This window comes from Genypterus blacodes, unplaced genomic scaffold (assembly GCF_046128005.1).
Source record: "Genypterus blacodes isolate CSIRO-AG114 ecotype Tasmania unplaced genomic scaffold, CSIRO-AGI_Gbla_v1 ptg000133l_1, whole genome shotgun sequence".
Lineage (NCBI taxonomy): Eukaryota > Metazoa > Chordata > Actinopteri > Ophidiiformes > Ophidiidae > Genypterus > Genypterus blacodes.
The window spans coordinates 564,755-632,318 of NW_027466935.1; the positions used below are offsets into that span (position 1 = coordinate 564,755).

The 67,564-nt window shown below is 42.7% G+C and overlaps 3 protein-coding genes and 1 long non-coding RNA gene across 6 annotated transcripts in view; 2 read left to right on the forward strand and 2 right to left on the reverse strand.

Moving 5' to 3' along the window:
- Positions 1–21,062: 21,062 nt before the first annotated feature.
- lhx3 (LIM homeobox 3) lies at positions 21,063–29,297 on the reverse strand. Of its 3 annotated transcripts, XM_076164125.1 has the most exons (7): positions 29,228–29,297; positions 26,452–26,457; positions 24,876–25,047; positions 24,560–24,762; positions 22,764–22,915; positions 21,666–21,837; positions 21,063–21,484 (listed from the first exon to the last, which is right to left on the reverse strand). In XM_076164125.1, the coding sequence occupies exons 1-7, from the start codon at positions 29,295–29,297 to the stop codon at positions 21,063–21,065; spliced, it is 1,197 nt and encodes a 398-aa protein (XP_076020240.1). The 3 variants fall into 3 exon arrangements, with proteins under 3 accessions (XP_076020240.1, XP_076020241.1, XP_076020239.1); XM_076164126.1 differs by lacking the exon at positions 26,452–26,457; XM_076164124.1 differs by lacking the exons at positions 26,452–26,457; positions 29,228–29,297 and adding an exon at positions 27,002–27,101.
- A 13,779-nt stretch (positions 29,298–43,076) lies between these two features.
- gpsm1b (G protein signaling modulator 1b) lies at positions 43,077–60,597 on the forward strand. Its single transcript, XM_076163910.1, has 14 exons — positions 43,077–43,350; positions 50,388–50,609; positions 51,330–51,465; positions 51,601–51,743; positions 52,023–52,146; positions 52,353–52,468; positions 52,773–52,928; positions 53,016–53,124; positions 53,361–53,475; positions 54,917–54,987; positions 55,097–55,267; positions 58,724–58,886; positions 58,998–59,203; positions 59,316–60,597. The coding sequence occupies exons 1-14, from the start codon at positions 43,289–43,291 to the stop codon at positions 59,526–59,528; spliced, it is 2,007 nt and encodes a 668-aa protein (XP_076020025.1). The 5' UTR covers positions 43,077–43,288; the 3' UTR covers positions 59,529–60,597.
- An 898-nt stretch (positions 60,598–61,495) lies between these two features.
- Positions 61,496–67,564, forward strand: part of ak1 (adenylate kinase 1) — a 6,084-nt gene continuing 15 nt past the window's right edge. Inside the window, exons 1-7 of the mRNA XM_076164013.1 lie at positions 61,496–61,607; positions 65,114–65,152; positions 65,652–65,687; positions 65,793–65,956; positions 66,507–66,623; positions 66,729–66,920; positions 67,021–67,564. The exon at positions 67,021–67,564 is cut by the window's right edge and continues 15 nt beyond it. Of these exons, the coding sequence (XP_076020128.1) occupies positions 65,146–65,152; positions 65,652–65,687; positions 65,793–65,956; positions 66,507–66,623; positions 66,729–66,920; positions 67,021–67,086 (582 nt within the window). The 5' untranslated portion in view covers positions 61,496–61,607; positions 65,114–65,145 and the 3' untranslated portion in view covers positions 67,087–67,564. The remainder of the gene's footprint in view (positions 61,608–65,113; positions 65,153–65,651; positions 65,688–65,792; positions 65,957–66,506; positions 66,624–66,728; positions 66,921–67,020) is intronic.
- LOC143011213 (uncharacterized) overlaps positions 65,794–67,564 on the reverse strand; it is a 3,956-nt gene continuing 2,185 nt past the window's right edge. Inside the window, exon 2 of the long non-coding RNA XR_012964899.1 lies at positions 65,794–65,974. This is a non-coding gene — a long non-coding RNA (uncharacterized LOC143011213). The remainder of the gene's footprint in view (positions 65,975–67,564) is intronic.

The following is a 67,564-nucleotide window of genomic DNA, read 5'->3' on the forward strand; positions in this document are numbered from 1 at the left end:
GAGAGACAGAGAGAGAGAGAGAGAGAGAGAGAGAGAGAGAGAACAATGGATGGACTCATAATGAAATATTTAAGAAAGCGCAGCACACAGCCTGTGAGGTGTTAAAGGTCACATACTCAAAAGAAAGACGGATGAGGGGAGAGACAGAGGAAGAGAAAAGCATTTAAACTTCCTTGGATACAAACTGGAAAGATCCTCTTCCGGTTCTTCCCTGCAGATTTTCTGTTGCTTGTGGATCCTCCTGTTACTGCCTCACATTTATAATTTGTTTCTTTTTGTTCCTTTTTTAAACACAGCTTTTTGGGGCGATATTTTTGTTCATGAATATTTTTAATGATTAAATATATTGAAGATTATAATCTTTCTTTCCGGATATTGGGATATTCATTTCTGGCCAGTGTTTACTGAGTGGAAGAATAAATGGTTCCACCTTTTTATTAATCAAATTTCTTAAATGAATTTGATAATCGATGGCGTTATTAATGGTTAACACATCATATCATAAATTTGTCTTTTGCAAGTTATCGTGAATTTTGGTTATTTCCCAGAAAATAAGCAATAAATCATTGTTGTCTATTACATTCATAAAGACAATAGTTTTAACTTAAAAATGCTTTAATGTTAAAACTAATGCCCTATTTAAAAGTAGTGCCAGACTTATTTGTACATTTTACTTTCCATCTCAAATCGAAGCTGCACATTTTGTTGTCTTCTTTTCTATATTTAATAGTGAAAAGAAACCAAAGTATCATCGTCCACATCTAAGATCGATTTCTAACATTTTTGGCATTTCAGCGCCGTTTCGGTGCAGCCGACCTGCTGTGGAGCTGGAGGTGGCTTATCCTGCCCAGGTGGGGTTTTGTCCCAGTCAGCTTGCTACAAAGAGCGTTTAGCCTCTCCTGAATAATCCAATGAGAGCATCCGGCAGATGGAGACCTGGGGTTCGAAACCCGAGAGCGACATCTGACACATACACACACACAGAGAGGGACCTGGAGACGAGATGACTTCAGGTGGTGTGGCTTCTGGACATGTCACCTAACCCCACAGTTCCCTCTGCACCCACCCAGCCCCATCCCCCCTCTACCCTCCCTTGGGTGCCTCGCTGATGCCGAAATGGGCCACAGTGGGTAGTGGGTGGAACAAACACACACACACACACACTCTCACCTGACATTGGAGGGAGAGTTTTCAGTTTCCATCGTGTCTTTCCAAGGGCCTACTTGTGTTTTTCCTTTCTGTCTGTGTTTGGAGACCGAGCGAGGAGAAAGCAGGGATAAGTAAAAGGACGCTGATAGAGACTGTGAAGTACCTCAAGATATAAAGTACTTTAACACAAAGACATTAATTGAACCACATTTCAAGGCTCTGTTGCTGGGTAAATCCTAGAATCTCAGCCTTGTTTAGTGCAATTCATTTTTTAATTTTGCAAATTCTCAAATTTAGAGGGACAAAGAGTCTGAAAATCCAATTAAATTTAATTTGTAATGCTTTTGCTCATTTGAAAGATCCCCCTAAATGCATAGGGTGGAAAAACATCTTGTGTGTAGTTTTTTTGTAGTTAATTTCGATTTCCTATTATTTCAATAATTCTTCCCCAAAACTGAATTGAATATTAAAGGTTTTGGGGATGTTGGTATTTCTGGAGAATGTTTACATTTGACTCAAAAAGTAACATTTACTGCTCTTGCATGTTTACATTTACTTATTTAGAATTGTAACAGAGCCTTAATGTACAGGTCTCCTCAGTGCCTCATCAAACCAGCTGAGGACCTTCTGGAAAAATATACAAATTGTTGCTGAGAAAAGCAAGAAACTACATGATAAATCAAAAGTACACAGTGTTACAATTTCGCGCATCTCTCACAAAAATACGTCATGGTGCGTCTACAGCCGTCACACAGGTTCATGTCTTACCTGTCAAGCAATCACAATTAGTATATATATGTTGGCCTCCTCCCCGACTCTGAGCGGCTCTGAAGGCATCGCTGGGTAACTTATCGGCCTGTCCCTAACCTTTCTGGGTAGAGGGAGCATCCATCATCTTAAAGTGCGATCTATTCCGGTCCACCTTCAGTCAGGAGGGGAAAGGCCTGAGCCAGCGTGTGTGTGGGCACAACTTATGAGCTGTCAGCACAAAGTGCAAAGCCTTGCCGGAAACTGACAACCGCTGAATGACTGACAGTGACATTGCACCATTAAGTTCTCTATGTGGATGTGTGAGAGTGTGTGTGTGTGTGTGTGTGTGTGTGTGTGCAGGGGTGTGTGCATAATCGTGCACATTAAAGCTCCCTTCAGTTACATTTCACTTTCCTCCAAAGGATTCTTCTATTTTTCCCCCTCGACTCTTGAACGTCTCACAGTAACACCACTTATCATTATGATGGCTTCATCACTGTCACCTGCGAATGTGACTGTGGCAAATTAGACAAGCCTTCATTCCTCATCGCCGCAGTAATGGCATTCATTCTTCTCCCGGAATCTTTTTTTTTAAGCATTTTAAATGTACCTCTTCACATTTTCATATTCAATTCTCCAAAACACATTCATTCCTCTGGCGGCGACACCAAGAACAGTGAACATGTGAATGTCCTGCTGCCTTTTCCCTTCCTAATCGCTTCTCTGCGTCGCTCTTATTTTCCAATTACATGACCCTCCTCCTTCTTCATTTCTCCTTTTTTCGTCTAACTTTCAAATATTCTCCCCCCTTTTTTCCCCGACTCCCTCTCTCCCCACACCATGTGATCTCTCTCTCTCCATTTCTCCCTTCCACCCTCCTCTTTCCCATCAGCACCCAGGGGCTGATGAATGCGTGGCCTCCTATTGATCGCGATGGGTGATGGATGATGGCTGGGAGATGAGTGATGGGGTGCAGGCAAAGGTGCCAATAAGGGGGCAGCCAGAGGGTGGGGTCTCCCCTACTGGTGCTAATGGGAGAAGACTAGGGGAGACGGCGGCTCAGCCCCGCCTTCTCAACCCCAACCACACGAGGTGCTGTGTTTCTGCTCTGCTTTGCATTTTCTTCCCACATGCTGCACCTATAAGGGTTGTGATTTTATTCCTTATTTAAAACAGGAAACACACAGCAGAGAGCTTGTGTGTGTAAATGTGTGTCTTATGTGCGTGTAAACGTGCATATTCATTGTATTCCTGGTGTATGGGAGGAAACCAGAGGCTGAGTGAGAGGCGTGCATGTGTGTGGGTGGTTGCAGTATGTGTGTGTGTTTGGGGGGTGGGTGGTTGGGTGGATGGGTGGGGGTGAGATGGAACCAAGTGGTGGTTTGTGCGAAAAGATGATGGATGATGGGGCAGGAGGGGAAGACTGCTCCACGGCTCCAAATTGATATCCCAGCAAATGTTTTTGTCTGCTGTGAAAAATGGTACCGCAACTCTCATCTCCGCCGCTCCCTTCCCTTCCCTCCCTCCCTCCCTCCCTGCCTCCCTCCCTCCCTGCCTCCCTCCCCCCCTCCCTCCCTCCCTCCCTCCCTCTCCTCCCCCACTCCTCTCCTTTCTCCCTCTCTTCAGCCTCCCCCCTCTCTCTCTGCAGTGAATCACACCCAGCAATCCATTTCCCAAACTCCCCAGCTTTACTTCCCGCTCCCCACCACTCTGACAGCACACGATCATTGCGCCGGTGTTTCCTGGCTTTCTGAACCCATCTTTATACCTCATTTCCTTCCATCTCATACCTCTCATTTCCTTGTTGCTATAGAAACCTGTCCCGGATTACTGCCTGTCACCTCTCATCAGTCATCTCTTTCTTTGTGTGGCCCCTCCTGGCACAGTATTTAGAGAAAACTACCTATCTGAGTGGACTATCAATTGTGGGACATCAGTGGATGGAGTGGAGGAGTCCTCAGGAGAGAGAGAGAGAGAGAGAGAGAGAGAGAGAGAGAGAGAGAGAGATTAAAGAACCTATGATTCCTTAATTGAGTGGGATGATGTACAGGTTTGGTAATAGAGTAACACAATTTACGGATATAAAAATTCAAATAATACAACTACTTTCTACACTGACAAGTCAAGGTTGTAGGTGGAAGTAAACAAACTGTGATTTACAACTTTGGTCAAGAAATACAGGAGATCCTGTGGAACTTGCAGCAGTTTGAAATACATCATCAAAAGTTATGTTCAAATAACACATATAGATATTTAATTGAAGCTATAGATTACAAAGCTCAAATGTGACACAATTTGTATGTTTTTACCGGCAAATGAACAAAAGTAGCTGGGCTATTGTAATGGCGCAAGTATGAAATTTCTTAATGTCTTAATTTGCATAAAGGGGAGAACAGATGTTGAGGCAGTTGGATGACATCATCAATACATCATGCATTTTCCTTTCCTCTGAAGAAAACTTTACTCTAGTGAAGTTACACTGTGTGTCTTAGCTGCAGACTCACTAAAGGGCTCACAAGAGGTCAGAGAAACCTCCTTTGCTGCATCACCAAATCAAATCCAACTTAGTATCTGTTGACCTTTTCTAACAACAGCAACAACTAACCGCTGTGTCGGCACATTCAGTCCGTCTGTGCGCGAACTGAATGTGCTGAAAATCCCATCAGGATAGATTTGTAAACTTTAGCTCCTCTTTAAGTTCTACAAATGTCTGCCAAACCCCCTGCGCTCATTGCTGTAAGATGGCGTGCGTCAGATACTGGCTCTGTGCTTTATGGGTTTTGGGGAGAAAATGAAGTGTTGAGGATGAGAAATGAGAGAGTAATGCTGGGAGAAAGAGATGAGAGAGTGAAGAGACAACAGGGGGGATAACAGGAGAGATGGGGATGAGCTTGGCTTCTTTGGCTGCGCTTAAGGAGAGAACCATCTGCAGGAGAGATTGTGCTTCAGATTAGGAGTGAGGCAAGGCTCCAGTGGAGAGGATTACCGCTACCAAACAGAAGCAGCACTAATAGAGGACAATCCAGCTGCCTGCAACCGGCTCGGACAAGCACCCACACACCACACACACACACACACACACACACACACATATATACACTACTGCACAATAAAACCCGGCGTAGTCCTCGGAGGCACTCAATCACAGGATTTGGTCAGTAGTCCAGGGATCAGCAGCAGGCAATGGGCCAAGAGCAATATTTGGAAGACAAGTGATAAATGTTTATTTATGTATAAACTTCATAAATCAGGGTCATTTTTCTCGCCCTCAGCGTCCAATAGCTGGAACAACTAATTTTCCTCTTACACCATGAACATTAGTGCTGCTGTGAACATGTTTTATTCTGCGCAGTCAGATTATCGAATAGATGACATAGTTAAGAGTGTGATATCAGATAAAGGAACGAGCTAAATTCTGTCAAAATGTGGCATGTTGAGCTACAACTGGAGGCGTGAAACCCTTAGAAACACATCACCAATGGACATGAACGTATAAACTGATTCATATATTCAATTTTAGAGATTTGCTTCTACTATAGTTGCATCATTTTCACGAGGTCTGTCTTTGTTTGTGTATAGAATCATAGTCAGAGTCATAATTCTCGTCCCAGCTGACTGTCTGGGCCTCCTGGTGAAGGAGAACGCTCCCATAAGACCAATCTCTCTGACATCTGGGCCTCTGCCTTCTCTGGGCTTGAGACAGATGTTAGTTGGATGATTGTTAAGCTCTCAGGGTTCTTAGGAGAGGAGACGTCAGAGTTGCCCATGTTGTGACCACGACTGTTACAAAATAGCTTTGTGTCAAATGCTGAAACCACGTGGCTGAAGGCTGAAGGCTGTATCTGAGGGGATGTGGTTAGCTCTCGGAATAGTTTTACTGGCATTTCAATGTTCCTGACAAAGCTTCATCCCCTTGGCAGTAAACCCATCTAGTGAATACATTTTTTCTGGCTTTCATTTGGCCACACAAAGCTGCAAAACAGCAAATTCTGGCTTGGAAAAAGGATTCTGCCAACTTTCCGTTTATACAGAACTGTATAAAGCGAAATGATAGAAATAAGATATTAAGGCTAGAAAATATGCTAAAATAAATGAATAAAATCCAGAAAAGACAAATAATTCTATAAAACTCTCCCTATTGTTGTGATCCATTCATAATTAAGATTTTCCAAGGCCAAAATACATCATCTTCTCAAGAGATGAAAGTATTCGGCCAATGTAAAGAAAAGGAAAACTCCAAAATGACTTCAAACTCAAAAGTGTGAAAGGCTCAGCAGCCAAATGTGTTCATTCCTTGTCACTCGATCCACTTTGCTGATATTTGCTTTACAACAGGAACCACGCACCTAATTCAACTTTATGGTCTTAATTTGTTGAGTGAAAGAAACAAAAGTCACATTGTGCATCTTAGTAAACACAAACAGGTAAAGGTGACACACTGTGCGGACACTCTGACACCAGCGAGTGTGTTTTCCCACCAACATGACCTACAGTGTGAGACATCCAGTCGATGGAAACGTGCTGAAAGTCCTATCAGGGTCGTTTTTTCTCTCCCTCTTTCTCTTCAGATTTACAGTTGCGGGCCGGTTCTCTTGTTATTCTCACTCTGTGCCGATTTATGGACTATGGGCGAGTCTCTGTGGTCAGCCGCTACTGAAATAATTAACACATCACACACACTCATGGCCAATTATGACCGTAAATCCTGCTTATGTAATTAATAAAAACTAAATGGCAGGAAACACACACACACACACACACACACACACACACACACTCGAGCTTGCACAAACACATAAAATGTAAATGTTTGCGCTCGCACATTTGCAACACACACATGCTGCTGCATCAACTTTACTGTGCTGTACTTATTCTTTTATAATGTTTACTCTTTACTCTTTTTATGTTTTACTGTATGTCTTACAGTACAAGGAGTAGCTGTAGTCGCAGTAGCAGCAGTAATGGTATTAGTAATAGTAGTAGTTGTTGTTGTAGTAGTATTGTTAAAAGGATAAGTGGTAGAAGTAGCAGCAATAGTAGTAGTACTAGTAGTGCACAATTTGTAAATAAGTAGATTTTTTGTACAATGAGGACATTTTATTTTGGATTGTAAAGTTAACGTCTAAAAGCTACTGACTTATAAAGTATAAGCCAGGGGTTTAGGTATAGGATTTAGTTGTTTCTTTGCAGTTATCAATCATTGATGTACAGTCTGAATGCAGTGACCCTTCTCCTCCTCCTCTCAAGCTAAAATCTATATGATTTGATTTATAATTTGTACATGCCACAGTTTGCCTCCCATGTGGATTCCTACACAGCCACTGGTGCCACTGGTGCTCTAAAGATGCTAAAAAGTCAACCTATCCTGTTCACCCCATAATGTCCACTTGTCTCTGTATAATGGCCATGATATAGTTTGATTGGGGGATTAAATACTTATCCCTCCCCTCAGTCCGCCTTATTGATTTTCCCCGTCCCTCTAGCCCCCCCTCAACCTTCTCAACCCCCCTCTTAAAGGTGAGGTGGACGCACAGTCTGATAAATGGCAGAGGATTGATTCGTATTTAATTAACAATTTGCCGGAGACTCTCTCTCCCTCCCGCTCGACTCCCCATCCCACCCCTCTCTTCTTCTCTCTATAAGGTCTCAGAAGGCTTGTGAGACACGCAATGAGGAGAGGAGAGGTGATGCATGGGTAATTTATAGTCTGATCGATAAGTCTTGGCCTAACATCTAAACTGCCAGGATACGAGGGCCGGAAGGACTGTCAGGGTTCACAAACAGGGAAGAATGTGGATGTTGAGAAAGAAAAGGAAGTGACAGAGAGTGATAGAGGAGACGGGAAATGGGGACAGGGGCGCACAGAGAAATGGGAATCATAATTTTGGAGATTAAAAATAGAGGAAAGGGTTTCAGACAAGGCAAAATGATCGTACACAAGAAAATAAAATATTACCTAAAGTGTGCCTGTTGTGCATGAATACGATTTGAAATGATTCCCAAACAGAAATACCCCATTGTGACAGTGTTCAGGAAGAAGAGGGTGAAGGAAGGGGCAACTTTGGGAAGAAGAGCACATTGATAAATGATGATGAAGGAGAGAAAGATGGAGGCGAAATGAACACTGCGCCTATCTACATATACCCCATCAAATACAAACTGATATAGAGCTCACATATGTGTACCAGAATGTATAAAAATCTACATAAATAATAAATACTTAATACTTACATAATATTACAATTATGGCACAAAACAAAACCAGGATTTATTTTTACATGACATACATACCGACACAACATGACAATTATTCCTCTGTGTGGCTTATTGTTATTCTGAGACACATCCATCAGGGGGCAACGCTGAGTTTAAGAGGCACACTGTACCACCTCACACACACACACGGCAGAGAACAAACCTCAGCAAGGCAACCTGTAGAAACTGTCTGCATTGATTAAATATTTCAAGGCAGAAGAGACATTTGGTAACATAAAGCATCGAGGAAGGGAGGGAGAAGACAGATCTGCATCAGGTGGTGCACAAAATTCCTCCATCCCTCCTTCAGAGAGAAAGAACCCGGACCAAGGTGAGAACAAAGACAATCAGTCCGTGCAGCTGACCCCACACGCGGGTTCCCTGGAATCCTGCCCCCATTACACGCAAAACCTCCACCTCCTCCACCTTTTCGACTCACACACACTCACGCACACACACAAGTTGCTGAAATGGGGCGCTGAGTGGGCACAGTGCAGGGATGAGACCGTATCCGTTTACGGCCCTCCCCATAAAAGTGTTTTATAACATATCTTGTAATGCAACACATTAAGGGTTGCTGTTGTTATTTCCGTGCAAGGTCATTTTTACCCCCTTCACTGTCTGTGCGACCCTCACAGTCTCTCTCTCTCTCTCTCTCTCTCTCTCTCTCTCTCTCTCTCTCTCTCTTTCAGTTCTTCTTCTCCTCTGTTTGAATAAGTGAGGGCCACATCATGACAAGGTTATCTGTAGCAACATCATCACATTCTCTGTGTGTCGGCTTGTGGACATGTAAATGTGTGTGTGTGTTTGTGTTTGCAATTATCTGTCCTTTGATTCAACTTACTGCATATTATCCAACCGTATGATGTGTCAAATTACATTTTACAGTATTCTTCATCAGTTGGCATCTCACACAAACACACAAATATACTGTCAACTTCATTACTCCTCTTTTCATCATATTCAAGCATGTGGGCTTTTCTGGTAATCCTATCAGTTTGGCCTCGACCCCTCCGAAAGCCGCAAACCGACTCAGGCTGCAATAGTAATAAAAAGAAAAATATAATCCACAGTGTGTAGAAATATGAAATCTATTTGTTGGAATTCAGAAATTGTGTTGGATTAGAGACAAATGCAGTTGCCCCATAGTGACAATCATAGTGTGTGAGTCATCAGAGACAGTTTGCATAGCGACATGTTCAGCGTTAATGTATGAATAAAGTATTAAATGCACAAAAAGGTGCAAATAATCCTTCATATTTTGCCGTTTCTTGCGTTAAAAAGCAAAATAATATTACCTCACAGCCTTGATGTGTCTTTGAATGCTTTTGTGTGCATGGATGTAAACTGTACTTGTGTGTATGCATGTGTGTGTGAGGAGGGGGTGTTGGTGTTATTTATGGCTGCCAGTATTTGAGATGATAGAACAGGAAATTGGGCTGCTTTTTCCTTTTTTTCCCACTCTTCCTTATTTTACTGCACCCCTCTCATTTCTTTAATACGCTCTAAAATGTAAATCCGTATGCACACATGCATCCGGGACAATGGCCCCCGATGTGAATTTTATGTAAAACGTACCCATAACTCTTACCGCCCATGTAACATATGACTCCATGTCATTTCATTACGTAAAAAGGGTTTTGTGTTTGTTGGAGAGCGGGAGGTGTGTGTGTGTGTGTGTGTGTGTGTGTGTGTGTGTGTGTGTGTGTGTGTGTGTGTGTGTGTGTGTGTGTGTGTGTGTGTGTGTGTGTGTGTGCGCGTGTGCATGTGTAAGTGGTTGGGGGGTTAAAAAGATAGAGGAAGTGCTTATTAGTAAAGCCTTATGTTTGTGTCATACCTGTGTGTGTGTACTTCACGTGCGTCACAGTCACAGCAATGCAAAATACTATAGAGGCTTTAATAAACAAAGGCGAGCTTGATGTTTGGGTTCTTGTTCCCATGCAGGTCAGGCATCTAAATACGGGAATGAAAAGGTTCGATCCCAATCATTTCCAATATTCTAAGTAATGTGACGCGGAGGTTGATCCCAACTCCAATCAACCTTATGGGAAATATGCATTATTATGGGATTTTCAATACAGCACTTCCATATTATCCCATAAAATAAAAATCTATAAATGTAATTCATATTGGAAACGTACCATTGTTTGCTTTGTGCATGTGCTATTGTTGTTTACATTGTGTTGCATGACGTTGTGTGGCCTTTACAAACCTTATACTATAAAGTATCTTTTATATTTGGTGATTGTGTTGTTGATGGCGATGACGTATATGTACTATATGTCAAATAAAGCAGGAAAGTATACAGTATATATGATGTGACCACATTTGTAATAGATTTTAGTTTGTTAACTCACAGCTTTCATTGTTTAAGCTCAGAAATGTTTCAAGCTTATTTTTATTGCACATTAGTTCACATAATATCCTTTATCTGCATCAATTCCCCAGTTGTCGTCATGACTACAGCTTTTCAACAATGAGTCTGTTTCTGTGAAATTAGTATGCACGTGTCCCTTTCCTTCGACAAGTGTATTGGTCGACAAGTTTTACTGCTTTTTGAATGTTTTTACGTCATAAATATACATAAAGAATCACAAACTGTAAAGCTTCCTAATGTTACTGCAGCTTCAGCCTCCACACGTAAATACACTCGCTCACCTCCTGTTCCCTATTTTCTCTCTGTTCTTTTCATACATGTACACGTACACACATACACACAATGCACACGTTGATACACACCTTTTCTGTTAATAAGGAACTGCCCATCTATAATGTGGAAATCATGTTCTGCCAATATCGATCGATGATGTTCGGGGTGATGCGCTGTGTGTGATGGCAGCTTATGTTGAGTGTATTTATATATGTATTTGTGTGGTGCATGTGTGTGTGTGTTTCTTATATGTGTCTTTGTGTGTGTGTAAGCAGTGCCAGACACTCCAGTCTATTGGATTGAGATTCATTCGCTATTTAAGGGTCAGGGTTCGGGCCATGTGCGCGGCTGTATGCCTCACTGATCAATACCACCGCCACACACCCTGCCTGACCCCGGCATTTTGTCACCGTAAATCCCCCCAAGAGCTCCCTTCTTCTCCTGTACGCCACCCCCCTCCTCCTCCTCATCCTCCCTTTTTTTTTTGCTTCTTAAGTCATTTAAAGAAGTGATGGAGTCAAGGGGGAGCACTTTGTAAGATCTAAATACATTTAATGTAGCCAGGGATGGTCGTTTGATGACTAATGCTCGGGGATTCGACTGTCTCGTCTCAGGAGGGATGGGCTGAGAGGAGGAGTTTGACCTCTTCTTTTACTGATGACTCGCTTCTTTTCTTTCACTATACAGAGTTTGGAAGAGGATTTCAATGTTTTATGAAACCATCTTACAGGAAATTCATACTTATTGTCTTTTTCATTTGACGTGAGTACAGAATCATAAGGGCTTTTTCTATTGATAAAAGTAAAGTCAAAGCCAAACATTTAAGCAGAATATAGCCACTTTAACCAGGGCATTAAATCACTCTGAATTTTACGGGAGATTACGGGAAATAAAGCTGAAATATTTATCTAAAATGCATGGGAGCAATTTGTGCTTTTCCATTTTTCTTCTGAACAAAGAGGTCTTCCTGGTACTGTGCTGAAAGGTAGAAAACTGTACATATCAATGTAAGAAGGTTATGGGATTAAAAAAAAGTAAATTTGTGGTCGTGAATGTAATTAAATGTGCTGTGAATGAAATACATTTTAATTTTGATGGTATTCTAATGAAGTATGCATTTGTCATAGCTAAATAAAGCATCTCTCCACACACACACACCAGACACACAGGTAAACATTCATATGTACCCACTCTCATGTACATATGCACTCATACACAAACAAACGTACCCCAACAAACACACGGCACTTTGTCCTTCACACATCCTTCATCCTGCTCCTCATTCCAGACAGAATGCAAACACGTTGCCCTTTCACCTCCCAGCGCGTCTCCTCTGCATACCTCCTCCCTCCCTCTCGCCCTCCTCTGCTTCCTTCCCTCCTTCCCTCCACGCTTCCTCCCATCTCGGCGCTGACCGTGGCAGCCGTCACGCCGCTCAGACATGTTCCCCTGTCTGCTTTGATGTAGTGGCACAAGGTTCACTTGATCACCAAGGTCAGGGACGAACAATCTATTCAATCCACTCATTATTATTAGGGGTATAAATAAATTTGGATGGAAGACTGAACCTTGAACTTTGAACCTTTACCCTTCGCTGAAATTTATCTTTTTACCATTTTTCCCTGTTGCTCGGTGTGGAAAAGTGACTCATCCTCTCGCCCTCTCTCTCTCTGTAGTTGTTTGGGTCTCTGGTCCATGTGTGAAACAAATCCATTAGCTGGATGAGATGGATGCTGCCACTCTGCATATGCAATTTTCCTCAATAGAATTTCCTGACAACAAAATTGAAAATATTTCCGTCCACACTGGGTTTAGAGCCATGTGTAACTTTTGAAGAAGATTTTATGGAGAAAACTCCACCAGTGTCATTCTCATGCGATATGTTGATTGAATAATTTACTGTTATAATTAATAATGATATTATTTAACAAAATTCTACAGTGAAAATGTGTTAACGCCATATTTGACCGAGTTATCGCACATTTATAGGTTTAATGACAGTTCTGAAGTTTGATTTGGGGTAAAAATGGCATTAGGTTGTGGGTCAGTATAAATATGGTGTTGAATCCATGACCTGGGTCGTTGTTTAACGTAACACCACAAACATTAAACAGAAGGTCCGACTACACCATTAAGGTTTGGTTACAGCATGTCAAATGAGAAGTTGTTGTGGTTTCAATGGACTTTGGGAGAGATTCCTTTCAGTGCTGATGAAACATGTATGCTGTGTGTGTGTGTGTGTGTGTGTGTGTGTGTGTGTGTGTGTGTGTGTGTCTGACAGTGTGTGTGTATGTGTGTGTGTGTGTGTGCACGTGTTTGTGTCGGTCCATCCAAAGTCACAGCCTGTAAAGTACACAAAGCCTACCTCTTCAGAAATTAATTTAAGCTTAAAACCACATCATACACTGTACGCTGCTCCTGTCCGTGTTAACAATGGCTCAGCGTCTCCCTCTTGTCTTTGTCCCTGATCCCGCCCCCCCTCACACCCCCACCCACACCACCCACACATCCACCCGCCCCACTAGCCCCCAGAAACCAAATTATAAAATCATCGAGAGCATGATGAGATTGCTGCTCGGTTATTAATCTTCAATAAATACATCTTGACCCAGGGATTAAGTGTATGCCCTCTCCACCCCCTTGTCCTCTCCACCCTCTGGCCCCCCCACACCCCCACCCTCGGGGCCATATCTCTCCAGAGATAAGGCGATCCTTTGACGTTATGAATTATGAAAAAAAAAAAAAGAAAGACAACAACAAACACGAGCTGGAGGCAGAGAAAGGGCCGGAACAAATGGTCCAAGCTGGATTGAGTGTTTGGCGAATGATGGCAGCGACCTTGGTGGTGTTGGGGTGGGGGGGTGGGGGGGGGGGCACTCGGGCTCTGCAACGGGATTACTTCCTCTCTCTGGGAAAGACAAATAGCAGGGCTGGAACAAACAAGTCAAGTAGAAGTCTGGGCGCTCATGTTGGAGATGGATCCAAAGAATCGATTTACGGAATCTGATCACAAAATATCAAAAGAAATGGCAGCATCTGATGCATTTAGGCGCTTTATACTGGTATAATATGATAATATGACTCAGTTGTTTTGTGGCACAAGTATTGCAGCTTCAGCTTCACCGAATGGAGCCTCACCTATTCAAATATAAACTGAAACAGTCAAATAATAAAATCCATTTGTTGTGTTTTGGCCTCAAGCTTCATTGATGACCTGTTGCCCCTCAGATACGGAGCTCAACATGACTGTAGCATCTATAACAAAGGCCAGGAAAATTGTATTGTTGGTTAATTTGAGTGTTTGAGTAAAGACGTGTGTGAATTTGCTCTACAGTGATGTGCTGGTCCCTCATTACAATCGTCACAGTGTTAAGTTAGAACTAACTGAATGCAAACATGTTGTTGATATTGTTGTCGGAAATCAGCCCCCAGGATTCAACACTGGAAAGATCCTCAGTGTCCTCCCCTCTTTCCCTCCTCCCCGCGAAAGCAATATTCAAATTAAAACGATAACAAGCGAATAAAAGCGGGGCACGTCCTCGCCACCCTGCATCCCAGAGCGGGCAACAACTGCGGGCCGTGAGTGCTTCCACTTCCCCCTCTTCCTTTGTCACTTCAATCGCCGGCTTCAAAAACAACAATTACACTAAGTGATTTATCGCCTCCTTCAAGAAGAGATCAGAGAAGGCCCAGGCAGAGCGAGCACAGTACCAGGAAGACCTCTTTGTTCCTGGCACTGAGATGGGGACAGCAGACGTGCTGCTGCTGCTGCTTTTGCTCTCACGCGTGGCGATGCTGGTTGGAGCTCTGTTGTGCGCCGTGTGTGTTCCTTCGGTTATTGGATCGCGTTGTTTGAGATTTTCCACATTTAGGATGCAGGAATTTTCCTTGCTCCCATCCTTTCCCTGTGTCAGTGAGCGGTGACAGCTGAGCTATGGCCTTCCCTGGGTCTTGCAGTAATTGAAAAGCACGATGGCTGCTGCCGGTGGCGACCATCTGTGAGTCTGAGTGGTTTTTCGTGAGTGTTGCATTGGTGGGTGGGGAGGTCGAGGGTTAAGCGAGAGCCAGACAGGCTCCCGTGGGGAGCTGTTAACACCTCATGGATGCCAAAGGCCCTGAAATGGCCCCTAGCAGAGCCAGGGCTGCTAATGAGAAAAACGGTGATTATCCTTCTGTGGAGGAAATAAACGCGTGCCATAATGAATCCTGATGGCAGCAACAAGGAGGACATGCAGAACATCCAGTGGTCATGTGCAGGCAGAATTATGACACAGGCGTCCGTATTTTAAAGTCATAAAAACAGTGTCTAGAGTGGATTGTGTACACGGTCGCAGCTGTGTTTCAACATGCTGCGATCATCAATATAAAGAAACTGAGTGTGATGAATGAAGTGAATTGTTAATGGAATATCTGCATAACTCAATTCCGGCCATGAAATCCATTAAAAATCGACTGGCTACAGATTTGGGCATCAATGGTTTGATTTAATCATTTATCAGGAGAAATCCGCAAAATATCTGCTGATTAGTTTCACAAAAACAAGATAGTTTACTCTCATTTTATTGTTTTATTTAATAAATGTGGTATTTTTGTACTTTTGATTTTTGCTGATATGGTCCAATTTGAGTGCATTTATGAAGGAATCTGGTTAGATTGGAAGGAATAGAAGAGGATAAAACCGCTTGAGAACAGAGAAGGACAATCAATTACTTCCAATTGTCTGCAGCAAATTAATAGATAAGTCAATAATAAAACTAATCACCGATATTCAACTTAAACCGGCAAAGCAAAAAGCCATAAGTACACAGATTTAAGTGAAAAAATAAAGGAATAAAGCAAAGAATTGTCACGACGCCTTTCTCTGCTTTTGACAAACCGCACCAAACTTGTTTTTTAATCAGTCTTTGATCATTAAACCCTGCAATCTGTAACCAATCAATCTCTCTCTAATGCGTCTACTCCTTGTTTAATGCCTCTATGAAGTGCTTTGAGTTTTGCATGAAAAATGAAAACCGGGAGACGAAGAGCGGCGGCGTGAAACATGGCCTGTAAATTTCCCCGATACCAACGCTCCTGAATGCATTTCAGTCAACCATTGCAGACAGATTACCAGATATTGCCTTCCAGTCTAAGAATGAAATGAAGAGATAATTATGCAGCAGCGGGTAATGGAGAGGTGGAGCTGTGATAGATTTGATTAAAGTTGTCAGTGAAAACACACGCTAATGACCGTGTTGATTAGTTAGATTGCTTTAATGCTGCCGATGCCATTAATCTACCGCATAAACAAAACTATCTTGGTGGTCAGTGCTGCATTTGGAGTTTGTTTGTGTGCACAGCCTCATGATGACGTCGCTACATGCGAGTATTTCATGGGTTTTAATTTGAAAATGAAAAGGAACCAATCTGTCTTCTTCACAGATTCCTGAATGTCTCTCTACTCACACCCAAAATATAAATCTTCTACTCTTTTTAAAGACTGAGCTCCCTTCCGATCATCTATCCCTTCTCAATCGTTCTATTATTTCCCAATGTAGTCCGCCTCCATGACCACGCGGCCTTAGTGACTTCTGGGATCCGATTCATTAACACTTTGATTTAATTGAGTGATATCTGAGCCAGAGATAATCCACATTCTCTCCCTCTCATCCCCTCACCCCTCCCCTCCTCCCTCAACATACCCCAACTGCAACAGCGGCCCCCAAAAGGAAATAGAGCACGCACGCACACGCACGCACACCAACCTCACTGCTGCCTACATGCATATGTTTATACAAAAACACACACACACACACAGACCCATGCACCAAGCAGCCTCCCCTCTGTTGCTGCTCCATTAGGTCTGAATTGTAGCTGTGATGTGTGGGGCCCAAGGGAGGTGTTATTGTCAGAGCTGATTTACTCAGCACCATCTGACACGAGGCTGAGTGTGTGTGGGTGTGTGGTGTGTGTGTGAGAGAGAGAGAGGGAGAGGGAGAGAGAGAGAGAGAGAGAGACAACAGGCCCACTGCCAGGCCTTAGAGTCCTTCACAGGAAGGACAGACAAAAGCAACAGTTTTAACTGTAGCTGTAAAACAATAACCAACCTTAACAGTCACAGAATTAATAATAATTATAACAATATGAAAAATAATTCTATATCATTACTGTGTATCAACTTACATTGCATTTAAAAAAGAGGAATGCATTTTCCATATCTAATCTAAATTTTCATTCCATCCAGAATACATGGACTGTATAATCAGAGTCCAGAATTGAGGATAAAATGCTTTTTCAATTAATTTCAATTATTGAATCATTCATCTCTGAATGTTACTTTATCTCAATTCTTGTTACCCCTGCCAAGGAATTTACATTTTCCAGATATTATCACATTGTACGGTTTCTTCTAACAAATAATTCATAGACAAATAATTGATTAGCTCCTATTATGATTGCAGTTCTTTCTTTCTCTTTAGACCACTTGAATTTCCCTGTCACACACACATACAATCTCAATCTCTATGTCTCTCAGATTGTCTTCATCCGGCTCACACATTAACACGCTAACAAGATAAACTTCCCCACCATTTCCTTGTGAAGTCACCATTCAAACTGTGGACACTGAAAACTGCCAGTTTCATAAAAGCCACCTGACAGTGGAAAGCCAACTTAATCACTTCTTTACACACACAAAAAAATGATGGATTTCCTCGTCAATCTGAGAGAGTGGGACTGGATAATCCCTGGTGTTTGTTTAGAAGAGTTCATCCCGCGGCCGCCAAAATCTCACCTGTGTTACTCTCACAGATCCACACACCTGCTGTGGGACAGGGTCTAACTAAAGCTGAAGTAAAGCTGGAAGAATGTGAGCAGGCATTTGTGCACCAGGCTCACAATTTGGCACAGGAGAAAGAATAATGACCACCAGAATGACCGAAGAGAGACAGAAATGAATTAGAAGTTGGTAGTCAGTAGAGTTGATAATCTGCACCATAGTCCCCAATATACTTATTTATACATTAATTGGTATAAAATGGAACCGTTTTCTTTCATTCACACCACAACATAAAACATGATATTTTGTCAACACCAGATCTGAAGACAAAATGTAAAAAATTGCGATTATTATAAATGATATGGTGTATGACAGAGCTCATGCATATGTGCCTCTTATGTCTTATTGTGAAAGGCCAACATGTAATCTTTCAAGCAACTCATGGTCAAATTACTATATTTTCTGTCTGTACTGTCCCCCAAATTTAAAAACTAAAGAATTGTGTGTATAGATCATTGGTGTAGTATGCAAATGTAATCACAATGTCTGCGGTGTGACACACTTAGACGTCCAGGTCTATACATAGTGACCCTTTAGGACCGGCCCACCATCATCATCATATTCTGAGGGGTGGACGAATTCCGAAATGTTTTGCAGTTCTACAAGTGCATGTGTTTTAACCGTGGGTGGCCTGATACTCTAATCCCAGCTGCTAAACCCTGATAATACCACTGTTTTGTTCTCTCTACATTCTGCTATACACAACCACCCTGAATGGTTGTGAGTCGGCGACAAACCAGGCTGTCTGACCCCAAGTGGAAAGAGCCACGTAAACTGACCTAGCCGGGTATCGCAGGAGATCAACACAGCCTTTGACACTTCACTCTCACCCCCTTACTGTCTTTGCCAAACACTCTTGGGGTCATATTACACACCTGTCACTTGTGTGAGGCAATGGTGATACCTGCCGCTCCGATGGAAGGATTCAGCTGAATATCCTGTCTGGGGTTCCTTTTCTTGTACTGGGAACCTGAGGAGCACAACAGGCCGTTAATGGGGGCGGAAGTTGTAGGTTTCACTCCCGTTAAAAAAAGAACAGGGATCGAGCTTAGATCAGATAAAGTATTGCATGTATGTATAAAAACAATGAAAATGTCTCACACCTGCATGTCAAATACTCAACAAAAAATATTCAACAAAAAATAAAATAAAATAAAATCATATAATGAATTATGGGAAATCTAACCCATGTAAATATAACGAGTTATCAATTTAACTTGAAAAAAGTTTAACAAATGGTAAGATAAGCCCGATTATAACATTGTTTGTGTCCCATCCTAACCATTGCCTGTGTGGTCGTCTACCCCACACTGATTAGTTTCACCTGTTCCTGATTTGCCTCACCTGTTCCTCATCATCCCTTGTTCCCTTGTGTGTTTCTATCTAATGCCATTGGCATTCTCCTATATCTAGTCTGTTTGTGATTCAATGAATTCAGTGATCTTAGGTCATCGCTCATAGGGCCTTAGTGAGCAAAAAGGCATTCCGTTTTGACAAGTTCCATTATTTCAAGCTCGCTCCAGTAGTCGAGTTCAATGCTGAGTCTCTGATCCGCGGGTGATTCATCAGATCGGCATCTGGGTACAAAACATCTATTAAAATGAAATAAAGTGATTGTGATCGTAAGAGCGGGAAAAGCTTTTGAAAAATGAGAAATGATTGAAGGCACAGATGAAACTTTATGTCTTTCTGTCGTCAGGATGTCGGGTTGTCACATAAGCACACACACACTCACACACACACACACACACACACACACACACACACACACACACACACACACAAATACCACAGGTCATTATATAAGCAAATACATAAACATGTAATTGCTCACAGACACAAGCACACACTCACATACACACACATACTGTTTAATCTATTTAATTGAACCTGACTTTGAATAACTAAACAAATGAGGAAATTCACAAGGGGCACTTGATCCCTTCTCGACTAATGGATTGGAGATTCCTTTCCCATAGGGGTATTTGGGCAAACAAGACCCAGTAATCTCTGAATTGATGAGTTGACTCTCTGTCTGCATCAAATTTCAGTACTAAAGAGCGGTTGAACCCCTGATACACTGTTGGTACTTCGCCAGATACTCAATTTGCACAGGCAGACCTTTGGCTTGCTCTGGTTTCACTATAAGTGCTATATGCTATAGGGTAGATATGTAAGACAAATGATCAATGATAGATACTGCATGTAAGAAATAAGATCGATAGAAACGATGACTTCACCAGCTTGTTGGCTCAGTTCCTTGGCTCGGTCTAGAAATTTCCGGGCCTCGTGAATGACTTGGAAACAGATGAGCTGCCAGTGATTTGGCAGCCGCGTTTTTGTCAATAATTTTAACGTCACCGTAATTGACCATGAAAAAGGAACACACAAATACATTTTTCATCAAGAAGACAAGGAGAACATCTTCGTCACTTATTCTATAGGTTTACAACATATAGGATTGTGCTTGTTAAAGTATAGAAATACTTAATTACTTCCAGTGGTAACTATGGTAACCATGATGCATACATGTGGCGTCTAATCAAAGCAGATAGAACTCAAGAGACAGAACTGTTTTTGTATTTAGGTGACAAATTTATTAAAGTCCTGTTTCATTTAATCAGGAATCTCCACCATCATTTTCAGAAGGAATAAATAAGACATAAAACATTTTCCACATAAACAAACATATACATCAGACCCCGAGTGCTACGGCGCGGCGATGCTGCCTTGGGGTTGTTTTCAGTCGGACAAAAAGAACAAGATACATCTGAGAACACACAAATGCATAGAAGTAATTGGACTCCTAGGTATCATTTAAGACAACATCTACACTTTTTTGCCTATTTCCGTGTTTAAGAATGTACAAAGTTCTAATATCTGGGTTTTTATTCATGTCCAAGGAGGGGTTTGTATAAAAATAAAGTCTCCACAGTGATAAACCATTATATATAATAGACATTTGGCAACAACCAGACATTTAAAGACTCTGAATTTTGAACCAAATTCTGCACATTTTAGAAAATGACGACCACTGAAAGGAGATGAAAATAGAGTGGAAATCCAAATGACTGATGTCTGCACTGAGTCTCTATGTTGTTCTGAAAAAGCTTATAGCAACATCTGAAAACTCCTATTTTTTGCCAGACTCATTGCTTATAAATACAATTTTTTTTAATATTGCAGGACTATTTTGAGGCCAAGTGCTTTTCATGAAGGACATTTCCCCTCTTTCGACATTTTTATCTTTGTCATCTATATCACAGATATTGACAACAAGAAGGTGTTGGAATCCAGTGAGATTGAACTATTAACTGTCCATTCTAGTCTTTTATATAATCACTTCCCTTTTGACTAATTTTTCCAATTCTTAAAATGTGATTTGAAAAAAAAACCCCAACAAAAACAAATAACATCTCCAATGTCTCACGGCAGATGCGATCAAAACTGCCCATGGTCCACTTCGTCCAGCCAGGAGGCCGGACTGGCAGGGAAGTCCGGGTAGCCTCCACTGCTGCCAGTGGAGATGTCCGAGCTGGGTCCATTGGCTCCCCCCATGGAGACCCTTACAGCGGGGCCGCCTCCCTGGGTCATGATCGAAAGGCCCGAGTCGGGGTAGACCAGGTTTGAGATGAGAGGCTGGTGTCTGGGTAGCGCCGGGAGCGACCCCGGCGACTGCGGAAGGCCGTAGGGGCTGCTGGAACGGATGTCGTGGAACTGGTCTTGAGAGGGGAGGACGCCGTGTTCCAGAGGGAAGGAGCCGTGGTTGTTGCCCCCTTGGCGGCCCCCCATGCCGGGAGAGGTCTCGCTCAGGCCACTGTAGATGCCATTAGTGTGACTGAGGTCTGACATAGGCGGTTCATCTGTGCAACAAGGACAATTTGTTATTATTGACAGACATGACATCAGTCACACTGCTAAACATCTATAGTCTCTACATCTGGGACCTGAAAAATGTCTCTATATTCTACTTCAGACAAACCTGGTCTATTATTCATATTTATTGATTGAAGGATTTCAATTTGCAAACCGGGATTCACTGACCTGTAAAGGAAACCTCAGCATCACTGTCCATGCCCTCCTCCTGTATGCTGTCTTTGTCTGATTTGGAGCTTCCCCGTGACCTCTTCATGTTGCGGAAGTACTGTCCCCACCTCTGCCGCCCAGCGTCTTTCTTCAGCCGTTTCTCTTTGGCTCGCCTGTTCTGAAACCACACCTGGAGGGAAAGAGGAGGACAGAATTTAGTCATCATACAGATCAGTTAAGACCACCTCCACTGCAAATGAAGTCTTTGTGCCTCCCTTGATGATTTCTTATTCTCTGCTTTTAGGAATGACAACTAAATGAATTTCCAAGGACGGTTTTATGTGTTTGTGAATACGAGTAAGGGTGTGAAGCAGTGACACTGAGCACTAATCCTGAGGCAGGCGTCCCCTACACCAGATTTATCATGCATTTAATTAACTCCACATGCAGCTACAAGTTGTCCTTACCTCAGGGAGCGGACAGGGCAGAACTTCACGTTTGCCACTTTGGCCCGTGACTTCAATTATTCAAATCTTTAACATTTTTGGTCTGATCTATAAATTTAACTTGCTGCTTTTGAACGCACGAATCACACATTACATCTTGCAAATCCGATGGAATCTACAAACAAAGACCACAAGCCTTTGCAAGAAATTGGAGCTTATACACATTTAATCCAATTCAGGAAAAGGGAAGAAGAAGCACTTTTACATATTCCTTAATGATATTCCACCCGGAGTGACCCCTCTTCACCCCTTTCCTTTGGCTGAATAATGAGCAGCATTTTAGTGGCTTCCCTCTCTACTTTTGTCCTTGCAAATAAAACAATATATATGACCACCACCACCTAGCAACCAGCGTGAGGCCCTTTCACAGACAATAAGCGAGGGGCCCTCTTAGCATTGTTAACGAGCTTGCACTTAAACCGTTCTGACTTTCACGTAGACTTCATTTTACTCCATCTAGCCGTAAATTCCCCCCCAACACACACCTCTACGCACACACACACACGTTAATCCGGTTTCGGGCTTGTGCCATTTTAGTCACAATTGTGCCTTGATAATGAAGTGAGGACACTAATGGAAGAGCCACTTAATGGATATTAATATACTTTACCTGCACCACCCGCATGTCCAGCCCCGTTTCTGATGAGAGCTGCTCCCGGACGTGTCGGGCAGGTTTGGGAGAGTTATTGTAAGCGTTCTTCAGGGTTTCCAGTTGTTTTGCGGTGATGGTTGTTCGTGGCCTTTTTGCAGTCGAGTCTGCTTCTGAAAGACAAATGGACAACAACACAATATAAGTCATCCATCCATTAAGAAGCCCGATGTCCCAAACACAATGAGGAATTAAATTTACAAAAAAATAATTCCAATCTTTCCATTATTCTGGTGAAAGATAATACTTTCTAAATTCAACATAATAATTGCAAGTAATTATTTTTTGAAGAATTAAAATACTACTTTCTGCAAGGGAATCTTGGGGTTGTATGACTGAATAAAGCACAGCATTTTAAGGGGTTAATAACCTCTAAAATCTTTCATAATCACGGGCCGCAAAGCTCCAGTCACTTGCAAATCCACATTTCCAATTTAAAATGAATCGATAAATTCTCCTTCGCCTGCACACCAAAATCAGACATAATATGCATAAGTGCATCCTGTCTGCACATCTGTGAGCCAGCACAGCAAAATATACAAGACCCATCATCCAAATGGACGTCGCCCAAGTAATTGCACCCTCTCATTAGTAAAATAAACGTGTGTGTTTTTGGTGAGAATTTGTGTTAAGTCTTTGCGTATAAATCAGCGCTTGGTGTTAGAGCAGTAAATTCAAACAAACAGATGGGGGAGATAAAAACTGGACCATCGTCGTGTCTGGCCTGTCAGGATCACAGCCTATACTGGGATGTGGGTAAAGGTTGTTGGGTTTATAGCATGGAAGCTGTATGAGAGAAACTACTCAGAAACTAATACTAATACTTATAATAGCGATTTTGCAGTATAGTATAAATGGTGTATTGATAATATTTTCTGATAAGCTCTTATGATCGAACCTAAAAATAAATGATATCTATTTAATATACAATATTGGTAGATAGCAGATATGTTTGATAGGGTTAACTGTGAAAATGGACAAAACAATAATCAACACACGAGTCTAAGTCATAGTGACATAATAAGGAAAATCACCTCGGTGCAAAATTGTACAAAACTGGCCAGAAAATACACTAAAACTATACAGACACAGCAACTATTTTAGATTATTCAAAATAATAAAGGCAGTGGAAGACATAAAAATGGTGCTTCACTCCAAAAAGTACTGTTTTGTGTTCTTGAATGAGTCATTTTGAAAGCTCCAGGCCTAAATGACTGCCCATCTTGTTGCATCTGTCATAGCAGGAAGCGCTCAGGTGCGTTCCATTTAGCTGTAAGTGCCTTGCCTCTGGTTTACTGGGCGCTGTTGGCTCGCTGAGACAATTAAATGGAACTGAGCCATTATTCATTTTATTAGTTACACTTGTGCTCTCCTTGCAATGTGACATGTCAGTGTATTTAAGCATTTCAATAACTACCCTGGGAATTTATGTGAATATAGGAGGACAAAGTGTCATAATTTGGATTTATATACATGAAATAAATAACACTGCCTTGATTTCTTAAAATATATCAACATATATAACACATTGGATCAAATCTCTCACTCTCTCTCTCACACACACACACAGGGGTGGTTGCTATCGATTGGATGACGCACAATCACGTCATTACACCACAGATGCGTCAAAATTAATGGCCGATCTCATCTCATTGTTATTGTCTTTGTCACATCAAATCCTCATCGCGGTCATTCATTCCCAAATAGAATTCCAAACACACTTGCGCATGCGCACTATTCCCAAAGGCCTCTCTCACCTCTCTGTTTGGCGGTCTCGTAGTCGGCCTTGCACACCAGCCTGCTGTCCTCCATCAGGTAATACTCGTCGCCCGTCGCCAGCTGCCTCTTGCACACGACGCAAGCGAAACAGTGCAGGTGATAGACGAAGTCCTGCGCCCTCCGGACCACCTGCGTGGGGGGGATCCCCTGCTGACACGCCGCGCATTTGGTCCCGAATCTCCTTTACGGGAGGTAGAAAGTTTCCATCAATCCACTGCGTTTTCCCCACACATAAAGGCTTTTTTTTTTACGCCATTTTAAGATACTGCGTTTGTTTTGCGCATTTATACTCACTTAAAGAAGTCGTCTTTGCAGTAAACGCTGTCGCCCCGGCTGAAGCATTTGTCCGCCAGTTGGGCCTGACAGTCGCTGCATTTCAGACACTTGCTGTGCCAGTGGCGATCCAGCACTTTGAGGATGAAACGGTCTACGATGTGCTGGTTGCAGCCGGCGCATACTGGGATCTCTGGAGGAAACAACAGAGAATAATAGTTTAGTTCATCCACAGGTCATAAGATGAGCTAAATATGTTTAAAAGCACCAAGAGCACAGAGAGGAAACAACAACAATAACAAGCAGCGCTCCCTTATAATTATGCACCGTTCCTCCCATTCGTTCGATCATTTTAACAAAGCAGAAGACAAAATAAAAGCCCAATACATTGCGCAATAACTGTACTTTTAATTGCTCCAACTAATTTCTGCCTTCTCAAACATGTTTTTATAACATTGCTGTATATTATTATGATAAAACAGAACTTAAAACACAGTCAATCTATATTTTATAAACGCTATTTCAATTCATTTATATTCAATTAATGTCCCAGTCAACCAAATTAGATAAGTGAAATATATGTCGATCAAATTATAATATTTTCTATTCTCACCACCACTACAACAACAATCATCATCACCACCACTAATCGTCATCATCATGATCATCATTAAGAGGAAGTTTCTTATGAATACTAAATAGTAATAATAACTCATCTTAGTGGTGAAGACTTCCATTTCCCTCACACTGATTCATTCAATTACATATTCAAAAATAAATAAATATCTAACAGTATAAAGCAACATGATTTTAAGTCCATGTGTTGAAACAGGGTAGGGGGCGTGTTTACGATTATAATAAGTGATTTACTAACAAAGACATTTTTTAGAAGAAGTTAAAACAATAAAATGGTTGGTCATGTATATTATATATATACAGCATATAATAGTGAAGGGTCAAACATTTGTCAAGAGCAAAAATTAATGCGTTACAATGTTGCAGGAATATAACGTTTATCAATTCTTTAGATTAATACAGCAAAGAATAAAGACTGATAGAAGCCACGGTGACGACACGGTTATCTGTACATTTTTACTTTTTATCCATTTATTTTATTTTTTGTTATGAATAAGAGTTGATCCGTGGTCAAAGCGCTAAACTATGCATAAAGCAGTTATCAATTCCTTATAATCATCAGCAGCCTATAGATAAGAAGCTCATTCAGCTCAGCTCAGGCCCACGTCATCATAAAAACATTTTCAGCCAACAAATACAAAGTTACATTATCATTTTGGGGGAAATGTTAAGATAAGATCGGAAACAACTGGAAATAATGGCGACCTGAATGCAACTCATTTAAAACAAGTAGCACCACTTCATACGTCATCTGCCAGCCGACTGAGGAATCGCGTTGCTATTGTTCAGTTATGGACGATTCATCAAATATTAACGCGTCTTTTCTCCTTTGGCATCAGCAGAAAAGCCGCGCACAAGTGCGGTGGGAGCCGCGTCGAGAACAGGTGGATCCAAGTCATCTTTAATTCAGAGGTGCAGTGTAAAACTAGAAAGCAGCGTCCTGTGGTCTCACGGTAACAACCTGCAGCTCAACCCTGCTCGGAATATTACTAAGAAAATTACTCTTCAATTCCAATGTAAATCACTTACACACTTACGTTCATAATCTTACACCACTCTGGACGTTTCAAGCGTCACAAAAGCACTCACTCGTAAATTAAGTTACTGATTTCTAGTGTACATTTGCACCTTCTGGGCCCTTAATTCGAAATTTCAATAATCGTTCCAAGTCAATAAAGGTTCATTCCCAATGCGTAAAATGCGTAAAAGTTGCGTTGTGGACATTTCGAGCAACGAAAACTGCACGTCTGTAACAGGTGAGACAAGAAAGCTAATATATTTAGGAGTGTATATGCTTATATTATAATATATATAAACATATTTTAGGAGATAATATTAATAAATGATAGATTAGTCGTATTGGTAAAGGATAAAGACGCGTTATATTGCGTTGGCAGGTACAGTACGTTCTTAAATAAACGCAGCGTAACGCACAGATGCTCTCCACTGATCAAACATGCATCGATTAAACGCGAAACGAACAAATCGATCATATTTTCTCTTCACGTTACCTTTCCGTAGTTCCTCGCTGTGCGCCAGCAACGCGAGCAGCATCTCCGCGTTATTATTGTTCGCCCCTTTAGGACACTTACGCTCGCCGTGTCCATCCATTGCGCATAATTTACGCATACATCAGTGGAAAGCGTATATACAATATCCGATACCGCGGAAATTTGATGAGGCATAAACCAAAAAACAAATAAATAAACTGCGAATGAAAGCAAACTGTCTATGCCCGGTGGAGTTTCAGCCTTTCACTGGGCTGGATTACGCTGCGCCGTATCCCTTGGCGACGGGGGAGATAGATTAACATCACCTGCCTAAGTGTCTCACCCGGAAGAGGAAGAAGAGAGGAAAGCCAATAGAATTACAATGTTGTGCGATAACTCAATGAGTTACAATAACTCTGGACAAGTGCCTGCTGAATAAGAACATGTTCAGTAAAATACTCCACTCCTTCATTTATCTGAATTATATTTAATCTGACTCTCTACGCTAACAGGAGACACTGGAAACAGAGAGAAACTTGAGAATTTAACGCTTTATAGGCCCACAGCTTCGACAGCTTCGCTCTTATTTTATCACATCGTTTTTCCATGGTGCTTTTTTTATGAAGTTGTTTTTGTACTTCAATATAAATTAATCTTTACAACTATATTTTCTCACATGTTGCAAACTTTTGTAGCCTTAAACAAAATCCACATTTCAGCAAACACAGGTGTCACTTGAACTACTACTCCTTCTTTTTCCTACTACTGCTACGATTATTTCGATTATGTATGTATTTATTCTTCACAGTGTATTTCCTGTCGTAGTTTACACTCTTTGCACATCAAATGGAAGTTGAATTTGAACGCAACTATATTTAAACTGTATATCTGAGGTTTAGCTTCACACACACACACACACACACACACACACACCTCAAGCGTGCGAGTGCTCCCAAGACAAGTGTTTATTTAGGGGAGAGATTGGCTGTTCAATAACATGTTGATCGGGGCAACACCCCAATGAATTTTATTGACACTGATCTTTGGCACAAAAGAGCGCCTGGGGAAATCACGGCTAGTGCCACAGCCACGCGCGCCGCTGATGAATCTAAAATCAATGTCCTATTTGCCTGCACTTCACAAGTATATGAAAGACATTTTGGAGAAAGGTGACGCGCTTCATGGGTGCAAGCTCCCTTTTTACTTTTCAGCTTTGTAATCATTTTTTATAGGGTATCGATCGCTCACTTTTGAGGGGTGCAGACCGACAGTAATGTGACAACAAAGCGATAAAAATGGCCCATCACGGAAATGTGGTCAGTACGGGCCCAAAGAGAGAGAGAAATAGAGAGAGACGCAAAGGTGGGAGAATCAAGTGACGTCATTGTTAAAGTGAAATCAAATAAAAGGCTGATTTGACCCCCCCCCCCCCCAAAGAAAATTTGAATTAATTTCGGATTAGATTTGCACCTTTTCGTTAAACCGGTGAATGTCTTATATAGCTATATAAAATCTTCCCGTTCAAGCAAAACGATGACAACACCGATGACATAATCCACCGGTTATTCCATTCTGCCATACTGAGAGATGTGATCCGATCAGCAGCCCCCAAACCTCACGTGTCCCACCTGTCAGACAGAGGAACGTGACACCTGTTGAGCCGTTATAGTGCCGGCGGCAGGGGGGGCGAGCTGCTCTCCTCCCCCGCACCTGAACGCCTCACGCCGGGCTAAGGGGATCCGGTGGTCTCGCTCTGAGCTCCGACTTTGGACTGCATGCGGGGCGGCGGCGGGCGGGCGGTGTGAAATGACAGCACACGCGTGTAACATCTGTCGGTGTGAGTCTCCAACAATGAGAGCTCATTAGGGATTCATAACGTCTCCTTCACACAAGCGCGTCTAAAACAGCCTGAATGCAACCACACGGACTGTTTTTGGGTTCTAAACAACATAAAATTCCATCCGGTTATTGCCTCAGTTTGCTGATCCAAATAGGAAATAGTTAAGTATAATTGAATTTTTAAGCCTGAAGTCACCAAAGCAGTTTCATGCATGTAATCCCGCTTTCCCGCTGTGCTAATTTGCGGCATTATCCTCAATTTCACGCTTAATTGTGACCCATTACTGAACCACAGGGAAGCAGTTTAAGCGTAAATGCTCTCTAAGGAATCATTTGTCCATCTATTTAACAATTAGAACTTAAATGCCATATATATGATATTCACAAAGCTCATTGCAGGTGCCTTACCTTGGCCTGAGCCGTACCGGGAGTAATTCCCGGTGTTTTGACAGCTTGACCCCGGGTGTTCAAGCAACATAGTGACGACGCTCCGATGTTGCTGCTCGAATCAGCCCAACGTCTGTATATGATTCTGAGATGACAAACAAGCCCAGAAAAGGAGGCGGGTTCGACCCGATCTGGTGATTTATCCTTTTGAGGACAGATGGTGCGTTCAGTTCTCTCAAGACAGCAGCTCGACTTCTGCAAAACAGCGAGGTGGAAGGAGGAAAAGATGTCCGTCGATCGTTCTCCACTGGAAACTTTGGAATATGCGAGGAAGTTACTGTGTTGATCCCGCGTTGCTCTGGTAGTTGAGGTGGAGATGATGGTGTCTGACTAGAACCAACGTCAGATAATGTATAGAAGGCGCCCGGGGCCGCCTGGGAGTTTTGACCGCAAACTCCAGAGACAACAAGAGTGGGAGGAGAGCGATGCCTCTGTCCAGGGTGCTGAAAAGGGGGAGTCTCTCTAAACGGACCGGAGGCGTGTGTGGTGCGCCTTTATCGCCCCCCCCCCCCCCCCCCCCCCCCCCCCCCCCCTCACACACACACCCACACACCCACACACACACACACACACACATACACACACACACACCCGCCTGTCTTATCTATGTCGCGGGTGCACGTGTCAGTCTTTCAAGGCGCACAATGGGGCAATCGGACATTGTTGTAGTGCGTTTCCATCGCTGCGTCTCTCTTTTGTTTGGTTATAAATAGACCTGCACGGAGCGTCAACGTCCCCCAGACTATTAAACTAAACACACTGCATGATTTGTTTAAGTTTCACAATCAATGAATATATGATACATAATTTTGATGAATGTCATTTCAGATCTTTCCTTTAAAAAGTAACAGTTTCATGAACCTTACATTAATTGCCTTTTTTTTCTTTCTTTCTTTTTCTTTCTTTCTTTCTTTCTTTCTTTCTTTCTTTCTTTCTTTCTTTCTTCCTCTCTGCATGCATTCCATTTGACAATCATGACCACAACACACTGTAACTACTCTGACTAGTCCTACAGCTTTGATTCAATTTTACTCACCCAGCACGCTGGCCCGCAAGTGGTTTAAGCCAATTAGGTCCAATCTATTCATTAGTCCACGCAGGGCAATTAGACCTCCAAACTGGGAAAGAAACCAACCAGCTTTTCCATCTTCTATATATACTGAATTGTCCCTATACAGTCACAGGAATGCAAATCTGTTTTGCTGCTGTTTATTTGGTTAGATATCAGGATTAGAGGTTTAGTGTTTTGATGGGCAGCCTATCTCTGATCAAACTCAGTCTGGATCTTTATGCAGATTACTTGAAATCATCAGGAAGGAGCCACTCACAGGAACGACCCTAAAGCATTTGTGTAGCATTAAAGGAGCTTAAACTCCAAGCACAACAACAGGCTCTCCTGTTGACTGCATGCTTCATTTCCTTTTCACTCACTGAAAGAGCCCGTTCCTCTATTTCCCCCTCTTAGGTTTCTGTGCTGTTATACATGTTTAACTGAAGGGCAATTCTGTGTTTCTCCCTTCATGCCTTCCAACCTCGGGCATGAATATCACAATGAGACCACTTCTGATACATGCACGCTCAGGCTTTTATGCTGGTTTGTTGAGCATCATCACAGAAGATTGGTGAAGTGTTAGCACACCTGAGTCCTACTCAAGAGAGCAGCTTCAATCAGCCGTTAATGGTCCTTGGCGTTTTCACCTGTAGAACCTGGTTAGAATTTGAATTTATGCAGATTCAATAGATTGACAAGAGGTTTGTGGAGCAGACAAACCTTGGTTGTCAGTCAAACTGGAGGGTTAGTTCAAAAGACTGAATGTTTAGCTATGAAACCTCTAACTCAAATGGCTGCACTTCACTGATGCAATATGTTTATGAAGATGTACTTTAGGATGAAATGCAAGGAATAAAAAGGATCAATGATAACTGAACTTGTCTTGTCTTCAAAGCTTCAAGAAGAACAATCAACACATTCAAGTGTATGACTTTTTGCATTTACTCAAGAGGACGTTTAATACTGATATGCATCATAATGTTTCATTTTGTTGAATGTCAAAGAAAAATACCTGGTAAATACCGGGAATATATCAAAAACGTCCTACCTAAAATTTTGGACGATAGTGGTTTACTTTCTTGTTCTCGTTGATAAAATGTACCGACTCCATTTTAATGTAAATATGAAACAATTATGTATGTGTATGACATTTTTGGATACATTGTGGCAAAGTACAAGTTAGAGATATTATTTTACTAGCTGTTTTCTGTAACCCTTTAGAATGTTGTGGGAAAAATAATAATTACAAATCTTAGAATCTTTGGGTGGGGGTTGTTTATACAGTAGCACTTAAAGTTTGTGAAAGCGACGATGCATCATCAGTAACTGTATTAACTGGACATCATATAAATGATGCAGTTTTTGCAAAATCAGCCAAAACAGAAGAGCCAAGAGCAGTTATAGCATGGACCACAAATCTAAGCGCATTAACTAAAAAGACTGAAACACTGATGAGGAACAATGAAGGAAAGGAAGACAGATTTCCAAGTGTTACGGTTTGGTTTCCAATCCTTAAGTGGATCATTTCCTGAGCTCAGAAATGAGTTAAATTTGTAGAAAACATGCATGTGTGGAAGATCATGATCTTGGTTGTGTGAATGTATGCAAATCTATATGTGCATTCCTGAGTTATACATCTATGGTACAATCCCTTGTGTGTGTATTTGTAACTACTTGTGCACAAGTGAGTTGGGCAACCTATAGTGAGGCTGCGGGGGGTCTGTGTGCACCCATGCCACCCCTCTGACACCAGGCTGCCATTGTGTTACTGTCACGATCAATCATGTCCTCTAAAGGCCGGCCTTGTCCTGGAGGGAGGGGACCAATCACACGCCTCATTACCCAGGCTTGGTTACTCCTGGCCAGGGCAGTCCCAGGACACCTCAGCCTGTTGCTGTCTGGAGGAAAAAAGACCAAGACAGAGAGAGAGAGAGAGAGAGAGAATGTAAACATGTCACTGTGACTCAAACATGGAAGAAGAATGGCTTCTGATGAGTATGAATATGTCTAAGAACAGAGGTCAAAAGCAGACTTAACATTATGCATATATATAAACAATTTTTCAGTCTGGTCTAAAGCAGCTGCTGTTAGATTATGTGAGTTTACTCATACTAAATCAAGGGATTCAACCAATGTCATGAGGTAGTAGGTGGTGTAGATATCAGCCATAAGTTTGGATCAGTTGCAGGACAAAACTTATACTTATACTACTTATACGGTACTTTGCAACTCGGCACACTGAGATTTACCTCCTAAAATGAGTTATCAAAGCACCGTTTTGGCCGCTGTTTGCCTGACGAAGACCTTCGCTTTAATATATTGTGGCCACAAAAATGGCCTGGCATGTGCAGTATTCAGTTAACACCAACCACCCACTCATCCATTGTGATGAGGTACTTAAAATCCTTTATTTTAATGGTCACAGTCAGAGTGATAAATTAATGATGCATTCATGTGCGTCTGGTATATGTTAATGCTTGGATGGATATAGGACACTGAAGCTTTTCCTTCTAACAATGTTAATGACATTGAATCTACAAATTTTGGAACATGTGAAAACAAACTCGGGAAAATTCAGTAAGGAAGAAAAATATGAAGATTTTGGGTAATTTGCCCAAATATGGAGATGCATTTTCTCCACCTAAACCTTGCCTATCCACTCTTTCTCTACTGCATCCCCCTTCAGTAAGTGTACTTAGTTACTCTCTCCGTCTCTGCTGGTCATCACATTATTGAACACCTCTAAATCTACACTTGTCCTTTGAGCGACTCGTAGTTTCTAACCATCACAAACAGCTCTTATTGTTTTGAAATGGCTCCATCTGGCAAGGTTTCACTGACCAGGCCAGCCATGTCCAGCTCCCCCGGCAGCTGGCTAAACTGCCCAACCGCTTTTCTGCCTGGCCTGAGGAGTAACCGACACTCACACTCACCCTCACACACACACGCGCAGTTAACTGTCCCCCTGCCTGCCAGTCTTGGGGGTCATCTGGCTTGGGTCTAGAAAGGGGAGGGAGGTCGGAGAGTTTGAGGGATGCTGCGGGTTGGAATGGATGACACCATTTAGTCCTTTGTTATTCACCCCAGGAGAAGGCCGGGACGGAGAACCGGACAAATGGGTCAGAAGTGTTTAATTTTTGCTCTAAAAACAAACTGAAATGATGTTGAAATATGTTAAAATCAATAAAATGGATAGTGAAAAATGCTCTTAGCCAGTTTCAGTTTATTTGCCGCACTTCAATCTTATCACTTTATCTATCTAACTCAACAGCTGGCACTTACGGGTTGAATGCAGGTTCCATTATCCGTGCATGAGGGTGCTCTCTGGCTCCAGAAAAAAGGGCTGCCACCTCTGCCCGGCATCAACTCCTTTGAATATTGATATGCTAATGATGAACAACAGAGCAAACAAAGCCCGACTGAGACCACTGGAAACCAATACAATGGCCCCTCAGTCAGGCCGTGACACTTTTACAACCCAACATGTGTCCACGGTTTCACGCTCAGACAATAAAGGCCAACAAATGTCCGTCCCTTTTTAAACGGGGGGCTGGCGGTCCTCACTTCTTGACGGACCGTCTGGGGACTCGACTGGGTTTGTTAAAGGTTTAAACATGTCTTTGTCCAGGGTGGGAAATATCAGCTTTCCAGAGCAATGATGAGCCACCCCAGGGGCGGACATAATGCCGCCGGGAGGTCAGAGTTCAAACCTTTCAGGCAGGAGCTGAGGCTTGACCTAGCTTGTCTTTACAGATGTGGGCCTGCTGTGGGGTCTATCCGGCATGTCGCTGGTGGATAACAAGAGAAAGTGAAGCATTCCCGAAAGTTTAAAAGTGATCTGAGCTCTACACTTACTCTACATTTTAGTTCAGAATAAGCCAAACAAACGAAATCAGATCTCAAAACCATACCATTACCATTAACTCATATATGTTAAAATGTACGTGTTACAATAGCAATATATTGATAAAATAAGCAAACAAATCGAAGTTAAGACAGAAATATTCTAGAATTATAGCAATTTATTGTTATGTTTCCACTGTGGCTTTATAATTAAACTCATCCTGTAAACACTGTATTTACCCTATGAGATCATTGCAGTTTCAATCTACTTGTATTCTACCTCAGGGTCTATGTATAAAGTTACAACAATAGTATAAATAATACAACCTTCCTTCCTTCTCTCTATCTCTCTCTCTTCTCTTCCCTCTCTTTCTGTATAAAAAATTATTTCCAAAATATCCAACAATTCTAGCACAATGTCATGTTAAATGTTTGCTACAATAAAAACAAATAGCAAAACAAATAATTAAAATCACAACCACGGCTAAAACTGATCGTAACTGGTGAAAATGATAATATAACTGATTAGGTAACAATAGATAACAATAAAATGTAGTTTAATCACACATGCAAAAGAGCTCATTGTGAAATAAATGACTTACACCTGGATTAGAGCAGAATAGAATAACACACAACTAATATTGACTTTGGAAACGTGAATCAATGGTAATCAGAGCTGATGAAATAATTCTGTCACTAAATGCCAGTTTTTACTGATGTATGTCCATAAGGGCACGGAAAACTTGAGACAAAACTGTAAATCAGCAAGAAAGAGCCGCCGTAGCTCAATCTAAAGTTGAATTCCTGGATAGCTTCACAGAGGTCACAGGTGGCACAGGCTGTTTGTAATTGAACTCTAATTGAAATCTCCGCTCCGCCCCTCTTTCGCTATAAACCCCCCAGACACACACGCACACATACACACAAACGCACAGTGAGCTCGTGCCCCAATCTGCTTCAAAACAAAGACGGGAGCGGATGAGTTATCGCTCCTTCTCCCTGATTCTCCAACATGGGAAACTTCATGTTTTCCACACCAGCTGTTGCTCAAAATAGTGTTTTTGTCCCTCTGCATCCAAACAAACACACTCTCTCTGTTCACCCTTCCCAACGTCTTCCAAACTCTCAGCTGAGGACGGTGGAGAGACACGGACACTGATTAGCGAGTGTACAAGGCAGCACTGACCTGAGATGATGGATGTGATCATTCTCCTACAAAATGAATGTATTTATTATTAGTAATTTATTTGCTGATTAATCACACTCAGTGTCAGAGCACAGCAGACATCCTGCCTGCCGTACATATCACAGGGGTCAGCTGCTTAAAAGCTGGCATTCATCACTGTGTGGCTATTAGATGTCATTATTGCTGAGCTGGCCTGGATTCTGTAAATTACAAAACAATTCATTGGTAACACACATTCCAGAAGGACAGACCATCTTTTCCCACTTGCTTTGTATTTTTTAGAAAATAATACAATTCTGGGTTTGCTCTGACGAATATCCAAAATCTTCAAGGACTTTAAGGAGCCATATCCACAAATTCTTGTTTGGTTTTCTCCTTATACTGTACACCAGGTGGGCATGGGTGTGTGTTTATTCCTTTCTATTCTAAAGGGGCGGGGGGGAGCTGTAAACATTATGGATAAGAGGCGGCCTGGCACACGCCTGCCTGATGGCCGGTAATCCCATAGTCTCAGACTCCTGACCCACTTTCTTGGAGGAGCGTGACGGAGCTGCGGCCTCTTACAACAAGGAAGAGCCTCCAGACGCAGGCTTGGCGGGGTCGAGGAGCCCCCACTTTGTCAAGACAAAGGGCAAGACAGACTCTAGAGAAGACCCTAGAGCGCACTAAAACACTAATTCCTCACACCGATGCTTCTCTAATCCTGTCCAATAATGAATTCAGAAGACTTTCTTTGTGATTTTTTCATATTCATGGGTTAAGTTTGATAAAGGAGAATCTAATTCAGTCTGATTCAACCAGTAGCAGGAAGGAGAAGATGCTCCATTCCAAGTACATTGCATGTGATATTGGGTTTCAATAATAAACTTGACTTGACTTGATAAGTAGGTTACAAGTATCTTATCTTATCTTATCTTATTGTATCTTATCTTATTGTATCATATCATATCTTATCTTGTCTTGTCTTGTCTTGTCTTGTCTTATCTATCGTGATGGTAACACTGGGTGCTCCATCACTATGCAGATACAGTGACTCTGCTTTATTTGCCTGGAAATGGCACAATCAAAAACAAACAAACAAACAAACTCATTTCTTAATGAAACCACTAAATTAAGCGCAGATCATCCACTAACACAAAGGAAAATTAAAAGAACAGCTTCTCGCTCTCTTATCCCCTGAAGACTGACCGGCATCACGGCACGCGTCGAAGCCAAATAGGTCAACAAGTGCAGCATAGATGTAGCAGATAATATCACCTCCATACATATTCATTTATTTTAGTCACCACGCGTGCATTCTTAGTTTAGCTTTGTTGTTGTTGTTGATGGAAATTCCTCCCCACGCACACCATAATACACATGGCTCTTACTTCTCCCTTTATCTTAATCCTTGGCAGACTTTAAGTGTCTGGCATTGGGGGGCAAAATCCCAAACTGGAGAGCAGCGCGTTTGGAGACCTAATCCCCTTACACATAGACTCAAGCTGCCCTCAATTCACCTCTCACAAAGTAGGCCAAGAACAAGGAGCCACAGCAGAGGGAAGTAGCGTTGCATGGTAGACAGATTGAAACACACACACACACACACACATGCATACATACAGTAGACAGAAGCGTGGACGGATGGTATATAATCTTGTAGGAAAGACAGGAGACGAGACACGCTTTATGCCGAGCTGCTCCTTCTCGGACCTTTTCTTTCCTTGTGTTTGTCCCCAGATTAGACCCGAACTTTCTATAAGCGCACACATCTGCCTGGTGGTTGCAGCATGATAGGAGGGCGGCTGCGTATAAGCTGGGAACACAAATCAATAATTTTCTAAATCACAGACCCATATGCTGTTTTTGGCCTCTTGTCAGCTTGCACAGATTATAGAGTGACATGCTGTATGATTCATTTATTAATTCAGCCCCCGCCCTTTTAAAATCCATTTAATCTATGGCTGAAAAATAACCTTCACCAAAATCCGTTGGATATACGCCGAAATACAAACTTGGCGGGCATGACTGTCGCTGTCTCCATGGAGATGTGGCTCGATATCAATTAATGGCAGGTGTAACTGAAGACGTGTCAGCGTCGGACAGTGATTTAGGTAACTCTGCTACAGCACACATGCACTCAGTCCCAATAAATATAAATCAAATGTTCAATTTTGCAAAGAAGAAAGAGTTTAAATTGGCTTTTATCAGTCGGATTTGAACAATTTATTAATTATTTTCAACTGTATACCAAGAGAACATAAAACGTGCACAAAATTCTCCATGATTGGATACAAAACATTATTATTGTATCCTATAGTCTCCACCTGAATTGTGGAGATTCTAGAGCCATCTACTGGCAGTCAGGAGAAAATCCACCTATTGTCTCTTGCTGTTAATATTGATTACAGGATGTTTAAGTGTCAGATCACAGTAACATGCAGGACTTACAAAAATACAAAAATGACCCTTTCTGTCCATAAACGGTGAGACCAGTTTACCAAATGGGTGAAAAACAACAGAGGTTGAGACAAACTAAGGAGATTGCAGGCTTGTCGAAAATATTTCTGCATTTAAAGACTTTTAAGGACACGACTAAGACTTCAGCTCCGCGGGAATCTTTAGGCATACTGAGGAACAACAGATTTAGATGCTCATCCGTTTGCTTTTCCCTCTTCCCTTCGATTCCCTTCCCTGCCCTCCCTTCATCGTCTCCTGAAGCACAGGATGAGTTCTGCAGAAGATTAGGTCTGATTTTTCCATTATGCAAATTGTTTTTGGCCTTCCCAGCCCTCTGTCGCCACTTATTTTTGCGGAGAGATCGCTTTATCATCCGTGGATAAAAGAGTTTCATCTATTGTATCACAGCTAGTCACATAGTGTGGGCCAGCCGCTGTGTTATCTCAGATATGAAAGAAACTGGATCAAAGCTGTTTGAGATCAGAGATAATTGTACTGTTGAAAGAAAGATAACTTTAAAGGTGGAATTATGCAGCGACACAGTTAATATATAAGATAACAGAGAATAATAAATTGATTTTTCACTCAGGCTCTGCTTACTTAATAACAAATGCCTGATCTTATTTTACATGGATGATGGTATATACATAGATTAAGCCTGTTTAACGCCACTTGACCTCTCATGTGAATCAGTCTGAAGATTACCTTTAATCTACTCCCCATTGAATTTATGATTTCCAATCTGCTTTAAATCAGTGGAGATTTACGTTCTTTTCTTTTCTGGAGCCAGGCAAGTCAACATTTTAGCTTTAGGTTGATTTTCAGGGTTTCGTTTGATATTCTGCTGAGTTCAAGGTTTCAGCTGACGAGTATAAGTGTGAATAATCGTGGGTGGATATGAAATATTATATATCTACTTCGCATTGCAGTTCATTTTCAAAGAGCATATTAGTCCATCTGTGTACATTTTTAGTGAAAATGTAAGTAGAGTAAGTAATTCAGAAAAAGTAAGGTCAACTTTTTCAGAATTTTGTCAATATTTTCAGATTTGCCCCAAATTCACACCAATGGATTCCAGGGCAGCCTGAAGGATGTGTCTGAAATGCTAACTTTGTAGCTCTTTCCTTGTCCAAGATTTGGGCTTTTAAGGTTTTCTCTAGTTTTACAACGATGACTTCGGCCATGAGTGAACCAATTGGATGGAAAGCTTCAATGCTCCATGAAGCTTCATCACTAATTTTTACATGTGCCTTTAATCAATCACGGATAACAGCACAGCACCCCCCACCACACACACTCAGACACACCTCTGTTTGCATGTTTGTGATCAGCTGAAGAAGATAAAAACACATTTTCAGGGCGAGAGTGTGACTTGGGGCTCTATTTGTGTGAATCCAATCCAACCTTTTGACCCGTCACACAACAGGTGCAACTAATTTAACATTGTAACCATCGTTAGTGTGATTAGCTGCACCTGTGCTTTCCTGCTGTATGGCTCATCCAAATGTCTCTTATGGGAATTTTTAATACTTTGTCTGTAGGGACCAAAAGGATTTCTTTCAAGTGTCAATGTGACTTTACACATCATAAAAAGGGACTAATTGTGATGAATTGATTCATAATCATAATTACTTTATTTTTTAATCATTGATACACGTCCAGATATGTTTTTTTGTTACATATTTTAATACAAATATGTATTAGAAAACCGCCTGTACTCGTAAAAAAATCACCAATCTGAAACTGAACTAAAAAAACTGAAAGAAAATGAAATGTTCCTTTTTTTCAGAATGGCCACACCAAAGTGACATTTCTTGTTTTTATTATTTTCATTTGACAGAGCTTTGGCATTTGGCAGGGAAAGCACATTATCAGTAATTATCATGAATAAAACATGAGGAATACTAATAAATATTTTTATATACACCCAATGTATTAAATAATTGAGTAAGGAAATGTGTGCTCCTCTTCATCGTCTGTGTCGATACATACAGTACAGACAGACAGATGGTTCTGTTTTGATCAAAAGCAGCGTTGGCACATGAAAGAGAAACAAGTTGGAGTTGCCCAGTTTAAATCTAAAATCAGCTTAGCTCAATCTCATTTTGCTTCAGTCATTCTTTGCTGTAATGAGCTGGTCTTAGCGCAGAAGATCCAACTCATATACAGCCTGGGGATTAAAGCAAAAACAGAAAAATAGAAAAGCAACGCAGGAGAAAACACCTTATAAACATAATATAAACAGAATATGAGGCGCTTACTGCTATGAATGAGGAAACAGTGTTGTATCAAAATGGTTTTCCAATGCAATAACGGTCTGTGGTCCTTTTATTCACTGCCAGATTGTTCTGTCACGGGAAACGAGTAGGAGTAAGACTAAGGCGCCTACAAAAATAATGTTTAGGATCAGGTTAACAGAAGTCCCTGAAAGGGCATGAAAGGTCTGGAACTCATTTCAATTAATTTCAATCCAAGGTAGGCAGAACAAAAACTGATCCACTTGGTAAACACAAGAGAACAACACACAGGATCACAACAACTTTAATATAGGATCGACATCGGACAATCAACATCTTTGAGTGAGATGATTATTTGTGTGATATCCTCAAAAACAACTTTAGATTGTTGTGATTTGTGCTTTTAAGTCATGCTGATCCTTTCATCTTATATGGCAGATCCAACATATATTCTTTCTTATTCTCTCTTTGTTGGTTCACACTTGATTTTCTTAGGTGTGTTACTGTGGTGGCTGATGGGGGGGTTGGGGAAATGAATTTTTAAATCTGATCTGTGTCTGGTTAAGTAGAGCGTCATAAACATATTCATCCTCTGCTGTCTACCAGTGGTGGAGTGTTGAAATCCCTAAGACTTAACAGGCTTTGTCACACCATAACAGATTGATATCTGACGTGTAGAAATGCATGTGTATGTGCTCTAGTGAGACAAACAGACAGACAGACAGACAGACAGACAGACTTCATTTGTAGTGCCTGTATACAAAATAATCTTCATTCAAATAGACATTCTTAATATTTGCTGTAGCAACTACAACACACTGAAAAAAGTCATTTGGAAGAACCAAATAGATTGAAACAACATAGCACATAATAAATAAGAGCCAAAGATCATAAAAATGCCTTCCCGTAAAAGAAAGATTGAAGAATTTAAAAGATGATCCTGACTCTGCCAGGCAAGTTGTTGCAAAGCCACACAGGCTTAGACTAGAAACACTGTGCAGTGCAGTACAAGAGCATTCATTCATTTACATCCTGAACCCTCAAGGTTTTAGTAGCAGACAAACATCATCACATTACATCTCTGATTGAATGCTGTCAAGTCATTGTTTTATTTTAAGATTTAAGAGTTAAGAAAGTTTATTCAAGTCATTTTGCATGCAATTGACAGCAATCACACGCAATTGAAATTTGTCTTATGAGTTGGTGGAAACAATAACGTTAACAGTAATCCAGCAAAATACCATGAACTACAGCCTAGAAGACACATTTGCGTCGAATCAACGCTTTTCAGTATTATTGCATCCTTATAGAATTTAATATCATTATTAGTATGCGTTCTTTCACATGTTCTTGCTTCCCCGAGACCCTGAATGGTTAAAAAACAACGCCTTGTCTGTCGTCGGGGCAATACTGACACTGTGTGGTAAAATTTGGTTAATGCAAGCACCTATAAAAGAATAAGGGACTGGGGCGCAACGTGTGTTTTTTTCTTGTTAAAATTTGAGAAGCCATTTGTCAGTGTCAGCAATTGAATATGTTTGACATTATCATATAGAATGAATGTGTCCAAATACGAAAATGTTAAATTGCAGTAAAATAGCAAGAGTGAATCAATTGTACAAACAGGAAAATCAGCACTTATCCGACACAAAATTATACATTTTAGGAATTACAAAGTACGAATCAATCATACATCTCTGACACCCTGAAAAATTGGATTAAGGAAGGAAACGCCTTTAGTGTTATAATTCAGTGGTGAAATGTCGCCCTCTTGTGGTAAAATGTGGTTACTGCAGGAGCTCACCATAGCGGATGTCCTGTACTTTTGAGAATCTTTCCCAATGAGACAGATATGAGCCACATCTCAATACTCTATGCTCAACTACATCTCCATTGCAGTTTCGTGACTGGAACTTGAAGTCATTCTGCCAGGCATCTTCAGCTCAATTCCAGTAATGTGATCAGCTTGCTCTTTGTCATTAAAAGTCGAAAATCAGTCATATTGATATAACTATTTGACGTCCAATGGCTATATTGTATCAATGTATTGCTGTAATGGGATATTCCTTGTTAATATTGTGAAAATAACTAAAAATGACAATAAAAATGAGAGAATGAATGCCAGGAGGTACAATCAAAAGTAGATTGTCAGTTAGTTGATCTTGGTGAATTGTCCCGCCCATATTTGACTCACAAATCACTGATAATAGAATGGGCTTGAAGACACACCAATGCCAGTTCTTGTAGTGGTTTAAGCTGCAGCTGACTCAACAGATACATGTGAGGAAAAGCAGAACAAAACTCACCTTCATCGTGTAAACCTTGTTCTGGTTTGATGTGATTTTTGTCAGGAAAACATCCAAATGACGGCAGAGGCTGTAAACCAGACAACCAAACTAATAATGTGCTCTATCCCTCAGTCAGTTATGATGAAGTTTGGTTCTTCAGATGTCTAATATGTAACTGCACACCTGTCAGGCAACAAGGTGATGATTCTCAAACATTCCTCCATCTCAATTATGGCAAAATTGAAGGAATCAGTGCACATATAACTAAAAGATATATAGAAACACAGTATCACAGTATCACGAGTGTCACAAAACAAAAAACTTTGATTTGGTTTGGTGATGTTCCCTGATAAACATCAACATTACTGTAACAGGTTGAACAAGCAAACCCAGTCCAGGTGGCTGCACATAACATTCCTTAAACAAAGCCATGTTGTATAAGAGATCATATGATTACACAAAAAGTTTTTATTCGTGTTATTTGACACACATCGTGTAAATGACACACCGGAAAAGTGTGAAAGTGGAAAAAAGTGTGAAAAAACATAGAATTTATATTTAAATGTGATGTTTTTGCTTGACTGGTTTACCTGCTGAGATTGTTAATAAAGAGGGAAACCAAAATAAAACACACAATTGTGCAGCCACAAGTTGAAAGACAGTTTGCCCTTGCTCACCCTGCCCACACATACACACACGCGCGCTACCCGGGCTGTGACGTCACGTGCGGGAGGCGGGGCCATGTTTTTATGGCTTATTTGCACAATACCTCACTTCCTCGGTAGCTGCCATTGCTGTACCGAATGAGGGAAAGGCGAGGTGGGAGACGAGAGGCTGCGAGACAGAGGGAGGGACAGAGAGAGAGAAAGAGAGAGAGAGAGAAAGACGAGGGTAGCTTCTTTCAGGGAGGGGGGGCGTATTAGTGTGTGTGTGTGAAGGCGCCTCAAAGCGGGAGGAAGCAGGCTAGCAAGCGGCTCTATGGCTCAAGCGGCTGCTAACGGTGTGGACCAGGACCTGGCCAGCAAGAGGCTCCACTCAAGGTAGGAGCACACAGGGTGGGGAGAGGCGGGGAGGCAGGGGACCCCTCTGTTTAGGCTGTCTATGAAGAAGGAGAGGAAGAGGAGAAGAAGGGAGCGGCTCAGGGGGGGAGACTGGACGGGGGTGGGGAGGGGATGAGGGGCTGCTCTCCCTCCTCCAGGGCTCCTCCAGAGCCTCGTCCCCCTCCCGGCTCTGCCTCTGCCGGGTCACCGAGTGAGTGAGTGTCCAGACTGAGTGGAGCCTCGTTCCGGACGTGCGGACATGAGCACTTTGTCTCTTTTCAGGAACGGACACGTGGACTCGCTCACACATGGCTCTGGTGTGTTTTTTCTTTAAAGAGACGTCATCATGTGGCCGTAAAAGAATCGAACCATATGTATCGTGACGTCACTGAGGAACACATGGGCACGCAAACACATACACACACGCGTGCACAGCTTGTGTGTCGGCTGATTTGTTTGTACAAATCAACGTTTGTAGCGGTTGTACACAATCTTTGCACGATTTCCGTGTCTCAACTAGAAATTCCGACGCCCCTTCAACGCCCCATCCATCAATTCAGCCTTTTAGTGAAACTGATCGATCTAAACATTGATATTGAATACGTGACATCTCTGAGACAACACCACTCACTCTGAATGCTCCGGTTTGTTTAAGTCAACACAGTAAAGAAGTTGCCGTCATTGTAACGACTGTGGCCTTGTGGGAAATGTGTGTCATATCATATTTTGACATTACACACAGACGCAGTGGGGTGGCTGGGAATGTTAATTACTGCTGAGTTGTGAAGTGACATTCATGAGCCCTGCAAGGTTGTCATGTCCCTAAAACACACACACACACACACACACACACACACACACACACACACACACACACACACACACACACACACACACACACACACACACACAGAAAGCACCAGGTCTGCCCTCCATGACAGCATGCTCACTATTTTATCAACAGATCGAGTCAAGACATAACCTTTATAGAATGAGGGTTGTGTGTGTGTGTGTGTCTCTTTCTCTGTGTGTGTGTGTACTTGTATCGGTCATCATACATTCTACTTTCAGGGGCGTTAGCACAACCAACAGCAATGTCTTTTTAAAGCTTATGCCTGTATGTAAACATGACATCATAGCCGTCCATAGCCAGTCTTTATCTCTAAACTCAAGCTATAGTTACACCTGCAGCCCTTTCATGACAAAGTGTACCAGTTAAACACACTTTTGTCTCCCTATTTACACCTCCAACACGATCCACCCTTTAATTAGATCCTTCTTTGAGTCGTTATCTACAGAGCATAATAGCTGAGATTACAGATCAGTCAAAGGTGTTGTCCTTAAATGTTCCCTCGTACTGGAACTATGAATCAGTCAGTAGGTTTTAGGAATTCATCTTTGGGTTATGAAAATGTAATGTTACGAGCTGGGCATATTCATAAAAGAGTCAGAAGTGAGAGGAAGAGAGCTGGGGAGGATGAAAATGCAGAATCGGGGAAAATAAGAAGGAAGGATCGAGAGCGCTGACCAAAAACTGAAAGACACACTGCAAGAGGAAAAACATTCCTAGAGAGTTTCTCTTTGGTTTCCCTGACAACTAGCCATGGCACTCTGTAATTATAGCTGGATTACTACTCTGAGCACAGAGTTTCACATCTAAGCCAGAAATCCACCAAAGAGGACAGTAATGGCGAGCAGCGGAGGGAACAATCGATCTGTGAATGAAACAGAGCCGCACAACTGACGCCACAACACGACAAAGTTTGTTCAATAAGGCTTTTATCAAATTCGGATGGATGAAAAGTATGTACGCCATAATTATGCATTATGAGATGCTCAATCAGAATCTAATGTCTTATGCAGCTCAGACCTCATATTCATGTGCCTTCTATGAGTCTTGAGTGTTAACTTCTGTTCAGAATTGTTCAGAACTGTTGGGATTGCAGTTTGTGTAGATTTGGTTCCCCTGAAATTTTTTGTTATATGATTTATTTGTTATATGAGGTACTTTTGTTTACTTAAGCACACTCAAGTACTGTTTCACTGCAATCTTCCCATACAACCATGACATTATGAGGATTACAATGAGCGGTGGGGCGACCCAGCTCCGTCCACGCAGAGGGACTGTGTCATGTTGACGTCTGAATTTGTTACGCCTCAGACACGGGTCGGTTACAGGATTACGCCGATATGCTGCTTGTTAAATGAAACAAGACATCCAGGAAATGTATCCTGGTTTGTTTATATCAATCCACTACTTTCCCACGAGTCAGTCTTCTCTTTGTAGTGAAGTTAAGGCTCATTAAGGACTCTTGAATGGCGGGTGGACAGGTAGCTGTATGTTCTTTTTAATGTCTTCAAATCATCACTGATGTACTCTTATCATATATTTAAACCATTTTGTGTAGACTGGACTGAACTGCTCACTTAATGTTTCCTTCAAAAAGAGAATGCGACTATTATCTTGACTTCAATAACCGGTATGAGCTAATGTTACACTCAATATTGATCTTTCCCACACCAAACCACTTTTGGTCCTTGGCTCAAACTGTCACATATTTGCACGGCACAAAGACACAATCTTGGCATAAATATGTAATTAAAAATACAAGATTCACTGCCTGCTTTGCATGCATGTTCCCAGGTTCCACTTTCACCTCTATGCCCCTTAACGTATCTCCTGAAACCTGCCCAGTAGGTTACATGTCCTCTGTGCTGCCATGGTAACAGTACTGCAAGGCTGTCTCCCTTCAGACCACAGGCAGGCCATTATGGGATAAATGTCTCCCAAACAGACCAATTAGAGGCATAATCAGAGGAGAGAATAGCAGACTGCACCACACACATCCATCCTTACACCAACCACAAAGACGACAACAATGAAAAACACTTAGTGAAAATCCTCTTAGAGAATAATCCCTTTAAAGTCTTTTTCTTATTGTCGCCTCATTACAAATATATTGCCCTTCTTGTATTTTCCCCTTTCTGTCTGTTAATTAGCTGTCTGGCTGTCTCATGCTGTGTGTGTGTGTGCAGTATGTGTGTAAATGAACCTGCCATGCTTCCTTTGCTCACTGCTTGAACTACTTGTTGAACCTGGCTTATCCCTTCTGCTTTTTGATGCTATGCTAATCTTCCAGTCTATAATATTTAATGTGAACACACACACACATATGAACAAAGAATAATGCACACACATGTAGGACACCGCATCTTCACCAGTGAGAACAGAATTCAGGCGTCCAATAACCAAAATCAGCTCCTTCTATTCACCAAACCCCAGTAAATTACTTTTATTTATAAGCACTGATTAAACACACACCAGGGCTGCTTTTGCAAGAGTGCCAAGCATTCATTTTGCTTGGGGCAGCGATAACAAGTTGGTCTGCTCTTTGTTGCAGCTTCGAGGCTGTACTGTTTTCAAATGCAAGGTTATTGCTAATTAAAACAGTTTGACAGTCACTGGACTGCGTCTCTTTCTTTGGCTGAGGCTTTGTCAAATTCTGTTTGTGAGGGGATGTCCCAGTGAGAGATTTAAATTTACAATTAACAATTTCCTTCTGTTGGGGCTTAACCATAGAAAGCAATGCTGCAGAGCTGAGGGGAGCACAAGGTCAATTAATTGATTCATTGTGATCAGAGTGCAGGATTAATATGTCAAATAGAAACATTTTAACCCTCCGTTTAAAAGAGCTGATGGATGGGATTGACCTCAAATCATCTTGAAGATTATTCCACAAATTAGCTGCATAACCACAAGAGGCTGATTCACCAAGTTTAGTTTTTCACCCAAGCAACGGCGGGCATACCCGAACCAGATGACCGAAAGAGACAGAAGTAGATCAAGGATGGAATTTGGCCTGAATCCATTTAGGCTCTGCCTCCAGCTTTCTGGACGAGCCACAGCTGTTTGCAGTAATCAAGCCAGCCGAAGATAAAAGCATGGACAAGGTTTTTTTTGGTCCTATACTTCTTAACATTTTCCCTAAGCTGATGCTGATTTGGTAATGAATGCGGCCGTCACTACACCAACATCCCTGGCTTGGTTTGTGGTTTGACACAGATTCAAGGTGGGCACTGACTAATACTACTACTGAATAATACTTATAATTATGCTAAGGTGTTTTTGTCGCTTTCAATGATCTATGCAAGTGGAAACATGTAGATGTTGAAGGGCAGAGGCCCAAGAATGGACCCTTGGGGAACACCACATGTCATTTCCGTTCACTTAAACCAATCTAGGACCTTTCCAGAATGTACCGCCCACTTTTCCAGTCTGATAATTTTCAATGTATTGCATTATCACCGGTACATGGCAGGATTGGCATTTTGTGTTTACTGGCAAAAAATCCCATCGGCCTGAGTGATCATTAGCTGGAAATCGTTATCCTTGAGACTTCTCTCACGGCTGGAGTATGGACTGATGGTTTCTTACAGACCACACTGCCACTCGGAGTCGGACTCAGTATCTGTACATGTCATCTAAACTCCTGACTTTCATCAATAACAGCCCCTCGGCCTCGCCTTGACTTGACTGACTTGACAGTGGTCGGATGTACTTAAAAAATCTCAACATCCGCCTTTGTCTACAAATGTGCTCGGTTTAAATCCTCCACTCCCACTTGGTGACCAACGTCATGAAGAAGGAAGAGTCTTTCAGACATGTGCTTTGATGTTTCCTCTTGCTTCTCGTCTGTCAGTTGTTGTCACATGAAAGTTTAACACGCTGAACTCAGGCGTTGACAGCAGCAGAGAGGTTTCAGGCTCGCTCACAAATTCACTGAAGTAGAGGAGTCTGATAAGAAGTCTTTATTTAGCATTTGTTACGATTAGAAATGCCGTCCCTCTGATCTCTGTGTGACTCTCTTGACCTCGTCTTTGGTGCTTCACTCTGACTCCTGCAGGTACCACCATCATTTTCCTCTTAGGACTCCGCCATAGCCCTGTTGTTTTCCTGTTTCCAAGGCAGGCACCATACAAGTGTTTAAGACCTTTCCCCGTTGAAGGATTTTCATGGGCTCCTTATTTGGTCTTACCTACATGGCAGAGATCTAAGAGAACTGTCTGAGAACTTTCTTCTTGCTCCACGGGCCTCAGGTGTTTGGTACACTTTGTTGGCAAGGCTTGAATACGAACTTGTTCCTGCCAAAAGTCAGCTTCAGATTCAGTCCAGTTGATCTGACAGCTTCTGGCAGGATTGGAGACACACACCTGCTGTTGAGGATAAAACATGGCTACTGTCGGGTACATGGAGTGATCTGGACTGGACCAATATTTAAAAATGTTCTTTAACTTAATCATATCCACACATTTGCTATTGTTCGGTCACAATAGCCCAAAGAAATGTCCCATTCTTCGTCTTAGTCACAGTCTTCTATCTTGGCTGGTGTCTTAATAACGTTTTCTGTGAGTGTCAGCAGACAGCAGATTAGCCCGAGCCACTCTCCGCGCTGAGTGGCTTCTACGAAGGAGCTGCAGGTCACTGGATTAGTGATTTGTTCTCCTCCCCTCTTTCCATCTCCATTTGGGTAGTTGTTGTTTAGAGTCGCTGCATTTGTTGTAGCGTCACTGACTGTTCTGCTGTCAAACTGAATGTTAACTACGTTGCACTTCCTCTCTTTACCTAACTGCGGACTACAATGGCAGAGCACGCAGGTGAATCCTCATCAATCGAAGAGGATGGAAATAGAGCCGAAGTCTTTTCCGTCGTGGGAATTGTGAAGTGATTATCGCAACTTCAGCCGGATTGTGAGTTCTGTTTGGCTACTGGAGACTTGCACCATGCAGACTTTGGAACACTGTGGAGGGCTTCAAGAGGGGATTCTTGGCTGAACTGTGCATTAAACTGGATTGTGTCCAGGTTTTGTGCAGCAGTGCTGACATTGTGCATTCTAAAGGAGTAATTGAATTAACAACATGTGCTTGTGGACTTTCCCTTTGTGTGAACTCAGTAAAGGGAGAAACTGGCAGCAGACCAGTACCAAAGTAAACGTAGTGTAGCTTGATGTGAGCGATAAGTTGACCGTTGCTCAGATTTGTGTTGTTCAGCCTTGAGGCCATGGCGTCAGAGCCGTGTCCTCTGAGCGGAGCAGAGAGGGCGATGTGTCGGCTGGTCCACCAAGGGCCGCGACCTCAGGCCATGTTGAAACCTTTACGGGTGGAGCTTCAAGTGTACGTGGACAAAACACGAAGCGGGCAAAAACACAGGTACTGCCACGGCTACTGAACGTCCCGATTTGTCTACCGCAGTTGCCGTGGAAACAAAGCAAATGACCTTGGCAAATGCATTCAATTTAAATCAGGATAATTTATTTCAAAATAAGAAGCCAGTTATTTTAATGAATGATCTGTGTTACACAAGTAAGGGCTTTGTGTTGTTTCTTATAATGACATCATTTAATGTAAAAATATCGCCTTCATAAGATATTATTTTGGAAACACGGTTTAAATTGGATGCACCAAAAGAGCAAATTACACACATCTTGCACTTTCAGCTAAATTAGCCCTTAAGTCCATGTAGCACATACATCGTTTGCTATAACTTCATAAATTGCTATAAGTGAAACAGATTAGATTGCAGGATAAACCTCTCTCCCTGATCTAAAACCTTATCTGGAAATAAGCCGCTGACAGAACGGGGCAGCTTCTGTTATATAACGACTGTGGAGCGTCTCAAACTCCAGATGAGAGGTGGAAATACTGTAGATAATGTCTGAGTGTGTGAGGATGAAGTGTGTCGACGTCTCTTCTGGAAAAAGGGGCGAGATGAGTAAGAACCCGCTTAAGGTGCGACACCTTTTTCGCCGCGCTCCTCTTGAAGCGAGAGTGTCCGACTCAGTTGCTAAGGCAACAGTCCACTGACACGGCTACAGACCTTGTTGTCATGGTGATAACGTCAATTTGTTCCTCACCTTCAGAGGATCTTAGTGTCTGCATTGCATTGTTCTACCTGCTGTGGTGTGTGTGTACGCTGATGGTGTTTCCTCTCTCCCTCTTCCTCGTCCTCTCTTCTCCCTCCTCGCCCGTCCCTCACTCAGGATGGAGGCCTCTTGTCTGGAGTTGGCCCTGGAAGGCGAGAGGCTGTGCAAAGCGGGGGACTTCAAAGGGGGGACAGCGTTCTTCGAGGCCGCCGTGCAGGTCGGGACGGAAGACCTGAAGACCCTCAGCGCCATCTACAGCCAGCTGGGCAACGCCTACTTCTACCTGAAGGAGTACGGGAAGGCGCTGGAATATCACAAACACGACCTAACTTTGGCCAGGTGAGGAACACATTCTATGTTATCCAAACCATTTAGTTTCAACATAACATTTTTTGGATGACTTGATTGGAGCAGCTCATTGTCAGGAGCCTTTGCCTTGAGACTGCATTATAATCACACGTACTACAACTGTCAACTCCTTACTGCAGGGAAGAGCTCTGCGTGCGCGGTGCTGTGCTGAGCCGTGCACCAGTCTGCAGGGATGATCTCCGCTTTGAGTGATGTGCCAAAAACACGAGCTAATGATTCCGATATGTGATGTGCAGGCGGCCTCGGAGGAACAGATTACTGTCTCCAGCAGCTTTTATTTACATCCGTGACATAAATAACATCAAAGTAGCTCTGCAGGGAGGAAAAAAAGGGGGATTTTTTAAACTTTCATACGCTTAAGAGTTGACAACTACCAGCTGGGGGGGGGGGGGATTGGCTTGTGTGAGCAGTCTTGTCCCCTGCAGTGAGTGCAGCTGGTGATTCAGCAGGGATGCGATTAAAGGGCCCGGGGAGGTTTACCTTGTTACATTACAGCCCAATCAGGGCCACTGGGACTCTGCTAAAGGAAGCAAACTACTAATTGGAATTGCACCAAACGCATCCTTGCCGTTACTGTCACATTGCAGTTAGTTAAAGCTAATTGGGAACGTGTTGAAATGAATATGCAGAGAATATGGTGTTGTCGCCGACCCGCTGATCAGAGGAGAAACTTTTTATTTTATTTTCCAGAACAATAGGAGACAGAATTGGAGAAGGGAAAGCCAGCGGCAACCTAGGAAACACTTTGAAGGTTTTGGGGCGATATGACGAGGCGGTGGTCTGCTGTCAGAGACATCTGGACATTTCTCAAGAACAGGGTGATAAGGTAACATCTCTTCAACTCGGCTGTCTGTGTGTCCTTTTCTCAGGAGAATACAAATGATAGAAGCTATATCAGTAAATACTTTCTCCCGTCCTTTTTGCCAACCTTTTCTTTTCCGTGTCTCTTTGGTGTGTGTAGGTCGGAGAGGCCAGAGCGCTGTATAACATAGGGAACGTGTTTCATGCTAAAGGCAAGCAGCAGCTATGGGGCTGCACCCAGGAACCCGGCGACCTGCCTCCTGATGTCAGAGACACACTGCAGAGGGCTACTGGCTTTTACGAGTACGTACTGCTGACAGTGTACTTACACACGGAACACAGGGATCCACAGACCGCAGGGTTACACAACTGAATTCAAGTCTGGAAAGAAGCCATAAAGAAACCTCTGAGCCATAACGGGGAGTTTCCATGCTCTGTTTTAACATGTCACAGTTCATTTTATTTGAGTCAAAGTAGTAAATACACGTTGCTGGTTCATGAACATGTTTGTATTTAGATGAATAGGAAGTACTTCAAAACTTAGCCAACTGTTGCTAACTTGGCGTGTGCTCCCCTCTGTAGGATGAACTTGTGTTTGGTCAAAGAACTCGGTGATCGAGCTGCTCAGGGGAGGGCCTACGGTAACCTAGGCAACACCCACTACCTGCTGGGAAACTTTGTGGAAGCAATCAAGTTCCACCGCCAGGTGAGAGACCCGCCTCGGCTTCCCAACATGATAGTAACACTCCTGTGACGCATTTTGCTCGAGCTCTGCCTTGTTTACGTGCATGTGTTTTATTGGAGCAGAACCTTCTGATTCAGCACACGCAGAACTGCTGCACCAGCACCTCTGCACGTGGAATAACATTCTGGGAACTGACCCGAACTTGATACTCTCATTCACTTTCACAGCGGTTGTCCATTGCCAAAGAATTTGGCGATAAAGCGGCAGAGCGCCGAGCCTACAGTAACCTTGGCAATGCCCTGATATTCCTGGGCCAGTTCAACACGGCCACAGAGTACTACAGGTGAGAGAAGAGGGCAGCCTGACATCTAGTGGAGGAAAAGTGAAGTGAACCAGTTTAGTCAAAAGACGGAATGAGCCTGGTGTTCCCTGAAATGTGAAACAATAACATTAAGGCTATTTCTTATTCTGGCCTTCTTTGTTTTATTATTATTGCGTAACTATTTAGTGTCTCCATCTTGCATCTACAATGAATATCAAAAGAATCTCTATTGATCTCTCCCTCCGCCACTTGTCTGTCTTGCTCTCCTTGTGAGCTTCCATATCTCACATTTCCCTCACTGACCCCAGTGTTTCTGCCTCTATAGGAAAACCCTGCAGCTGTCCAGGCAGCTAAGGGACCAGGTGATGGAGGCTCAGGCCTGCTACAGCCTGGGAAACACCTACACCTTATTGCAGCAGTACGAGAGGGCCATCGACTACCACCTCAAACACCTGTGCATCGCCCAGGAGCTCACCGACCGGTAACGCCAACAGGAGCAGCTCATAGATTTAAACACATGCACATGTTTCCAAACTTTAATAACTGTTCTGATGTAAATGTTCATTAGAGTTGGCGAGGGACGAGCCTGCTGGAGCCTGGGAAATGCGTATGTGTCCTTAGGGAACCACAGACAAGCTCTTCACTACGCTCGAAAGCACCTGGACATCTCTAAAGAAGTGAGACTTTCATATTGCTATCAAACGGAAAGTAACCAAAACAAGAATTAATTGACAGATCTAGATGAAATTTCCCTCCATTTTCTGTTATTTTGTATTATTCATGGCCTGATTCTGTGTCCTAGTCTGGACTTTTGTCCCTCCTATCTTCGTCTGCACACTATGTTTGTCTGTTTGTGGTTGTGACCTTGTCCCCCCCCCCCCCGTGTCCTTGTTTCTCCCCGTCTCTCCCTCAGATCGGAGACAGAAACGGGGAACTGACAGCCAGAATGAATGTGGAGCAGCTGATGGAGGTGCTGGGCGTCAGCGAGAGCGACCTTTCACCCTCCAGCTCCGAATTTGAGATGCAAGGTGACAAGTTTCCAGCTTTCTGAACTTGAATTTGGTCATCATAAAGTGTGATTTAGGTGCCCAAAGGTGCCAGGTAATGCATTTTAGGAAGGAAAAAAGAGGAGAGAAGTTTTATTCTATCAATATTTATCTATTTTCTATATTAGAACTACCGCCTACATGCTTCCTCTCAAATGCATATGAGAGGGAAACACACACAATAGAGAGGAGTAGTGTCATATTTCCTTTGAATGGGTGTTACAAATGCAACAACACTGCAAACCACTTATTATTATCACGCCATTGAAATGGTTCACTTTCACTCTCGTCACTAATTATAGTTATTCCGATAATGAGATCAGCAGCACGAGTTTCATTTCCTCATAGTGTTAAAGTAATAGATGCTGGGGTCGTTGTTCTCGAGTGTCATTAAAGGGCTTTCATTGCATATTGTGAATAGTAAACATTCATGTGTATCAGATTAATATGTGGGGCACACTACGTCGAGGTTTTCAGGAAGAGTTGAGATGGGCGCTTCACAAATGCAGTTTATTATATATCATGGGTTCACATGAAGAAATCCGTACATTGAATTCGAATTTCTAGGCACTTACATCAAAAACGAACAAATAGGTCCAAAAGCTTTTCCAAAGAGTTTATGATTTTAAAAAAGAATAGAACATTTACAGTACAGGTGTGTTGATAACAGAATGATGATATGCAGTAAGCTTTAGGTCAGTTTAGGTGACTGTTATTCTGTAGTGTGTGCGGGTAAAGCCCTCCCCCCTCTCTCTTTCTCTCTCTCTCTCTCTCTCTCCGTGTGTGTGTGAATATTTATTGGAAACAGGGAACCGTCTGTTTGGCAGTGACCCAGTCTGTGCAAACAGCGGTGTCCTGGAGCTGCACTTGTCCTCCCGTCTCATGGAAACAGAAACTAAAAGCCCACAACTCCACCGGGATATTGCTTGGATGGGGAAATATAAATGTAGAATGTTTACATAAAACAATGGAATTTCAAAGCCGTCTCAGCGAGCTCCCTGGAATAAACACTGCGTAAGCAAGAGGGCTCGTATTTTTTTGGCAAAACTAAGTTGAGTTGGACGTGACCGACAGTGAATCTAAAAACCGCCGATATTCCACAAATATTTGCGTGAAAGGAAACATGGAGAAACTCTTCATTCCTTATTTGTATAATCATCCTGGCTGCAGTCTGATGTCCGCACTCATGAACCCTCCTGCTGGCAGAAACTCTCACCCATGTCCTACATTTCCCTCTCTGGTGCAAAGCAGGCAAAGAGACTCCTATTCTCATTGTTTGCCCAGTTGTACGCCTAAACCTCAGGCCCGCAGCGAGCATCATGGGACGACAGCTGACATGACAGGCCGCTGCAATAGAAACACGCACAAAGAAAGCTCTAGTTTGACTCTAAAATGATGTAATGCTTACTCGTTTTCCCCACAGGTGCACGGCCCAAATTCACCAAGAGAAACAGCATGGAGAGCGTAGAGTTGTGGAAGTACTCCTCAGATAAGGTGATCCCTCCCTCTCTGCACAGTCCTGTACAACACCGCATAGAGAGAAGTGTCAGCTCACACCAGATAATTAGGATTTGCTTTCTAACGACGTGAACTTTGACTGCAGAACGGCGACAGCCAGCACTTGGAGAGCGAGCCGAGGCGATCGAAGAGTCAGCAGTCGCAGCCCGGCAAGAGGAAAGGATATCCCGACAGCCAGTCGTCAGACGAAAGGCCGTGGTTGGACTCACCTGTCGACACCGATGACATCACTGTGCAAGTCCCCCCTCCCGTGCCAGTGAGTGCTGATCACTTCACTTTCCTTCCTTGCACTGATATTATAAGTTTTTCTATCAATTTCACCCATTGCTGAAATGTTGCATCATTTTCTTTCAAGATGATTTCCTACATTAAATTTGGAATTCTTTTAGATACTCAATATTAAATGGCCAACTCAAGTATTGTTCAGACTGCTCACTCATAACACAACATACAACTATCTCAGCTTCAGTTCATTAAAAAGTCCAAAGGTAAATACATTTGAATATTGCTTCAAACAACTCTTTAACTAGTAAAGGAGAATTTATTTTATTTTATAGCAACTGACAAAGCAGCATTATAAGCAGTCTGTAGTTCTGGGTTCCCCTTGAATTGGATCAGGCCATTTTAGTCATTAAACTCCCACCTGAGACGTTAAGGGTTAATCTTTCCAAAGGGAATCTGGGGCACAATTATTCATGGTGGCCTCACAGCAGCAGGATGAAGATTCCATCAGTAGGAGGCGCTACAGAGACACAATATTCTTCGTGCTGAGGGTTTCAAAATCAAAAAAGTTGATAAAAAATGATTGTAGATAAAAAAAAATTGCTAGACTAAAAAATGATTTTAAAAGATATAATTTACAATTTTGATATATTTAATGACAGTTAAATAAGGTTGTTATTGTTTTTTATGCAGTCATTTATATATGCATCTATAAATTGATTATAGTTGATGTGGAAAGTGTCTCTGACGGCACAGTTCAGACTCCAGTGCTTTGTCCCTTTGGCCTACTTGAATAATTGGACAAAGCACAAAGGGAAGTGAGCTGATCCTAACAGGAGCAGAGCCGAGGACAGAGGACAGAGGACAGAGGACAGAGGACAGAAGACAGAAGACAGAAAGAGCTCTAGCTCCCAGAAAGCGCTGATATACAGGGAGCGAGTGGCTGTCACATGATCTGGTGAACTCCACACAGGAGAATCACATGCTTATATTTGGAGAAATGGTGAAGAAATGTTGTTGTTTATCAGTCTGATGCCATTAATAACCTGCAGCATCAGGTGGGTGATTGGCACGCTGACATTGGTGGTTGTTGTCGCTTGAGGAGAGTTGATCTGTCATCGCTGCCTGCTGATTGCATGCCATGAACCCCTGCGCTCCTCTCTCTACTCCTTTTTCCCAGCATCCCCTTTGTCTCCATGGCCCTCTGCCTGCTGATAATGTGACCTTGATCAGAGGACTGGGCCCCCCCTCTCCCTCTCCCTTCCCTCCCTACACGCCACCCCCCCGTTTCCCATAATGAGTTGTTTTCCCACAGTTGGGACCACGGGCCGGAGCTCGGACAGGAATGGCCGGCAGGAGAGACACAAAATGAGAGAGTGAGAGAGAGGAGGGGCTGAGGAGGGAGAGCGAGAGAATAAGGGGAAGGTCGGAATCGAGGTATAGGCGAGGAGAGGAAATTAGAGGGAGGGGAGTGGTGGACGGCAAAGGGGAGGGGGGGAGCAGATTAAGCGACGGGTGAAAGCAGGAGAGAAGGAGGTGTGAGCCAGGAGTGTGGACACGGCGAGAGGGACGAGGGACATGAGAGAGAGAGGGGGCGGTAGGTAAAGGACAAAGAGGCGGCTGTGGTAAGACGTCGCTTTTATGCTTTCACAATTCTCACAATGCCTCAGAATGACAAAGCGTTACACCGGAGTTTCTCTGTCTTGTAGCGCTTCTCTGTTATCTCCCAATTTCATTTTCCTCTACAAGAAAAGTTCCAAGTTATTCCTAATGAAGAAGCAGGTCGTGTTAAAGGTGTGATAAGGTCGAGCTGTTGTGATTGGAGTAGTGTTCAGCCAGCGACGGACCGGCCTGTTATTACAGAGGAGAGGTGGTGTGAACATGGGGGAGGGGAATCTGTCAATGCAGCCTAATCACAGAGCTTTTATCAGGACCACACCGCATCGATCTGTGACGCCTGGTTAGCCTGAGCCGGGATGTTGCTGCTGAGAATGAAGCCGTTTGTCAAGTTGAAATGATTTCTTCATCAGCCACCGTTTGACGTATGAACAGAATCCCTTAAATCTTTATAACAATGTTGTTTTTACCACAGGATCACCAAATGTTCCCGTGTTTGCTTTCAATGTTCAAGTCTGAGAAAATGTGTTTTTCCCTGTCAAATGTTTTATAATGTATTTCTTATGTCTATGTGTTTCAGTGTGTTGTTTTAACTGCTCAGTCACGACTCAAATGCTTCCATTGCAGCTTCTTGATATGGAGCCTCAGTTTAGTAATCTGAGCAAATTCTTCTTCTTCTTCTTCTGAGCCACAAGAGGCTCTGTAACTGTAAACCAGCTACTATCTGAAAGTAAATCTTTGCATTTGAATTCATCTTAAAGTTCTGACCACAGCTTCGGCTCAGTTTCAGAACAGAAAAGCTCTTAGATTGAGTTCAAAGTGAATCGCATTGTTTTGTAGTGAGGCTACTTTATCAGTCAATCCTCCTACGGTCTCATTTCATCATTTGTTTTGTTTTTTTCCACTTTGCTCTTTGGCTCTCGCTCCCCTGCCTGGATACCAGAGTGCTTCAGTGACATCGGGCGTCATAAATGCCACAGCTGGCGTGCCACAGTAACTCGGTGTGTCTGTAACTAAAGCATTCGTACGCAAAGATCATCCGCTGCAGTTGGGAGACCTCGGCACATCATTCACTTTGAAGTCACGGAGCTCAGAGTGGAGCTCCAGTCAGTCGGCTCGTAATATGGACCGAGCATTGATCCGATCACACTGTCCGTCTACATTTAAAGACTCATACTGCCAACTGTAATAGAAGTGATGTCATTACCGGCAAATTCCTAAGTTACCCAAGAGCTTATGCGTCGTAAAAGATAAACAAACAGCCGCAGCACTGTACTTGCTTGGCTGCTCGCCTGTTCGCCGTGCTTGTAGGCTTTCATCTAGTCCAGCACCCACGTTACACTCACCTGACTTGGCCTCTTCAGACTTTCACCTCTGGCCAAACGCGGAAAAAAGGAATTTCGCGGCAAACTGTGGACAGAAGCGCGCCGAGTCGGGAGGGGAATTCTGTTGACAGATAAATAGAGCGCCTGGGGCCTGGCTCAGAACTTATCAATCGATCCACGTCAAGCTGCGTGTGAACGATGAATAAGCGCTAACGCTCCCAGATGAAGCGTCTCAAAGTTATTTCCGTCAGGTCTCCTTGGATCTCGGAGCGTAGCACCATGTGGGCCAGTGAACAAAGTGGGCTATTTATTTTTACACTCCAACCTATGATCTCGTCCCATCTTTAGTATGTAGGCCAAGGTGCTCTCTCCAGGAACGCCACCCCACGGGACCTAATCAGGTTCTTCTCCTCCACATGTCGGCTATCTGCTGCATCTTCATGTGACTCGGTGACTACGGCGTCACGCGCTTAACCGTTCTGCTCAGATCCCACGTTATCTCTTAAACTCACGCGTCTCTTCCGACTCTTCGCCCGTGTGTTTTGCAGAAGTTGGGCCGTGACCCCTCAGATGAAGACTGCTTCTTCGACCTCCTCAGCAAGTTCCAGAGCAGCCGCATGGACGACCAGCGCTGCCAACTCGACGAGCCGCAGAATGGCGACAATGGAGAGGGGGCGGCTAACTCCATGTCATCCCTGAATGAGATAATAGGTCGGTTATTCCTGGATGCTTTCAGAAGACATTCCCAGCATCTTTCCATCTTTTAATCTGACTCACAGACTCTCTCTCTTTCTCTCTCTCTTTCTCTCTCTTTCCTCCCAGACCCTGCAATTACCACCTCCCCCCAGACGGAGGAGCTGTTTGACCTGATCGCCAGCTCGCAGAGTCGCCGCCTGGACGACCAACGAGTTAATGTCGGGAACCTCCCGGGCCTGAGGATCACCCACAACAACCTGGAACACCTGGTGGGCGAGGGCGACCACCAGGAACCCAGCGACGACTTCTTCAACATGCTCATCAAGTGCCAGGTGAGGTCACGCTTCACCAAACGCTTCAGATTCCATAATCGGTGTGATGTCAGTTCATTTGTACGAATCGGCCAGATACGGATTCATCAGCGTCTGGTCTTCCTCTCTGTAGTCCTCTAGGATTGACGATCAGCGGTGCTCCCCACCTGAAGCCGGCCCCCACGCTCCCACAGTGCCTGACGAAGATTTCTTCAGTCTAATCCAGAGGGTGCAGGCCAAGCGCATGGACGAGCAGCGGGTCCAGCTGCCCGACGAGGACGAGGACGAAGACGAGGACGGCCCCGAGTCCCCCGACCCAGAGCCTCCCGGCGGATATGCCAGCTAGAACTTAGTATAAAAAGAAAATGTAACGCTGCAGAACTCCATGTGTGAGAACATGAAACCAGGAGACATAAAAGCAGGATGGGAAGAGGAGGAGAACACTGAAAGGGTGAACTAACAATGTGTTTGTGGTCAGACGTATACTGTGTGCAATAAGTGGTGCCCTGTCAAATGTCACATGTTTTATTCAGTTCTAAATGTGTGTAAATGTAAAATCAGGACAACAAGCAGGATTGAAACTGGATCAGGAGGAGACATCCAATGCCTTAATCAGCATTTCTGTCTGACCCAAGATTGTATTTACTGGCGGGAATAACGGAAGGTCGTCATGGCAATTTGAACCCCATGATCCATCCAAAAATGCCAAATTTAAGGACAAATATTAATTTCTGCCGTAAATGTTGTATTATTTCATTCCCATGGTTTCCACTCTCTCGTAGAAATCCAAGCAGCGTTAGGAGCGACCGTCCCATTCCACCTTAAATGTCCTTGTTTCCTGGCGTAGACCAACAACATTTCTGTCATTTATAAGTGAAAACTAGATTACAAAACAAACAAACAAAACGACAAGATAAAGATAAAAGTTCTAGGCTTTTTATTTAAATTTAAAGTTTTCATCTACTGTGTCATTGTTGAGGAAAACCACAGTCTTGCACCAATTCTAGCTTTCTTTGACGATTCTAAGATCTACTGTGATGGTACGCTGCCTCCCTGTGGTTGAAACGTTGCATTACCACAGCGCGGCGCCTTGCACACTGGGAGTATGGATCAGTTGGGTTCTGTTCTGGAGTATTTGTTGGGACGCAGAGGTGAGGATGGATTTGCGCTTCAGCTACGGTGATTTTTGAGCACTTTCCTTTTCTTTCAGTGACAAGGTTCCGCTATCTTGTACCATAAGTGTTTATATTTTTGCAAATCATTTCATATTGTTGCGTGCGTGCGTGTGTGTGTGTGTGTCGTCAGAGTAAGGTAGTGCCTCGTGTATATTTCTATCTGTGTTGCAGTGTTGCAGCCCCCCTCCTGATGTACAGCCAAAATCTATAGAATGAAAAGTGGAAACAGAACAGTTTGAATCTGGAAAAAGGTCCAAAGTCCTCTGAGCGTTCCCGTATATAGGCTTACTTTTTTAAGCAAAGTAATGCATACCTCATTTTGTACCTCAAAGGTGACGAGCCTGAGAGAAACTGAGTTCTCAAACCGCGACAAAGTCCACGTGATTTTTGTTGGATTCACTTCTTCTTCATCGTCTTTGGGAGCGACGCGTAATGTTTTGTTCCATTGTGGTTTTTAACCCCCTGATCTTTGTGGATTAAAGTTCTTTAAAAAAAAAATACCCGGTACGCTTGTGTTTGTCACTGCCATAATGTGTACATATATATTTTTTTGTATTTATGTTCCATTGGAGGACATGAATGTGTTCCCCCATGCTTTCAATAAAATGTTTCAGATGTTTCATTTGGCTCGCCTTGTTCCCAAGACACGCACACACACGCATTTGAATGAAAAACCTGTTCTGTTATGATCCATAACATTAACTTGAGCTGAGTCAGACAGTCTGACCAAACTACCACAACCAGCAACCATAGAAAACCAATAAAGCTGCTCTGGACTACGCTGAGTAACCTGCTCATGGTCCAGAGTGGCTTTATGAGTTCAGGATCCTTCCAGGCCAGATAACAACGCAAATTAACAAATAAATATGGATTCATGAAGTGGAATTAGTGGTAATTAGACTAGCTAATATGTTTATAAAACACGGGATTAAAAAGCATTTTACACACACACACACACAAACACACACACACACACACACACACACACACAGCCTTCCCTTTAAATCCCTCTGCTTTCCATTCCTTCCCTGCCATCTCCAATCTGTCTTCCTTTCTCTCTCACTCCCTGGCTGTTCTTGTTCCCTATTACCCAGAATGCAATGCAGGCTGAGCCTCTCTATAAAAAGGCTTAAGAGAGGGGAGGGAGGGCTGCCGTGCAGCAAGAACTGCGCAGACACACACATACAGGCATCCAGGGACGGCAGCCCCCTTTGCACTGGGATCCATAGAGCCACACCGCAAGAAGAGAGGTCAGTACAGAGGACAAAAACTCCACAGGGGAGGGAGCGGGCAGGAAATGACAGATTGAGACTGTGTTTGTCAAATGGAGGGAAGAAATATGATGTCAGGCAGTGAGAGTGTAGGCAGGAAGAGTGGGCAGGGCAGCTTGATGAGATGGAGAGACCAGAGCGGCTAACTCAGTGCTATCTGATTTCTTCACATGCATTCATTAGGAGCAGTAGTGGGAGCTGCTGTCAGATGATTTGGTTGTCATGACGACATCACTGTACAGCTGAAATATGTGTGACTGTCATTGTTCTTTCTTTAAGCTTAGTTACACCCTTTACCCCTGGCACACATTGCAATTGTTTTGCCTCCACGGTAACCATGAGCAGTATAAGTTGCATTGGGCTTTAAACCGTCCTGACATGCCTGCAGAGCCATGGTTATTCACTGGTCAGTCACTGCTTATCTGGGAATGCCATGTTATCCATGTTAGTGGACGGAACACATTAAGAGAACGGAATGTTGCAATTTACAGCAAAAACAAACAAGAGTCCAAATCGTTCCAGTGAAACAACGTTCCCTGTTTATCCCTCTCCATCATATCACAAACAACATGGGATATCTCACACTGCACTGACGTCAAAAGGCTCCACTGTTATGTCTTAAAGGGACAGTACGCTCCTTAGCAGTGGAAAACTCTGTAGTAACTGCTTCTAAACAGTGAGAATGCAGGTTTCCTATGCTTTTCTTATTTCCTGCCAGTGGTTAGCGACTCTTTGACTTGCTCTTCCGCTGATTTGAAGCTCCGTCCTCGTGGTCTTTCTGAGCGCGGCTGACATGTTATCCTCTGACAGCTGCAGACTGACTTCTGAGTCTTTTTTTAGCTGGACTGCCAGTTGAAAAAGTAGCAGTAAAACACACGAGGGTCAGGTTTGTGTCACATGCAGGTGTGTATTTCAGATTCAAGTAACCTACATTTTATTGTCTCTCATCAGCTAATATGATTGAAATTGATGCATGATCAGCTCAGTGTGCTTAATTGCATTGCACTGCATTATTTATGGTAATATATTACATGTAAGATAAGATAAGTTTATTATCCTGAGGGAAATTACGAGTTAACAGCTACAGTACAGTGCAGAATGAAACGATGGAGGCAACATGGAGCCGTACTACAACATCCACAGGCCTTCTGTCTGCAAATATTACAAATCAAATTGGGTACGTGTTGCATAACGCTTCTACTAACTAGGAGTGATACACATTGACTAGGACATGTAATGGAATAATCGCAGCATAGCAACACCGAGTAATGTGTCACACTAATGGGGTCATTGAGTGGTAAGTTTCCATCCAGTGATTCCATCCAGTCCTCTGCTCCTCTCCAACAAATTTAAAACTGACCCTTTTCTCAGTTTCATCTACCTCCACTGTCACATATTTGAGTTATAAGTCACGTAGCGTACATAGTGTCTAGTTCGCACCATGTGAGAAACATGGCAAGACAGAGAGGCATGACAACCCGAAGCTGGCACCATAATAGGCCAAGGGTGGGATTCCCAAACAGGCTTGCGTGCTGAATCAGGCAACCAGACTCCTCGTGACATTTGAAAAGGTCACAGGGTTCGACGCCACCCGAGTAACCACAGGGCAAATATGAGGGAGAATCACTTCAGAAATCCCACCTATGTGTATTTCATATTCTTATTTCTTGGCACTGTTTCACTTTCCGCAACTCCTGCTTACCTACCTATCAGGCCGGCAGTATCGCAACAGATTTGTTTGAACGGCAGATACGAACCAGGGAGCAAAGGGTCAAAATTCCAGAAGGTTGAGTTCCATTCTTTAATATCACTTTCTGTCCGCCAAGAGCCGTGAGACATGTGAGGAATGGAACACAGCGATTAACGCCTAGACATGTTAATATGAGCTTGGACTCATCCAGTAACCTGAGAAAGCATGTCTTTGTCTCGCTTTTATTCCTCTTACTTTCAGTTCTGACCTGTCATTTCTCAGGTTACACAGGGACAATAGTGTGTGTGTGTGTGTGTGTGTGTGTGTGTGTGTGTGTTTGTGTGTGTGTGTGTGCGTGCGCGTGTGTGTGAATAGAATATATCTGACAGTTAAGATAAGATAAGATAAAAGTTTATTATCATGAGGGAAATTACAGTACAGCGCAGAATGAAACAAGGGAGGCAACATGGAGCCGTACTAGGAATCCTGAAGCAACATCCACAGGCCTTTTGTCTGCAAATATTACAAATCAAATACGGTATGTGTTGCGTAACGCTAACAACTAGGAGTGATACACATTCAGGACATGTAATGGAATAATCGCAGCATAAAAGGCTGAGTAATGTGTTTTAATTCCTCTTACTTTCAGTTCTGACCAGCCATTTCTCAGGTCACACGGGGTCAATAGTGTATGGGTGTGTGTGTGTGTGTGTGTGTGTGTGTGTGTGTGTGTGTGTGTGTGTGAGTTACGCAAGTGACTTCAACAGTGAGAATATATCTGACAGTTCCATGAGTAGTTGCTGATCTGTGCTTCTCTATGCCCTTTACGAAGAATTTACACTTTCTATCAATTAAAACACCATCAGCCATATTTTTACGAGTGTTCTCCAGGATGAGACAGTGTGATGGATGATTATGACCTTTCAGGATTGTGGACATACTTGACGTTAATTGATACTGGAGCACATCAGCACATTTGCCTTTCTCTCTGACTGTTATTTGTAAAGCACATGTGAATGTCCTCTCCCACAGCCTTACTCCTCTCACGTGATCCAGGTTATTTTTGGCACCTAAAACACCTGTTGAACCACTAGGCATTAAAAAAGTTGGTAAAAGTCAAATCCTCCCAATGCATGAGGACACAGACTACATGCATCTACTTCAACTTCAGATATCTGTTTACAAATACTAACAGCCAGTGAGTCTCAGCCAGGCTCCTTCCTCATCTGCTAAATGACTGGAGACATGAGCAGGAAGTCAGATGACGGTTGTGTTTAGAGACATTTGGTGCTATAAATAAAGTCGTATTAGTCTTCCCTTCTATGAAATGTTTGCTAATGAAACGTTATGATTATTTACTGCATTTCTGTACGATTAAGTTTCTGAAGAACACTGAAAAACGAGCAGAACATTGCTTAACTTTTTGAGAACAATTCAAAAATATATTTTTATGGCATAAATTTACACAATAAAACTTTTAAGTAATATAAAACCCCCGAAATTTGCTATCGAAATGCAAAAAACGCGATGTAAAATCTACTTCCTCGATTGGATGACGACATTAGCCGACTATTTAAACAGTCGCAATATCTACGATTTATTTTTTTAAATTTTTTTTACCATGAAGTAGCGGACCTCGATGACATCATCACCGGCTGCGGCCATGACCACATGAACTTTCTCAATCATTTTTATGTGTTAATAAGTAGGGGAACAAATTTCAAAAGCAATCTGGTGCGTTTTTTCTATTTGAGCCACAACTGTAAAATGTAACTTTGTCATTTCTCTCTTTCAGTTAAAGGACAAACCCTCAACTAAACCACCAAAATGGCAGGTAAGTGTTCACATGCGTTAAATTCAATCATAATTTTGTGCCGCAATATCGGACATCAGTTAAGATTTCTAGGGCAACACTTCCCTCTTGTGGTTATTTTTGAGAATACACCAATAGCCTTTATATTCATACTTCAACTCAGTACTCAACTTAAATGGTGATGGCATTACATACAGGCAAAACAAATTTAGTTTTATATTAAAAAAAAGTATTCAGTATTCGGATGACAGATAGAAAGAGCAACATCAGCTAATGATTGTCCACATAGCATGAGACCAGATTTGCTCCTATGGCAACAGTGTAAACACAATCCCACACAAACAGTCCAAGCAGGTTAGAGAACCAGGAAACTTTACTCTTGTACAGTGAAACCATGGGGAACGCATGCAGGTGTTGTACCTCCACAGCCGTTTGTCCTTCTTCTGGTAAATTTATATTTTGTCTTTTTCTCACATGTGTATCGTAAAGTGGCTGCTAACCTATTTTGTGTTCATTTCAGATAAAATTAAAGATGCTAAAATCATCTTTGTCGTGGGTGAGTATTCAATCTGAAACTTGACTATTGTTAGATGAATCTTCATAAACATGTATCCATTGTAACTGTGTGTGTGTGTGTGTGGCGGTGTGTGATCGCCATTAGGCGGGCCTGGCTCTGGAAAGGGCACCCAGTGTGAGAAGGTGGTCGCAAAATACGGCTACACCCACCTGTCCTCCGGGGACCTGCTCCGTGCCGAGGTGGGATCCGGCTCTGAGAGGGGCAAGAATCTCCAGGCCATCATGCAGAAGGGCGAGCTTGTGCCACTGGTAAGACCTACAGAAGATCTAAGAAATCATACAAACCATCTTAATTAAAACAAAATTAGTTTGAGTTAATATTAAAGTTGCAATACAGGTGTTTGCAGCCATTCAGGCCGATGAGAATGTGTGAGGAAGTCCAAACATGATGAAACATTATTCAGGCTGATTTATCAACTATTTCTAACAGATTTTTCTTATTTTTGAAAGACAAAAATTACATCCACACATGTATTTTGTTGTATTTGTCAATCATAGGAACACAAAAGGGCTTTACAGGCACACAACAGTGTTCTCAAGCTCAACCAAAGCTCTCTAGGAAGCTTAAGAAAACTGAGTAAAACACGGAGCAGAAACTCAGAGTTCCCCCCCCTCAGGATTTAGCTTATAATGGAATAAAAATCAAATATCATAACTCTGGTAACTGCTCTGACATTGTCCAGTGGTGTGTCAGCTACATGGGCAGGTTGCGTTCAAGTGCCATTTAAGAGTGTGCAAACATCCAATATGTCAGCTCATAATGTGTGTTGAACTTGGTGATGTTTGCGTTTGCTTTCAGGACACAGTGTTAGACATGATCAAGGAGGCCATGATCGCCGTTGCCGACGTCTCTAAGGGTTACCTCATCGACGGTTACCCCCGCGAGGTGAAGCAGGGCGAAGAGTTTGAGAAAAAGGTAGGTTTGGAAGATGAAAGATGTTGATCCGGAGCACCAGACGTCATCACAGCAGCGAATGTTAATGTTTTTGAAAATGACCTGTATCCTTCCTTCACACCGTAGATTGGCAAACCCTGCCTGCTCCTGTACATCGACGCCAAGGCCGAGACGATGGTCAAGAGGCTCATGAAGCGCGGCGAGACCAGCGGACGCGCCGACGACAACGAGGAGACCATCAAGAAGCGTTTGGACTTGTACTACAAAGCGACCGAGCCTGTCATCACCTTTTACGAGAGCCGCGGCATTGTGAGGAAGGTGCGTACAGGACGTGTGTCATGTTGCTTCACGCCTTCATTCATATCTAACGCATCATCTCACACGTGACAAACACATGATCTATTCCCCCCTCTTTTAGATTGACTCCGAGCTGCCTGTGGATGAAGTCTTCACCATCGTTTCCAAGGCCATTGATGCATTGTAGTAAAAGAACATAAGTGGATGATCTGTGGTCTGGTTGTTGTTGTTGTTGTCTCTTTTTCTGAGCGTCCATTTCACAAGGGGACATAAAGAACAAAGACAGGAACGATCAACACTTCTCAGCGCCGTAAAAAAAAAAAAAGGAAACAAATGTAACGGCCATAAAGGGCGTAAAGATGCTTTAACCATCTTTGAGGTAGTTACAGGAGCTGTCAACCCTCTCTTAACCTTTAATGCACAGCCCTTAGCTCGGACGACCGGCACTTGACACAATCTCTCTCTCACTCTCTTATCACTTTTCCTCGCGATAATAACAGACAAGTGGTGCTAAACACTGAACAAATTGAGCTCATGGTGTGTGTGTGTGTGTGTGTGTGTGTGTGTGTGTATCATCGTCTTTGTCTTTCAACACAGATTTTTATGTATTTCAGCAAGATGTACACATGTAATATAGTGGTATATGTAAGGAAAAGCATATTTAA

Bases quoted from the DNA above. Each gene is read 5' to 3' on its own strand.
- gpsm1b (XM_076163910.1), top strand. From the start codon at position 43,289: ATGGCTCAAGCGGCTGCTAACGGTGTGGACCAGGACCTGGCCAGCAAG. The intron at 53,476-54,916 runs GTGACAAGTTTC...TTTTCCCCACAG, and splicing joins CTCCGAATTTGAGATGCAAG to GTGCACGGCCCAAATTCACC. The intron at 54,988-55,096 runs GTGATCCCTCCC...CTTTGACTGCAG, and splicing joins GGAAGTACTCCTCAGATAAG to AACGGCGACAGCCAGCACTT.
- lhx3 (XM_076164124.1), bottom strand. From the start codon at position 27,101: ATGGATGGACACGGCGAGCGTAAGTGTCCTAAAGGGGCGAACAATAAT. The intron at 21,838-22,763 runs GTAAAGTATATT...CTTTCCCTCCAG, and splicing joins TGGACATGCGGGTGGTGCAG to GTGTGGTTTCAGAACAGGCG. The intron at 21,485-21,665 runs GTCAGTGAATCC...CTTGTTGCACAG, and splicing joins TGCTGAGGTTTCCTTTACAG to ATGAACCGCCTATGTCAGAC.